A 70,722-nucleotide genomic window follows, 5' to 3' on the forward strand; every position below is an offset into this window, starting at 1 on the left:
TATCCCCCTGGTACCTCTCTGGCCTTGTTTACTCCTTCCTGCCCACCTACTGACATGGTCAGCTCTCATCCACAAAATAACCAACTTTTTCTGTGTCTTACCCTCTCTCAAACTTAGGCAGTCTCTCCCCTATCTCTTCACCAATGAGCGATGCCCCTGAAAGTATGGACTCTGTCGTCTCTGCTCCCTCACCTCTTATTCAGGAAGGACATACCTTGAATGCCAAGTTGTGAGGCCCCTAAGTCAGCATCATTCATCACTATAGCTCCTCTAACATGCTGAGTCTTTTTTTTTTTCCCACCATACTCTTCTTTATCTCTTTCCATTCCTTAAATATTTTCTTTGAGTTTTAGTTTGCACACATTAAACTATAGAAATAGCAATTTGAGTAGTCAGGAGTAGGGGTTAGGAATCTTTGATTCACTATTGGTTGTTTGGTTCCATTTTATTTTGCTTTTTTTTTTTTTTTTTTTTTTTTTTTTTTTTTGCTTTTTGGGTCACACCTGGCGATGCACAAGGGTCACTCCTGGCTCTGCACTCAGGAATTACCCCTGGCGGTGCTCAGGGGACCATATGGGATGCTGGGAATCGAACCCGGGTCGGCCGCGTGCAAGGCAAACGCCCTACCCGCTGTGCTATCACTCCAGCCCCTTATTTTGCTTTTTGAGGGGGGTTATTTTGTTTTGGGGCCGCATTCAGCTGTGCTCAGGGCTTACTCCTTGCTCTGTGCTCAGAGATCACTCATGGTACCTGGCAAGGCTTGGGGGGCATCTGTGGTGCTGGGAATCAAACTCCAGGTCAGCTTCATGCAAGGCAAGCACCTTACCTGCTGTATTATCTCTCTGGTCCAGGCCAGGATTTTTTTTTTCCTATTGTTTTTTTGCTTGGCGGGGGGTGGGGGGGTGGGAGGGAGGTGACACCCAGTGGTGGTCTGAGCTTTCTCCTTGCTCTGACCAAGAGGCACTCCTGACAGTGTTCAAGAAACTGTATGAGGATCTCGGAAGAGAGCAGTATACTGCAGAGCTGTCTCTCCACCCTGCACCATCAGGCACCTGGGAGGGGGTGCAGGTGTGTCCCTCCACTTGCCCTAAAAGAACCCTGCCAGCCACAAACCTCCAGAACCTAGTAGCCACCACATGGCCAACCTTCACTGGCTCACCCCAGGCACCCCAGGTTTCTGGAGTTGCACATGGGCCCTCCACCTATCTCCCTGAGCTTCCTTTTTCCTGGCAGTCATGCCCATAAACTGCCTCTAGGCGCCATTTAAGCTCATTAACGGCCATGATCTAGACTCACAAATGAATCTTGAAAGAGAGCAGCATGCTGCAGAGATTCCTCCGGATCCCAAAATCACCATCCAGTTAAAAGAAATTTTTTAAATTCCTGTTCTAGCACCTTATGAAAAAAAACTATAGAATTCCAGGAGTGCGTGGCTGCAAAAGCGGCCGCACAAAATTTCATACAACTATGCCACTGATATACTAAGAGTAGTACACCACATTTAATAGGGATGTAAAGTAGAAGACAGCCAATCTTGATTAAAAATATATATACATACACACACACCGCCCCTCTCGGAGAGCCCAGCAAGCTACCGAGAGTATCGAGCCCATGTGGCAGAGCCTGGCAAGCTACCCATGTGTATTGGATATGCCAAAAGCAGTAACAATAAGTCTCTCAATGAGAGACGTTACTGGTGCCCGCTCGAACAAATCGATGAGCAACGGGGTGACAGTGACACACACACACACACACACACACACACACACACATATATATTAGCACACAAAACTCAAACTCTCACAACATGTTACTGATCACGACTTTAGGGGCTTAATGGCTTCTAGATGAGATACAAAAATTTTCACACATTTTCCTCTAAGGAAACCTTTTGGATAATTTTTAGTCAATTATTCATAACAATACAAAATAAATTATTTGGCATCTGCCTTTGGGGCAGGATTGGGTGGTGGTGGGAAAACTCGAAGTAAAGGTGGTGGGAAGGTGTAATGGTGGTAGGATTGGTGTTGAAATATTGAATAATCAATTACTGTGAACAACTCTTTGAAAATAAATTTCGGTTTTAAAAAGAGAAACTGTGTGTTGGGTATCTAACTGAGGTTGGTGATGTGAAGGGTAAGCACTTTAGCCCTGTATTATCTTTCTGGCCCTATTTTTTGCATTGTTTTTTATTGCAATAAAATATATGTAACCTATTTTACTTATTCCTTGCAGGGGCTGACCCAGGTCCAATCTCTAGCACTGCACCTCCCTGAGCACTTCTGGGAGCTCCCCTCCCCCAGCACAAAACAAGGAGTCACTCCATGTGGCCCCCCCAATCCTGTGTATGTATGTATGTGGGTGTAACATAAATTTATCACTTTAAGTGTATAATTCCATAGCATTAAATACAGTCACAGTGACAGATCTGTTCTTAGCAAGCACCTTGAGATTAATTCCAAAACAAAATAGGCCACACTTAGCTTTGGATTCCTCATGTCTAATCTTGTCCTTTTTTTTTGCTTTTTGGGTCACACCCGGTGATGCACAGGGGGTCACTCCTGGCTCATGCACTCAGGAATCACCCCTGGCGGTGCTCAGGGGACCATATGGGATGCTGGGATTCGAACCCGGGTCAGCCGTGTGCAAGGCAAACGCCCTATCCACTGTGCTATCGCTCCAGCCCCTAATCTTGTCCTTTTCTATGAATTTTTTCCTCAGGTGAATCTGTCTACTCCTATTCCTTTAACAACTGCCTCTATGCTAATAATCCCAAATATAATTGGTGGTCTGTAACTCACAGTTCTAGATTAATATTTTCCTGTGTTACAGTCATATCTCTCTAGGTATTTTTTAGGTACCATAAATTTAACATGTCTCTAAAAGCAAACCCATTCTTATTCCAAACCTAATCCTTTCTTGTTAGGATTCAGAATTGTTCAAGATAGAAACCTACCCATATTCATAAGTGTAATATATTGTATCAGTAACATGTCATCCTGTTTATGCCATCCATGTAGCTGGCTCCATGTTATACCATCTACCTCCAGTCCATTCTCTATACTTGAAAGTATCTGGCTATGCTAATATTGTGCTTAGAAACCTTCAATAGGTCCTTAGCATCTAGAGTACAGGTTCTTATTCAGTGCCTAAACAAATGTTCAAAATGATAAAGACTCGCTATTTAAGTATAATGAAATAAAATTTAAAGTTTAGCTCCTCAAACTAGCCACATTTCAGGTGCCCAATAGCCACATGTGACTGGTTGCTACCTAATTAATAGAAAACATTCCCAACACTGCAGAAAGTTTTTACCTTCATACCTTTCATCCACACACCAGCTATACTGAACTCTCGGACTTGATGTGTCCTTTACTAATTTTTAAACCACACAAACTCTTCTGCTTCCCATCATTCTCCTCTAACTCTTGTTTAAATTATTTGTTATAAAAGAGGCTCAGCTGTTAATTTTCTCAGTTTCTCCCCAACTCCTGTAGCAGTTTGCATTTATTACATTTTAGTGGGAAGTCTGCTAGAAGCCTCTATTAGAGTATTTACCTCATAGAAATTCTTTATATGCCTCTTTCCCTCCTCAGGACTAATCTCTTTCAAGCCCAACTTGCCTACCCAGGCCCTCAACAATGTCTGACACGGGGCTGGAGTGATAGCACAGCAGGTAGGGTGTTTGCCTTGCATGTGGCCAACTCGGGTTCAATTCCCAGCATCCCATATGGTCCCCTGAGCACCACCAGGAGTAATTCCTGAATGCAGAGCCGGGAGTAACCCCTCTGCATTGCTGGGTGTGACCCAAAAAGCAAAAAAAAAAAAAAAAAAATGAAAGAAAGAAACAATGTCTGACACATGGCTGGTAGCTTAGAATTACTAGTTGAATGAGTGAACAGAAAGAATTACATCTGAATTCTAGTACTGAGAAGTAATGGATGGGTGAAAGATTGCCTAGGGAACTGAAATGGGTAAGTTGAGAGGAGGATAAGCTTTGCCTTTGGCATGGAAATTTGAAGTGTTTTCCAAACATTTTGAGGTAAATGTTCACTAAAATCTAGAAGTCATTCATATGTAATTAGAATAATTGAGGTTTTATTAGTAAATTAAAAAAAATAGATATTACAGGAAGGGTCCAGACCCTGGGTCTGAGGGCTGCTAATAGTTACTGAGAATCAAAAGATTCTTGTTTGTTGTTGAAAACAAACAAAAGTTAATGTAGCACCATGTGCCAGATAACATAACTTTTTGGTGCCGCCATCAGGTCAACCTGTACCTGTGGGGCGAGTGCATCAGCAGCCTGATGGTACCTTCGGGCTTCCTGATACCCCAAAATTGCCTGCTGTGCCTTTGGCCGGACCCCAACAACTTGGGACCAAGTTTACCAAGAAATTAAACAGCCAAAAGTTAGGTATGTGGGAGACACACCCACAAACTACCTCCGACTCAGCTATATAAGCTCAACACAGTCAGGGGAAAGGTTGGAATGGGGTGGGGGGGCGGCAATACTGGGGATTTTGGTGGTGGAAAATGTGCACTGGTGAAGGGATGGGTGTTTGATGATTGTATGACTGAAGCTTAAACATTAAAGCTTTGTAACTACCTCACAATGAATCAAAAAAAGGGGAAAAATAATAACAAAATAATAAAATAAAATTAACATTCAGAATAGAATTTTAAAAATGTAATGTAGAGATCAGCCACCGTTCAGATCACAAGACTGTTTCTCCTGGAAGGGAGCCTAACATGACGCCCCCATAACCATGCCACTGGACTCCATGCCAGGCCATTTCACACAGGGCACCCCAGAGGGGGATAGGTAAAAGCCCTCCCCACCCCAAGTGACCTAGCTCCAGCAGTCAAAAACCTCTACAACTCAACTGCTACCACGCTCAAGGCCACTCTCCATGCGCTCAGGCCGAGCTTCAGGCATGAATGAAGTCCTACGGAACCCAGGTAATGCGGAACTTTGTGACCTTGGACTCTGGGCTCAACAGGACCAGAAGCGGAAATCCCCTGCCCGCTTTCCCCAGACTCTGGTGACCCAGGGGTCACGCCCATAAGCCACCTCCTGCTGGCACCAGATAATATCATAGGCCACCGTCCAGATCATATGGCTGCTTCTCCCGAAAGGGAGCATAACATAAGGCCCCCATAACCATGCCACTGGACCCTGCGCCAGGTTGTTTCACATGGGGCACCCCAGAGGGGGGCGGTTGAGAGCCCTCCCCACCCCAAGGGACCCAGCCCTGGCAGCCAAAAAATCCCCACAACCCAACCACCCCCACGCTCCAGGCCTCTCTCCATGCACTCGCGCTGAGCCTTACACGAGTAAACATTTTCCTAGATAACATGGCTGCTTTTTCAGACACACAACACATCATAAAACACTCTCTACCCATTCTCCATAATTATCACACCACATTTGATGGGGTTCAGATGGTAGGCAACAAATCATAGAGGGAAATATATATATATGCATATATACATATTTTCAGATATATATATATATATACACCAAAGTTCACATCAACTGAACTTTAACACCATGTTAGTGATATCCTATAGGATGTCTTATCGGCTCCTGCCAAAATAGAACAATCTTCACACTGTTTCCTATATGAACACTTTTTTGTAAGCATGTTTAGCAGTTCTTCATAACAGACAATGCAAAATATACTACTTCAGTTGTGTTTTGGGGAGGGATTTGGGCTTGAGATGGAAACATCCTGAATTTGGTGGTGGGAAGGTGTAATGGTGGTGGGATTGGTGTTTGAATATTGAATGTAATCAAACATTGTGACCTAACTTATAAAATTAAAAAAAATTTTAAAAAGTAATGTGGAGTTCATGCCCAATTCAAACAACTTAATCAATAGCTGAATAAATAGCAATGCTCCTACATAAAAAAAAAACAACACTCTAACCCATAGATAACAATGGAGATACAGATACCTCAATTTTTCTTATTGGCGAATTGAAGCAGATAAAATGACTCCCGAGGTCATATACCTCAGAAATGACAGGGTTGGACTTAGAATTTAAGCAGGGTAACTGCAGAGTCTGGTTGGCTGCCATACCTTTCAAATTACTGAAATAACAATTGGGAAGACACGTGGTGGAGCAATAGTACAGCAAGTAGGGCTGTTGCCTGTACTTGGCTGACCCTGATTTGAACCTCAGTACCCCTTATGGTCCCCTGAGCACTGCCAGGACTGATTCCTGAGCACAGAGCCAGAGTAGTAAGTCTGATCACTGCCAGGTGTCGCCCCCCCCAAGGGGGCGGAGAAAGATGGGAAGACACTTCAGGGAGCACAGGCTTAAGCGTTCCTTTGCTTCCTCAGTTGGGCTGGAGTGATAGCACAGCAGTAGGGCATTTGCCTTGCACTCGGACGACCTGGTTCGATTCCTCTGCCCCTCTCAGAGAGCCTGGCAAGCTACCGAGAGTATCTCACCCACACGGCAGAGCCTGGCAAGCTACCCATGGCGTATTCAATAAGCCAAAAACAGTAACAAGTCTCACAATGGAGACGTTACTGGTGCCCGATCGAGCAAATTGATGAGCAACAGGATGAAAGTGACAGTGACAGTGCTTCCTCAGTTTATGCATTGTGACCCAGTCATGCCACTCTTAATAATCCCATATGGTCTTAGAATTCTCTTTGTAGAATTCTCAGATGAGTACCCAAGTACTCTTGCTGCTATCTACCAAGCAGGCCCTCATGCCATTTTGGAAAGGTGGTTGGCAGCCACATACAGCAGATACATTTTTAAGTATCTCTTACAACTAGCCTCTCACAGTACCCTTGATTTACCAGTAATCCTAACTTTCCTCTAACTCCTGAAATTTCCTGTCTCCCCTAGCTTTGTGTGTGTGTGGTGGGTGGCAATCCCACCAGTGCTTGCGGGATTATGAGATGCCAGGGCTCAGGCATATAAAGCCTGTGCTCCAACCAGCCCTTGTGCCATCACTATGGCCCTTGCCCCCAGCATTGACCCCTGGGTAAGACCTGAAAGTGGGTTTCAATCTTTTTCATGCTCAAGAAGCAGTGTTTCCCAAGATCAACTCAAGCAGATGTTAGAAACCCAAGATCAACTGGGTTCTTCGAGCCCCTGGGTGTGAGACTGACCTGTTCACAGAGGATAGAAAGAGTATTATTAGGTTTGGTGTGAAGGTCTGCCAATAACATACTGTGATCACCAAGTCAGGTCATTTACCCTCTCTGAGCCTCATCTTACTCATCTGTACAATTGAAAATACCAAGATCATCTTTTTCCTGTGCCTAAATATATTAAAGGATGTGAAGGTAATTGGTAAAAGTGTTAAACAAAAACAAGGCGCTAATTTACTTTGTAAGTGTATCAGACTACTGCTATGCTTGTTAGATCAAAGCCTTATGAGAAACTCTCCTGTAGAAAAATGTGCATCTTACCAATATGCTCATGAGTTTAGCTTTAGCGATACAGAGCATTTGGGAGGTAAGATGGGTTTGGATCGGACTCAGCAGTGCTCGGGCTTACTCCTGGCTCTGTACACAGGGATCACTCCTAGAGGGGTTCATGAGATGATATCTGATGCTGGGGATAGAATTTAGGTCAACTGTGTGCAAGGCAAATACCCAAGGATTACTCCTAGCAGGGTTCAGGAGATAATATCTGACACCAGGGACAGAACCGAGGTCAGCTGTGTGCAAGGCAGATGCTCACCCCGCTGTACTATCTCCTCGGCCCTACAGGGCATGTTGAAGAAAGCAATTGAGAGGGAGTGATCACTTCTAATAGAAACAAGACAGTTCATGATGGTTTCAAAGTGATCACTGTGTTTGCAAATAAGAATTCTCCTACTTATCATCTTCATAATCATCATCATCATCATCATCATCCTGTTGATCATCAAATTGCTCGAGCAGTCTCAGTAACATTTCCATTCGTCCTAGCCCTGAGATTTTATTATTATTATTATTATTTTTGCTTTTTGGGTCACACCTGGCGATGCTCAGGGGTTACTCCTGGCTTTGCACTCAAGAATTACTCCTGGCGGTGCTCGGGGGACCATATGGGATGCCGGGGATTGAACCCGGGTCGGCCGCGTGCAAGGCAAACGCCCTACCCGCTGTGCTATCGCTCCGGCCCCAACCCTGAGATTTTAAAAGCCTCTCCTTACTCATCCTTTTCAAGGATGCCACATTGGAGGCTCTTTCAGGGTTTGGGGAATGAGACCTAGCATTGTTACTGGTTTTGGCATATGAATACACCATGGGGAGTTAGCGAGCCTCTCCCATGTGGCAGGAAACTCTCAGTAGCTTGCCAGGTTCTCCCAGAGGGAGAAGTAGGCTATAAGATGTCATGCGGCCGCTTTGCGGTTCCGGGAGCTTGTCTTTAAGTCTCTGGATGTTGGCTATTGGTGGGATTACACGGTTCCGGGGGCAGTCCCTGGGTGTGACCACCTAGCTACTGGAAAATGGGAAATCTGGGCGGAAGAAGCCCAGTCCTGATCTGGGCAGGCTTGGAGGTCTCAACCCTGGGTCCCACACATCTGGGTTCCACTGCCGGTTCCTTCATGTGTGAGGCTCGTCTGAATGTGTGGAGAGGGGCCTTGAGCATGGCTGTGGCTAAGGCTCCGGAGGTCTTCGGCCATGGGAGCTCTGCTCGGGGCGGGGAGGGAAGCTGGAGCTCACTCCCTCCGAGGGGCCCCAGGGAAGACAGCCAGACACGTGGGCCAGAGACTCTCTGCCTCCTACTTCTCAGTAGATATTAATTCCAGAACACTTTGAAATCTTTGTGACCTTGTTGATGCTCTTTCCCTTCACTAAGGCAGTACAAGAAATAGTCTGCAAGGAACCAAAGCGATAGCACAGCAGATAGGGCACTTGCCTTGCATGTAGCCAACCCAGGTTTGAGTGCCAGCATCCCATAAGGCCCTGTGAGCACCACTGGGAATAATTTCATAGTGTATAGCCAGGAGTAACCCCTGAATATCACTGGGTGTAACCCAAAAGAAAAAAAAAGAACATTATGAAAGATATCCAGATGTTAATCCCTGGAGCCAGTGAATGCTATTGTAGCAAGAGAGGTTTTGCAGAGGTGTAGAAATATAAAGACTCTTGATTAAGGATTTTGAGATCAGCATATCAATCTGGATTTCAGGATGTGCCCTACATATCAAGTCTCATTTTAGAGAGAGGCAAAGGAATGTTTGACCAGTGGAGATAGATGGAGTGACAGGAGCAAAAGGTTGGAGTGATATAAGGGCTGCAAACTAAGAAATACAGTTAGAAAGAACAAAAAATAGATTGTCTCTTGAAGTCTCCAGAAGAAATGCAGTACTGCCAGCACCTTAATTTTAGATGTCCAACATCCAGAACCATAAAAAAAATACATCTGTTTGTTTTAAACCAGCAAGTCTGATGGTTTATCATATCATGAATAGGAAACTAATGCAGAGGCTTGAACTACCATGATAGTAGAGCTATGGGCCAAATGGTACCTGTCCCAAATAACTTTTTTTATTTTTTGGCTTTTGGGGTCACACTCAGCTGTGCGCAGGGGTTACTCCTGACTCTGCACTCAGGAATTACTCCTGGCGGTGCTAGGGGACCATATGGGATGCTGGGAATCGAATCCAGGTCGGCCGAGTGCAAGGCAAACACCCTACCCACTGTGCTATTGCTCCAGCCCCCCAAATAACTTCTTGATGGCAGAAAACTGCCCCAGTGATTGCTGGGATAATCAGGGGCACAATCTAATAGTTACTTGAGGACTCTCCAATCTTTAAAAGCAACAACTAACTAAACCTTACCTGTTCCCTAACATTTCTATTGGCTGACTTGTTGGGAGGAACCATTGTATTTCAAGTCTGTAGCAAATTCAAAGAAAATATGTAAATAGTGTTCATCAGTATGAGGCCCAGTGAGAAAGTTAAAGTTAACATAATAGCCTGTGAGAGCCCTTGAAGATAACGTCTTCGTTCTAAGAAGAAATTATTTTTTTCTCAAACTAGCTTACTCAAGAATTCAACACAATCATGTTGATTTCCTGGGGGACAAGGATAGAGAGGCGTGTCTATATGTACTTTAAAACTAGAGATAGTAGAGCGGCTTAAGGCACTTGTCTTACATGTGGCCAACCCAGGTTTGATCCCCAGAATAATATATGGTCTCCTGAGCACTGCCCAGAGTGATCCTTGAATGCAGAAAACGGGAGTGAGCCTGGATACAGCCAGCTATGGCTCCCAAACCAAAGAAGTGTGTGTATGTGAATATGAGAGAGAGAGAGAGAGAAAGAGAGAGAGAGAGAGATGAGAGGCAAGGGGGGGGGGATGTGGCAGTACATATGAGGTCACTGTGCAGTCTCCAGACACCACAATTACAAAGTGGAGAGGAAAAGGAAAATAAATTTAAAATAAATAAAGTTGGTAGTAATGGGACTGGAGAGATGGTACAACAGGTAGGGTATTTGGTTTTTACACATCCAACCTGCTGGGTATGACCCAAAAACAAAACAAAACAAAACAAAACAACAAGTAAAAAGCATCTAGGTGTTCTGTTTGCTTCCAAAAGTTTAGTTTCTTGGAAATATTCAACAGTAGACATGCCTTTTGAGCCACATATGTGGTGCCCAAGGATTACTTACTCCTGGCTCTGTGCTCAGAGATCACTCCTGGCAGTGCTAAGGGAGCCATATATGGTACCCAGGGATTGAAATCAAGTTAGCTGTGGGCAAGGAAAATGCCCTACCCTCTATATTATCTCTCTGACTCTTGCTGGACTTTTAAGCCATTAGAGGAAAGGATCAGGTTTAATTTTTGTGGTAAACTAGACCTGCCCCACTGGTTCAGTAAGTGTTGGATGACTGAATAAGAATACATATTCTATGGGGCTGGAGCCATAGCACAGTGGGTAGGGCGTTTGCCTTGCATGCAGCTGACCTGGGTTCGATTCCCAGCATCCCCTATAGTCCCCTGAGCACCGCCAGGAGTAATTCCTGAGTGCAGAGCCAGGAGTAACCCCTGTGCATCACCAGGTGTGACCCAAAAAGCAAAAAAATTAAAAAAAAAACCTATGCACTATTGGGTGTATCCCCCCCCCTCCCATAAAGCGATTCAGGGGCTGGAGAGATAGTACAGTGGGTACAAGGGTGCTGCCTTGGATGTGGCTACCTTGGGTTTGGTCCCGGTACCCTATATGATCCCCTAAGCTCCTCCTGATGTGATCCATGAGCACAGAGCCAGGAATCAGTGAAGAATAAGTACTGAGCACAGCCAGCTGTGGCCCAAAACCCACCTCCCCTGAAAAAAAAAAATGCAATGTTGGAATATAGCTGTAAACATTTTATTTATTCTTTATATTTTTATTTTTTTAAATTTTTTTTGTTGTTTTTTGCTTTTTGGGTCACACCTGGCAATGCACAGGGGTTACTCCTGGCTCTGCACTCAGGAATCACCCCTGGCGGTGCTCAGAGGACCATATGGGATGCTGGGAATCGAACCCGGGTTGGCCGCGTGCAAGGCAAACGCCCTACCCGCTGTGCTATCACTCCAGCCCCCTATTTTTATTTTTTATTTATTGAATCACAGTGAGAAGTTACAAAGCTTTCAAGTTTAAGTCTCGGTTATACAGTGATTAAACACCTATCCCTTCACCAGTGCATATTTTCCACCACCAAGAACCCCAGTGTACCCCCATCCCACACCTTCCCCTGCCTGTGTGGCAGATGATCTCCACATTACTCTCTCTCCACTTTGATCACATTCAATATTTTGACGAGACCCATCATTATTATTTGGAATTTCCCCCAACAATCAGACCTGCTGAAAAGGCATCATTAGATAATTTGTCTTCTATTGCTGATTATGAAGAGCATATGGGCCATGAAATTTTGGATTTCTGATATTTTATTAATAAGTCTGGGTTCCACCCCCCATCCTGTGAGGCCCCTCGAGTCTTGTCACTGCAATCTCGGACCTTGCTGTCCAATGGGTTCTGAAAGATGGCAGCAACCATGCCGAGGGGGGAGGAGGGAGGAAGGCGTAAGGGACAAACACCTTTCTCCCCCACACCCCTACCCCGGGATAGCACCGTGCCATAGTTTAATGCACAGTGCAGATGCATTTCTGCCAAAAGCCGCTGGGTTCCGAGATTGGTTTGTGTGCCTCTTGGATCATAGTCGTTCAAGAGCTGGAGGAGCCATTTATGGGCAGCAACTTGGGGCCTCCACTGTAAACATTTTAGACTTAACATTGGTTTGTCCTATCTCCCTTGCCACAGGGAGTTTAGGTTTATTGGGTTACACCCTTCACAGTGCTCCCGAGTCACTCCCATTCCTTTGTTTATCTGTAACTTCTTTCTTTGTGCTCTGCTTCCCAACCAGTCTATCACCTTTTCCCCCTAATCAGACTCTGTTAACTTGTAAGGTCAGATCCTTCAAAGGACTTGTATTCATAAGTGAAAGATCACTTCTCTCCTTTTATGTTCTCTTGCACAGTTTACTTTAAAGAAATGTTGTTTTTGTATAGACACAGGAAGACAGTTAACGCTATACTTTTGTAACTGGGAGTTAATTGACTCCGAATAATACTCACACCTGGGCATCTGCTTTCTTGACTTAAGCCTCAGCTGCCCTTACTTCCTAACATCCCAAGGATGGACTGGATGGACCCAGGGCAAGCTGTGAGCTGCACTGGCATAGAAATAGGCCAGGCCAAAGTGCCACAATACTTAACTATAAGTTAAGAGCATGGTCATGGACAAATTCTGTCATGACCCAAAAAGTAACAACTGAATTAGGACCCTACTAGGGTTAGGAAAAACTAATCTGGCCTGAGCACTATACTCTGAGATCTACAGCGAGATGTCCCCAGGAGAGCCATCCCATAAGCTCTTACTGTGTCCATACAAAATAACTAATATTATTAAGGAGTAGAATTAAGATAAATATTTATATGTTTGTTGGACTAAGGAAAGAAGAAACACACCCACAGATGGAATTTTGCTCTTGGGTTGGTTATCTTACTGAATGAGAATTTGTCCTAGAAGAAGCTTCCCCTATAGAAAGGATTTTACCTCTGCTGATTGTATGACCACACCTCTGTGTAACCCCCAACTCCTCATGCTTTGGGATTTAACTAAGGCTGTAATAGTGGGCTAGTGGATCCAGAAGGAGGATGAAGTAGAATGTAGAGGAGAATCAGGGAGAATCAAGGGAAACCGGGGAGGATCCAGGAGAACCCAGGAGAAGTATGAAGGTACAGGGTCCAAGAGGAGGATGAAGGGAATCGGGGAAGAGGAGGAGGAAGAGAACAGAGACGAGATTGGAATAAACTGCAATTGATACCAGCCAGCCTGGTCCTCATTTCCTCCTTTGTCAGCCCATCCCCATTGGCTGCCCTGGGGTGGGGGAAGCAGCCCAAGACCACTGAAAGAAGGCAGTGAGAGAGTCACTGTGGCTTTCATATTTATTTTTGAATACACAGGTAGATCAAGTACCTGCCTGAGGTCATGCGTTTGATACGCAGTACCACCCCACTTGCTTAGTGCCTTCCCTGAAGCATTGCCATTTGGATTCCCAGAGGCAGAATCTGGAAACGACTTGAGTGCCTAAAAACAGACAACTGGAACAGGAACTATGGTAGTTCTGCATAATGGAATATTACGCACCCACCAGGAAAAATAGTCATGAAATTTGCTTATAAATGGATGGATGTGAAGACATGGAGAGTATCAAGCTAAGTGAAATGAGTCAGAAGGAGGACAAACAGAAGGATTGCACTGATTTGTGGAATATAAAAAACATAGTATGAAACTAATACCCAAGGACAGTAGAAATAAGAGTCAGGAGGACTGGCCTATGATTGGAAGCTTGCCACAAGCTGGGTGAGAGGAGAGGGCAGTTAGGATAGAGAAGAAACCACTGTGAACAATGACAGTTGGAAATGATCACTCAACAAGAATTGGGTGCTGGAGCTGGAGTGATAGCACAGCGGATAGGGCATGTGCCTTGCACACAACCAACCCGGGTTCGATTCTCAGCATCCCATATGGTCCCCCAAGCACCACCAGGAGTGATTCCTGAGTGCATGAGCCAGGGTAACCCCTGTGCATCATCGAGTGCAACCCAAAAAGGAAAAAAAAAAAGAATTAAGTACTGAGAGTAGGTAAAGGGATACAGGATAACCTTTCAGTACTGTATTGCAAACCATAATGCCCAAAAGAAAAGAGAGAAAGAAAGAGAAGAAAAGTGCCTGCCATAGAAGCAGACTCGGGGAGGGAGAGGCAGAAGGAAGGATGTTGGTGGTATGAAAGGACAGGCGTTGGAACACTGGATATTGAAACCCAATCATGAACACCTTTGTAACTGTGTATCTTATAGTGATTTAATTTAGAAAGATCCATTAGCTGGGGGGATGGATAAACAAATTAATATATTCATTTGATGGGACATTACTTAACAATAAGATTAGATAACACATGGTTGAATCTCAAAAACAATACTAAGAATGTGATGCAAAAAGAATATATGACTCCACTTATGTGAAATCCAAGAATAGTCAAATTCAGAAAATTGTAGAAATGGAGTATGTTGAACATACAAGTAATCAACTATATAAGGGCATAAAGGAATCTGGGGCAAGTAATGGTTCAGAATCTCGTTCAAGGTGTATACAGGTATATATTATAGGTGTATATTGCTGGTAAAATTCACAAAATGGAAGCATGTATTTCATTTATAAGAATAAATAATTTGGAGGGCAGGAGAGATAGTGTATCAGGCAGGGAACTTGCCTTGCACACAATGGACCCAGGTTCGATCCCCAGCACCCCTTCTAGTACCCCGAGCAGTGCCAGGGCTGATCCCTGAGCACTGAACCAGGAGTCAGCAAAAAGGAGAAGAGAAAAAAAGTTTTAATATAAAGCAAAAGTTAAACAACAAATTAGGGTAACCATCATCCATCACAGCATCTGTTATATTCCAATAACTGCTCTCCAGCGTGTTTTTTAAATCCGGCTTGTCTCAAGAACCCAAAATGATTTAGCACCTTTTGGGTCAAATTGATATCCTCATTCTGATCTCTGTACAAAACCTCCTACTTTGATTTCTCCCACATCCACTCACAGTCCCATGCGGACAATGTGGTCTTTCCTACCCAAGTCTCTTGTTCTCAACTTCTGTTGATCCTATTCAAGTTCTCTCTGACCTCCAAACCCCATTTTATTTATTTTTATTTGGTGGTGGTGGTGGTGGTGGTGGTGGTGGTGTGGACACTCGGGTGGTACTCCTCAGGAAACCATAAATGGTGCCAAGGGTTTAAATCTAGGTTGGTTTCACGCAAGGTAAGCGCTTTAACTCCCTACTGTATCTTTCTTTGGCCCACAAACCACCCCGGTTTTGGTTTTTTTTTGCATTTTTGGGTCACACCCGGCGATGCACAGTGTCACTCCTGGCTCTGCACTCAGGATTTACCCCTGGCGGTGCTGGAGGAACCATATGGGATGCTGGGAATCGAACCCGTTTGCAAGGCAAACGCCCTACCCGCTGTGCTTTCACTCCAGCCCCCAAAACCACCCCGTTTTAAGAAGCCACCTTCAGTGAAGAATTCAATCTCAACCAATTTGGGTACCCTACATTCCCTCAACTTTTATGTTCCTTTATGTGATGTGTTACTACATCTCGTGAAAGGAGCTCTGAGGCTTTTCATGGACCTAGGTAGGACATTTGCTTTTCTTCTTTTGTTGGTTTTCTTTTTTAGTAATGAAGGAACTCATCTCCACCGAAACAGGTAGTATCCTTTCTTTCTGTTCAGTCTCAGCGATGTGAGTAGAGCATATTTCCAAGGATTCCTTCCTTCCTTCCTTCCTTCCTTCCTTCCTTCCTTCCTTCCTTCCTTCCTCCCTCCCTCCCTCCCTCCCTCCCTTCCTTCCTTCCTTCCTTCCTTCCTTCCCTCCTTCCCTCCCTCCCTTCCTCCCTCCCTCCAGGCACTGGGAGAATCCCAGAGGAAGAACATCCCACACGTAAGCAGGAAGGCGCATCACGAACCCCCAGGCTCACCACACACGTGCACGCCCAGCCACACCGAAGCAGACGCGCATGCTCGTGGCTACGCGCTCACCTACTCGCCTTCTCAGCCTTACTAGCGCCCTACTCCCCGCTCTCCGGCACACGGGCCTCTCCAGCCCGTGCCAGAGAGGTTTGCCCAGAGCGCCTCGGTGGCGCCTGGGGACAGTGTCCCTCCGCAGGGAGAGGGGAGGCCCTTCCCTTCGGGGCGGAAGCGGCGCGCGCCGGCGGGGCAGACTTCGCTCGCGTCCTGGGAACATCTGGAGGAGGCTGGGAGGGGCGCGCATACAGAGTGCACGCCTATTGGCTGTACTGACGGAGGGAGGCGGGGTCTGGCTGGGGGGCGGGGCCTACGGGCCCCTTTAAAGCCTTGACATCAAGAGGCGGCCCCAGCGCCCCCCCTTCTCTGCCCCCCGCCCCTGATCTCCGGCCATGGACCCCGCAGATCCAGCCTGCCCTGGCCCAGCTGCATGCCTGATTTCGGTGAGTTCCGGGCCTACTTGGGGGTTAAAATGCGGCGAATGGGGGGTGTCTGTAAGCCCGGGACTGGGGGCAGGGGGGTGGGGGCCCTCGTGTCAGCCTCAGGTCGGAAGGGGCGTCGCGGCTTCCTGCCTGGACCTCGCTGACTGCCTCTCGGTCGCGCTGCGCTCCTCCCTGGGGGTGGGGGGGTCTGGCTGAGCCTCTGTCTGCCCCCACTGCCCCTCCAGCGCCCCCCCCCCCGCCATCCTCGCGCACACTCCGTGGCCCCGGAAGGGAAACTTTCGGGAGAGGGGGATGTTCCGGGGGCGGGTCTCTCTCCCTCTTTGAAACCACTGACCTTGCCCCAGCGGCGCACCCACCCGGGCCGCGTCCCACGGTCCCACGGTCCGGTGCCGCTTAGCGGTGCGGGTTGTTGAGGTGGGGGAGGTTGGCCCAAAAGCGCAGGCGCGGGCTCCTCTGTGCACCACTTGCACCCGGTGGCCTGGCGGGGTAGGGCGTAGGGGAGATGGAGAGGAGAGATCAGGGACTGTGGGAAGGGCCCCGTCATTGGCTTTGAGGGGTTGGGATAAGATGAGGGGAAACCCCGCGGTCTGAACACTAAGGAAAACTGAGGGAAGAAGGGCCAGGCAGCGAGTGGGGCCAGGGCAGCGCATGCAGAAAAGGCCCTGTGGGTCCCCGCTGCGGTGCCAGAAGAATGCGGAGAATTTTTCTGTGCCCGACACTCCCCTGGCATAGCCCAGCTAGGAAAGCGGCTGTCTGAGCCCCAGAGCCCTCATCTTATTCTGAACCCAGAGTCCAGCAGTATCTTCTAAGCTGGCATTGCCCCAAGGGCACAGAGGCCCCCACCCTCTCAGGCCTGCTTGAGGTGCCTCAGCGCCATCCACCCGGCCAGTCCCTCCTCTGCTTCTTGAATCCTGGTTCTCCTGAGGCGCCTAGAGCCTTAGTCAGACTGAGAAGTAAAAGCCGTCCCTCTAGCACCCCCTGTGCTGCTCTCCCTTCCCCCTGGGTCCTTCATCTAAGCACAATTGTCTGCCTGAGGCAACATTTGGAATCAGAACCCTGGGGTGGAGTGGTCCTTGGGGACAGTTAAGAGGAGTCAGTGTCCACCCATTCTCTAATTCGTAGTTTTGGAGAAACAACCTAGCCCAGTTGCTGTTTTGCAGAACCTGCAGCAGCTCATTCCTGGACCCCTGGTCTGATAAGATGCGCACAAAATTCATTTCTCTTATTGCTGCCTTGTAGATTGCTAAGAACATCCTGAGGTTAATGGGCTTCCTACCTCAGAGAAACCTGTGTATTCATATGTGGATCACATAGTACAGTTTTGTTTGCAAAGTCTGTGGCCTTGCATGAGGTGACTGAGGCCCTGAGACATCTTTCTTAAGTTCAGGCCATTAGAGCGTGAGGACCCGGAGAGGCATTTGGCCTGGCTGCAGGGAAGACATCTCTTCCACAGTGTGCAGGCAAAACCGAGACACTTGCTCACACAGCTGCCATCACTGTGCACCCAGAGCCAGAGCTCTGGCCCCTGCTCTTCCACACTTGCTGTGTGACCTTGGTCAAGACAGTTGTGTCTTGGTGCTCTTTTCCTCTTCTGTAAAAACCAGCAGTGGACTGTCTCTACCACTCTCTTACAGTTTTTTGATGTTGGGTGGCTCCACTGACAAGTGAAACTGGAGGCAGGAACAGGCGTCTGGCAGGATGGCTCCATTTGGGATAGTGATAGTGGGTGCTGTGACACCCTCGGATTAGAATCTTGGGCCTAGGGTCTGTTTCTCCTGCCTGAGAATGGCCATTGTTCTGCTCATGACTGGTCCCTGGGGGTGTGGATGCTGGTTGGGGTTGGCTCCCCATCCAGGCTGTGATGAGCACCCTGGGATTGAGATGGGAGGGATTAAGAAAGGAGGCAGCTAAAGGCCAGCAGGGTGAGGAGATTCCCTGGAGACAGTTTTGAGCCTCAGCTGTTGGGACTTGTTTTAGGATCTGGGCCAGGGAGTACACTCACCCGCCCTCACTAGGAAGAGGACAGGGAGAGCCCCATTGCCTCCGCTCACCCTGCCCCTGGCCCTGCTCGCCTTGTATCTGCGCTCACACCTTCTGTTTCTGAGCCAGGAGCTTAAGGACTTCTCCCTGCCGCCCTGCCTGGTCACGCAGGCCCTGCCATGCCAGAGGCAGCAGCATGTAGCGGATCCCCCAGCCCCACTTGCCAGCCTCCTTTGCTCCTGTGGGTCGGGCTTTCTGGGGAGCCGGGCTCTCCAGGTTGGGACTTGCTCTCTAACCCGAGTGCCAAAGGCCTTCACATTCTTGTTTGTTTTCATCCTTTGGTCTCCTAGGTGCTGAGAGGTATATCAAAGGAGAAGTGATGGTTAGAGTGGGGGGGGTGAGTCGGACACAGGGCTCATTGTCCTGCTCTGCTTCTGCCTCCGCTAGCTCCCCCGAGCCAGGACCTCTTCCCTGGGTTCTGCTGCTGATAGGAGTGAAGTTGCAGCAAAAGGTGTTTCAGTTAGAACCCAAGAAAAGCTTCTGCACCGCTCGGAGCCTCTGGAATGGAGAATGGCAGCTCCCGGGGAAGCCAGTTTCCAGAAGGGGGTTAATGGTGGAGCCTCTGGCAGTGAAGGATGCGGCTGTTGCTAGGCAGAGCTGCTGTTTCTTCTGGGGTGTGGCTCTGAGGCTGGCCAGCAGAGGCTCTCTGAGGAGCAGGAAGAAGGACCCCTGCTTGCCAGCTGCAAAGGGATCTCTGGCCCTCAGCCCCAGATACTGGGATGAGGTCCCTCGCCGTGAATGCCCCTTCGTGCCCCTGCTGCCCCTGCTCCTCCCCCAGGTCACCAGCACCTCCTCCGCTGCTCCATCTCTCCTCACCCAGACCTGGCAGACTTCTCCTGCCCCAGCCTGTCTGCGCTGATGGGCTGATTGGATTTTCTATACTTGGGGTTCGGGATTTCTGGCTGAACATGCAAATTTATGTAAATCAATGTGGGATCTGAACTATATCAAAACAGCACAGAATCATAGGCTGGAAGGAATTCGAGAGACAGTCTCGTCCAACGCCCTCGTGTTAAAAATGGGGAAACTGAAGTCCAGAGGGGGAAGTGATTCATGCGTTGATGAGTGTGCGAGGCAGTCTCCTGCCTCTGTGTAGTGTTTGACATGGTGCTGCGCCGCCTTCTCTTCTCTGGCAGGAGAGGGACCGGCCCAGCTTGAAGCAGATGGCACACTGGCCTGGGAGATGCTCAAGCGCTGGAGTGTAAGCCTGGCAGGCGAGAAGCCCCGAGTTTGAGTCCCAGCTCTGCTTGCCACTCCTCCCCTCCCCCACCCCCAGCCCAGCACTGCCAAGTGTGGCTCTGGTGGCTTCCGCTTCACCAGGTCTGAGCACCAACCATCAGTTCCACACTGTCAAATAGGATGTCCCCAAGAGTGGCCCCAGGACCCGAAGCTCCACGGAGGAGACCCCGCCGCCCCACCCCCACAACCAGATTATACAGCAGAAAGAACAGCTCCTGAACCTAAAATTTCTGAGGTTTCTGGAAGGACCAGAGTCCACAGAGCCCCTTAGATTGAAGAAAAGCATCTTCGGATTCTTAGAGCAGCACCTTAATCTTTTCTACTAGGCCCTGCCACGGAGGGTTGGCAGACAGGGCTGGTGGTTGCTACTGCTGGTGGCCCTCCAGCTGGATGGTGTCTTGTCAGGCCTGTGGCTGGGGCTGCACATTCATCGGCTCCATCTGCACCCCTCCATCTGCATTTCAGTCTCAGTCGCCACTTCCATCCTGGAAAGAGACCCGAGTCTTCTGTGCCTTTGCCCCTCCTCCCGTGCCCTCCTGGAGGGCACCGGCCAGCTGGGCCTCTGCAGGCTTCTGCCGTGACAGCCTGGCAGGCCTCGCTGCAGGGAGGGGCTCATGCATTTAGATCAGTGCCAGGCATGGAAGGGGGCTGAGAAGGTGGGCTCGGATCCCCGAGGCGCAGTCTTTTCCACTTCTTGACATGTTTTAGGGTTGATCCGCCCACCCAGCTGCGGGGTGCCTTCCTCCCCCTTCCCCTCCTCAACATGCAGGCGTGTGGCCGCAGCTGTTCAGGGGCCCGAGCCTTCACTTACCCTGCAGGTTCTGTGGGGCTGGCAGGGCTGCAGCGGCTGGCAGCCTGCTCCGCAGTACTCTGGGAGAAAATGTGTGGGCTCCAGATCACAGGCCCTGGCTCGGTTTAGGGAGGGTGCTGAGGCAGATATCTGGGTGCTTCCTTCTTCACCCCTTCTCCCCACAAATCCAGGCCTGCGTGACTCAGAGAGGTGCACGGCTCCCTGGCTGCAGTGTTTGAAAAGGATGCTGAGGACTAGTTCTCTCAGACTGAGGGGAAACCCTTCTCCCTGGACCTCAGTTTCCCATCCCGTGCTGACGGATTAGCAACACATCATCTTTGGGGTGTGGCATCTGCTTGCTAATTACCGTTTTCCCAGCTCTGGGAGTTATGCACATGAAAGAGCCTGATGAGGCCAGGCTGTTATTAAGGTGAATTATCATTGCTGTTATTACTGATTTCTAAAAATCCAGCAGCCACTGAGAAGGGCTCAGTCAGGCCTTGCTCGCCAGGCTTGAGCTAGCGCTGAGCTCTGAGGCTGTCCCTTGCCCACTATGCCTTTGAGATACCGATTTGTATTTGTTTGCTTTTTCGTTCTGGAGCACCCGGGTGGTGCTTAGGGTGCCTGGACAAAGGTGAGGGCACCCTGCTCTGCTCTTGCAAGGTTTGAGTGGTGGCCTTGCTGAAGGGTTGGTCTAGAGTTCTCACTCTCCTGCCCCTCCCTGCAAAGACCTGAATCGAATGGTGAGATTTTTCCTAGACAGGCAATGAGGGGCCCCTGATTCCTTGGGGTGTGGCCCTGGACTTCTCCGCAACTGTAGTTCCCAGGGGCTGATTCACTTCACCCTCAGCTGGCTTGGTGTGGGGGCTGTAATTGGCTCTTTTGTGTGGGGATCTGTTGAGACACCCCCAGAACCTGCCCACAGCAGCTCCAGGCACTTTCAAGAGTTTGCCCCACTGCACCCCACCTGCCACATGTTCTCCCCTTGCCCAACCTTCCTGCCCTGCCTCTGCCCTTGACCAGCTCTTATCCTTTCCCAGGGATCTAGGATGAACCCAGCTATTGGCCAGTGGAGTGACCCTGACTGGCTGTGGGATGGTTTGGTACTTTGCCCCCACCCTCGCTCCAGCCTGGGTGTTGGGCCTCAGGGAGAAGGGAGAGAGTCTCTTGGCCAGACTCCAGACTTATCTGGCCAGATGATCTCACCGTCATTTGTCGAGGGCCTAGGCCCTATACCCTAACAATAGAGAGTAGTCCTTTAGAAAGAGCCTGGTTGAGTGGGCATTCTGCTAATACATTGCATTATATATAAAAAATATATATAATGTTTTTATATTGTTATTTTTTGCTGTTTCTTCTTTGGGGCCACACCTGGCAGTGATGGGCAGAGGAGCTGCCCATGACTTGGAGCTCTGGGGGCATCCTCAGCAGTGCTCAGAGACCATGTAGTGCCAGGGATGGGATCCGGGACTCTCACTTGCAAAACTTGTGCCCCAGCCCTTTGAGCTATCTCCTTGGCTTCAATTTTTTTTTTTTTAATTTTAAAACAAAGTTTTATTTTGCAGTCTAAAATTTAAAATGATACCAAAAGCCATACATTAAGAAATGTTGCTCCCACTCCACACTATTAAATCACTTTGTTCCATATCCCTCAAGTTTTACACAAAACAAGCAAAAATGTATATTCACCCCCCCCCAAAAAAAAGTATGTGGCACAAACTCTCTTGTCTGTCATCTGTTGGCAGTATCTGTTGGCAGTATCTGGGTGTGTGTAGGTTTCTCCTTCTCCCTCCCTCCTGCCTACAGTTTCCAGCTATCACCCAGAGCCCCCGCGTTGTCACAGGCCATGAGTGGAGTATCTTCATGTACTGAACTTCAATCACATGTCAGGTGTTAGGCCAGAGATTTCACACTTAATGCTTGGTGTCCCCATTTCATGGGGGAAAAAAAAAAGAATTGCTCAACAGACCTCTGGAAATCCGCCTTCTTTAAGGGAATACTCCAAAGGCACCCCATGGTTGTATTCCAGCACCCAGGGTAGGGGCCAGCCCCAAAACACTGTCAGAACAAAGCCAGCCCCTGGGAAGTTCTCCTGTCACAGCTGGCCATAGCCAGCACTCACTTTGTGCTTAGGGATGTGTTCGATTTGGGGGGTACAGCGGTGATCCTGAAAATCCAATTTAACTAAAGACTAAGTTACAGGACCACAGCTGTGATGAAGGCAGCAAAGAAAGTCTTGTCCAGTGAGCGTGAGCAAAGGGCCCTCCCTCCCCGAAGGTGAAGGCAGTACTCAGGCTGAAGCGGGCCAGAGGCGGGGCCAGAACAGCAGCTAGGGTGCCAGTGACCTGGAAAGCAGTTTCTCAACTCCACCCTGGTGGCGGTCTGCTCCCCTCCCCCAGTCTGTGGACTTTGAGGGGCCCTTTGAGTTGCATTGTGTGAGACAAGAGAGCCCCTTTCTCCTCCAGATGGTGCTGGTACTGCCTCCTCCCCTCCCCCACCCCCTTCAGCTTCTGTTTGGCCGGCAACAGCCTGCAGGCTCCTGAGGCTGGAACCTTCCTCTCTACTGTAGGCTAAAGGGAAGTGGGGGGTGTTTGCTTCTCACTTCCGGTGTAGACAGCACCTCAATTCCTGTCCCAGGGACTAGAAAGCAAAAGCTCTTGGCTTTGCGGTTCCTTCCTCCCTGCCTGCTTTCCTGGGGAGCCTCTGGGCCCTGTAGGAGGAAGGTAGCATCAAGGCCAGCTTTTCCCTCCAGCCCTTGCCCGTGTCCTTGCCCAGAGACTATCCCTGCTCCACTCAGTCCCTTCCTAAACATGTTTCTCTTCTGTGACCTGTAGGGGTAGAGAACTCCGAAGTATGTCCCATTTTATAGGCAGGAAAATCGAGTCCCAGAGAGGCTCGAAGCTTCACCTGGCCCAGTTCAGATTCCCATTTATGGGCAGCAACAAGAACAGAGCCCAGTGGGAGCTGATGAAGTGAGCGGAGCTCCTCTTCAGTGCAGAGTTGTCCATTTCAGTGGTGCCCTCTTGGCTCTGGCACCCGCACCCCCTCACTCAGCACCAAAGCTCCCTCGCCCGGCTGGAGCTGTTTGTTTTGTTTTGTTTTTCATGTTTGAGTCACATATGACTGTGTACAGGGCTTATTCCTGGCTCCATTATCAGAGATCGATCATTCCTGGTGAGGACCAAGTGGGGTGCCAGCGATAGAACCCTGGTCAGCTGTATGCAAGGCTATGTGCTGTGTTATCTCTCTGCCCCCCAAAGCTGTTCCCTTTGAAGGAAGATACTGAGATCTCGGGATCTGGGGAGAGCACACTGGTGGCAGGTGGCCCACATGCATATCTGTGTCGCCTGGGCTGTGCAGCCTCGAGGCCTGAGACCTTTCTCACAGACCTGAGAGCAGGCAACTGCCTGTCTCCTGCTCCCTGGTAGCTTCTCTGCCTGGTGATTTGTGTGGGACCCAGCAGATGTCTCTGGTTACACGCTGACTCTCCTGATAAATAGGAGACGGGAGCCAAGCCTTTGCCCAGGAACCAGGCGCTTACTAGGGTGGCACCGTAGGTTGCTGCGCTCACACACTTCTGCTGTGATGCACAGGGAACTGTGCGTATTTTGTGATGGGACCAGGGTAGTGCTTGGCATGTTGATGCTGGGGATCAGCTTCAGTCTCTCGCCGCAGGTCAGGCACTCTGCTACTGAGTCGGCTCTCCAGGGCCCAGCAGGCAACCTTGTGGCAGACAGACAGCAGCATGGGCGGCTCCGTGCAGAGCTCTGAGCCAGATCACACAGGGCTGCCCACGTCAGGTCGGAGGCTCTGGGCTGTCCCCAGAGCTGCAGGAGGTTATGGGAGAGTTGAAGCAGAAGCAGCACAATCTGATTAACAGTTGAAGAAGAATGATGACTCCTTGGAAAAAAGATGGTTGTGGGGAAAATACAAGATAAGGCCAGAACATTTTAGGGTGCCAGAAAGTTAAGCAAATGTTAAAAAAGAAACAAACCTTTTTATGTGGAGGTCTGTGGAAAGGATGCAACAGCCAATGTGAAAAAATTTTCAGTGACCAAAGCTAGTTACAAAATGAGCAGCAGGGAGGCTGCAGAGATAATACAGAGGGCGGGATGCTTCCTTGCATGTTCCCAACTCAGATTCTATCCCAGGCATCCCATGTGACCCCCAGAGCACCATCAGGAGTGATCCCTGTGTGCAGAGCCAAGAGTAACCCTAAGCACTGCTGGGGTTGGCCCTAAAACAAAAAATGAGGGGAGCAGGAGAGATGGTATGGTAGGCAGGCACTTACCTGCCTTGCACATGGTTTGATCTCCAGCATCCCTTATGGTCCCCTGAGTCCTGCCAGCAGTGATTCCTGAATGCAGAGCTAGGAGTGACTCCTGAGCATTGCAGGGCATGGCCCTCAAAACAAAAAACAAACAGAAAGAAAGAGAGGGAGAGAGAGCGAGCGCCAGAGAGCCAGAAGTAAACCCAGTTTACTACCTGGTATGCCCCCCCCCAAAAAAAAAGAGATGTACAAACTGCAAGTGTCCTTAAAAAAAAAAGCAACAAAATAAGCAATAAAGATAATGGGCTATAGGGGGCTGGAGTGATAGCACGGTGGGTAGGGCGTTTGCCTTGCATGCGGCCGACCCAGGTTCGATTCCCAGCATACTATATGGTCCCCTAAGCACCGCCAGGGGTAATTCCTGAGTGCAGAGCCAGGAGTAACCCCTGTGCATCGCTGGGTGTGACCCAAAAAGCAAAAAATAAATAAATAAAAGATAATGGGCCATAAGCCAAAGAATAAAATAAATATCCAAACCTTTATTAATATAAATAAGTAATGAGGTAAATGGGAAGAAAGGGACAGTTGTTCCTTACAGAAAACCTTGACTTACAAATAAATGCAGAGAAATATAAAGAGAAATCAAAAGTAAGTATTGGAACATCACAGTGAGTGCTTCCAGCATGACCCCTTGGTGGGCCAGGGCCAGGAAGAGAACTCACAGGACAGGGCTCGTGCTTGGTATGCAGGAGGCACACGTTCTATTCCCATCATTGCATGGTTCCCCCAAGTAGTCCCTGAGCACTGCCAGGTGTCACCCAAAAAAAAGTTAGTGGCTGAAAGTTTAAGCAGAAACCGGGTATTTGCATGCCCACAAATTATTGCTCTATCCCTGTTTATTAATTAAAAAAGAAAAATGATAAGTTTGCAGCCAAGGAGCCCACTAGTTAACACTACCTACCTAACCAAGCCATCACTAACCTACCTAATCTACCTATTGGCAGGTTGAACACTGCCAGTAACAAGACATAGCAGTATCGCCCAGGTTCAAACCCCAGCATCCCGTATGGTCCCTGACAACTGCCTGGAGTTCCTGAGTGCAGAGCCAGAAGTCACCCCTGAGCATCACCGAGTGTGACATATTAAAGACAGCGACATCATGAGTACCCCTAGATATAATGTACTCAGAGCATACCATCTTGAGTATCCTTTCAACAATCCCTAAGTTTGAGGCTCGGAGGTAGAGTGCATGCCTTGTATGTGTGAGGCTCTGGGTTCCATCCCTTATATCACACCATGTTGCCGAGTGCAATCCCTAATACTGCAGCTTTAACAAATTCACCAGTTTAGTGTAATTGGAGAAAACATCAGCTGAATTCCAAGTAGAGAACATTCTCTAAAGACTGACTAGTTCCCTTCCAGAGTGTCAGGAAGCTGAAAGAAAAAGCCTCTCCGAGTAGTCCTGAGTTGAGGAAGTGAAGGAGACGTGGTAATTTAGTGCATTGTGGGACCCTGGGTTGGATCTTGGAATAGAATATCAGTGGAAAGACTTAAGATTCAAGTAAAGTCTGTGGTTTGGTTGTTTAAAAATGTCCTGCTAAAGAAAGATCTAGAACAGAGACATGCATGCTGCCATGTCTGCTTTTTTGGTTTGTTTGTTTGTTTGTTTGTTTCAGCCTATGCACACACCACCCACAGGTGTGGAGAGGAACAATGACTTAGGAGGTGTACAGTAGACAGGAGGACATCTAGCATGCAGTGATCACCCGCAGGAAAGTGAAAAAACAATCTGTAGAATGGAGAAAATATTGGCGAGCCATGTCAGATACATGACATATTTAGAGCATCAACTTGATAATTAAAAGACACATAGGGGAGTGTCTTTTAATTGTGCAGGAGTAAGAGCACAGCGGGTAGGGCGTTTGCCTTGCACACGGCCAACCTGGGTTCGATTCCCAGCATCCCATATGGTCCCCTGAGCACCATGAGCCAGGAGTAACCCCTGGGCATTGCCAGGTGTGACCCAAAAAGCAAAAAAACGAAAAACATAATCCAATTGAAAAATGGACAAAGGATATGAATAGATATTTCTCCAAATATCATGGAGGTGGGGAGATGGGCAGGAGGGAAACTGGGGCATTGGTGGAGGGAAGCGACACTAGTGAAAGGATTGGTGTTGGAACATTGTAGCCTGAAACTCACTTATGTGTAACTTTGTAACTCTGTAATTCCTGGTTATTAGATTAAAAAAATTGTTCAGCTGGGGCGAGAGAGATAGTAAGTACAGTGGGTAGGGTGCGTGCCTTGCAAGCAGCCAATGTAGGTTCAATCCCTCGCACCCCATATCATTTGTTGAGTCATGCCAGGAGTGATCCCTGAGTACAGAGTCAGGAGTAAGACCTGAGCACAGTCAGGTATGGCCCAAAAACTGGAAAGAAAGTTAAACATTGTTAATTAGGGAAATACTAGGGCCAGAGCCATAGCACAGCGGGTAGGGAGTTTGCCTTGCACGTGGCTGACCCGGGTTTGAGTTCTCCGTCCCTCTCGGGGAGCCCGGCAAACTACCTAGAGTATCCCGCCCACCCGGCAGAGCCTGGCAAGCTACCCGTGGCGTATTCGATATGCCAAAAACAGTAACAAGTCTCACAATGGAGACGTTACTGACACCCACTCGAGCAAATCAGTGAACCACGGGACGATAGTGCTGCAGTTACCTAATCAGGGAAATATAAATCACAACCATAATGGGATGCCACTTTACACTTGACAGGATGGTTAGAATCAGAAAATCAGACGTGGGCAGGGATGTAGCTCTGTGGTAGAGCACCTCCCTTGCATATATGAGGCTTTGGGTTTGATTCTGGCACTGAGGAAGGAAGGGAGGGAAGGAAAGAAGGAGGAAATAACAAGTGGTGAGGATGTGGCTGGGACCTTCAAATGTGGTCAGAGTGTGAAATGGTCCATCTACATGGAACACAGTTCAGCGATTCTTCAGAAAGTGAAAGCCAAAGTTCCCATATGATGTGGCACTTCCAGTCCTAGGAAATAAACTCAGGAGAAAGAAAACATATTTCACACAAAAACTTTGTACACAGCAGCATTATTCCTAGTAACCCAAAAGTAGAACCCCCTGCCACTAAGTGTCTTATCAAAAGATGAGCGAATAAACAAATTTTGGCCTATCCATACAATATTACTCAACCATGAAAAAAAAGCAACACAAATCATGCTTCAACGTGGAAGAGCCTTGAAAATACGAACAAAATGGCAATATGAACAAAGCCAGTCTGAGGCCCACCTGCACATGCCCCACGCTGTGGAAACTCATGTTTCCGCCTGGCATTGTGGTGGTTGCTGTTCACGCTGGATCAGGTTGAGGAGAGGATGGCTTTTTTTTTTTTTTCCCCGACAAACTGCACTGTGAAAGGCAGAAGGGGACAGCATATGGGAAAATCTCGGAAAGTTAGTTTTTAGGGCCAAAGAGTCCCAAAGCTTTTCCCCTTTCTCTCCTCTCCAATGACAGACATTGCTATGATGACTTGGGGCGGGGGGCAGTCACCTGCTTTGGCCCTGGTGCTTGGGGTGCTCGTGCACAAGCTCCCTGAGGGCGCACTCCTGCCCATGATTGTTTGTCCGGACCCAACAGTTAGGTTGCCAGGATCATGCTTGGCACACATAGGATTGAGCTCTTGACCTCGACACTTGCAGGGCAGGCACTTGACACCGAGCCGTTTGTGTCCCACCTGAGAAGGTCATTTCTGTTGCTTGGTGGGTTTGGTTTGTTCTTTTCCCCTCCCTGCGGTTCTGAGAGCCATGAACTGTGGGGGGCCTCCCCTGTCCAGCCTGCACTCCACAGAAGAGCTGTCTTCTCTGCCCCCATCCGAGACGTTTCAAAGGCCGTGGGAAAGGTCCTTTCACAGTGGAGGGGTCCGGGGTGGGGGTGGCTTAAGGCAGTCTCCACCCAGAAGAGGTGAGAGCAGTTCCAGGAAGCCTGGGGTGACTTTCCCTTGCCGAGGAGTGACAGGTCCTGTTCTTTCTGCCTCAGGCCACTACAAACGAAACATTGACATTGAATGTTAACTAAAGGAATCCTAGGAATCTTCTGGATCTGCTATCCTTGGATATTCAAAGATAAAATTTGGTTGCTCAGTCACATTGGTTACTTTTCATGTGCTCAGCGGCCACATATTGCTAGTGGTTACCATTTTGGACAACATGAAAACAAACATTTCATCATCCCAGAAAATCCTACTGGGCAACAAGATTCAGGAAAAGTGATTCTCCAACTGGCCTAAAAACCAGCCCTTTTGCACTCTTAAAAATTAGGGGCCTGAGGGGCCCAGAGAAAGTATGAACGGTTAGGGCATTTACCCAAAACTCCCAGCCCAGCTCAGGCCTGGCCGCACATGGCCTCCCAGGCATCTCCCTGGCGACCCCAGCACACTCCCACACCACAGGACCCTAGCAGCTGTCATCGGCCTGACCATCACTGGGAAGTGGCCCCCAGACTCCCTGAGCACTGCCTGGGGACCCCTTAAATCCCCAAAACAGAAGGACCTGGGCTTTGGTTTACAGAATGACCTATTGTCATTTTATCATACATCAAACAAGAAAACCTCTCTGGGCCAGAGAGGTGATTCAGAGGGCTGGGTGCATACTCCCAACAAGACCAAACATTTAAATACTTTTTAAAATTAATAGTAAGGAGGTCGGAGACAGGTAAGGCGTGTGCCTTGTGTTCAGCATACCTGGGTTCCATCTTTCGCACCATGTGGTCCCCAAGCACAGTACCAGGAATGGAATAGCCCCTGAGCACTGCTGGTTTTTGGCCAAACATACACAGAATACAATACACGAGAGAGAGAGAGAGAGAGAGAGAGAGAGAGAGAGAGAGAGAGAGAGAGAGAGAGAGAGAGAGAGAGAGAGAGAGAGAGAGAGAGAGAGAGAGAGAGAGAGAGAGAGAGAGAGAGGAGAGAGAGAGAGAGAGAGAGAGAGAGAGAGAGAGAGAGAGAGAGAGAGGAGAGAGAGAGAGAGAGAGAGAGAGAGAGAGACAGACACCAGACTTAGAGAACCACCTTGTGGAAAGGAACTTGTCCCTGATTGGATGGGCCCAAAGTCCCTGGCAGATGGGTCCGTCAAATAAACCCATCTTTTCTGTTACAGCTCCACGGCTTACAACACAAGCCCTGTCCTCCTATCTGCCCTGCCTGGAACTGTAGCCTGAGGCTTCCCTTCCTCTGCCTCCAGTCTCAAGTACCAGGGGACAAAAGCCTGCGCTGCTAGAGCAGAAGCCGCGTTGATACCAAGGGATAACCCCATGACGGGGAGGTTCTTGGAGGTTCTGTGAAGAGGAAGTTGCAGGGGCTGTACTGGGCCCCTTCCACGTGGATGTCAGGCATCAGAGGAGCTATTGTGTCTTAGGACCAGTTGTCAGGGAGGGAAGGAAACGTGTCTGCCCCCCTTCCCTGCGGGGGAGGGGGCAGGGAGGAGAGCCTTGGTGAGGGGATGCTGTGGTTCAGGGGGGTGGTTGCTGGAGGGGGGAGGGTCTCTGTCCTTAGACCTGTCCCCATCACAGCCAGGCTGATCTAGCTGCTAAGGAGTGTTTGTTTGGGGGTGCAGAAGTTGCTGTTTAGAAGTAGCTTTGGTGTAACGGGGATTCCAGAAAGCAGCTGGGTTGGGGGGGGATAGAAGATTCTGTTTTCCCTGTCTGCCTTCACACAGCTGCCCACCCCTCCCCCGCGGCCCGGCTGCTCTCCCTAGAGGACTCTGGGGGGAACAGCTGGTGAGTGAGTGAGGGGCTCCTCAGGCCTCAAGCCTTGGCCCAGAGCCCAGTGAAGTTTCTGCCCCTTCAGCCCTTCCTCAAGCCTGCACTCTGCGTGGGTCTTGCTGGTGCCCTGATGGGGGCGGGGGGTTTGCTGGGGGTCCAGTTCTCTGGGGCTTACCCAGCTGACCTGGCCGGAGAGACAGGCAGTGGTCACGAAGATTGACTCAGTGCTGGGCTGAGTCCCCGGCTCACCCAGAGACCATCCCCCCTGCCCGGCTGCCAGGAGACCGCCCCCACTCTGCTCAGGAGCCCTGGGGCCCCCTCTTCCTCCCTCCTCTCCCTCCCCCTCCCGCCACTGAGGTCACCTCCCTCTGAATCAGGCCTTTGTGGGGGGCGGGGCTGCCTGCGGGCAGTTCTGGCGGGAGACTCCTCCCGTTCAAGTTAGCGCTCCCTCCTGCACCCCCCCACCAGCCTGGCTGGCATCTGTGTTCCAGACTCCACAGCCGCCCTCCATGAGGTGTTTGGGGCCCAACACCAGGGCCACCCCGAAAACCACTGGGTCAGGCTGAGCACCAAAACTGTGAGTAAGAATGCTGGGGGGGGCACCCTGAGGAGAGGGGCCCCCACACCCCGTGGAGACAGCCACCGGGGAGCTAATCTGGCTTGTATTTTCTCACAGATCTAGGCCCAAACCCCAGACTTAGAGGAACTAAATTCTTTTTATTTTTCCAACTTTATTTTTTTTTCCCTCCACTTATTTTTTGGAGGTGCCGGAGTTGACCACACTGCAGTAGAGCTGCTGCACCACCCCCTCCACCAGGGTTTCCAGATTCTTCCAGGGTTGCCTCCCCAAATTTCTAATCAAGCTCAGGCTGGGGACTGGAGGCAGCAGTATCCCACCCACTGTTGATTTCACCAGGAGGACAGGGTCAAGGTGATGTGGGAGGGGCTGGGGGTAGTTTTCACCCCAGAAACCTTGAACTCAGCCTCTATCCTGCTAAGAGACTGCTCTGCCCTCAGCCAGGTGCAAGTGCAGCCTCTTCCCCTGAGGGTGACACTGTGGAGACACTTTCTGCCTGCCCCCCATGGGGCCTGGCTGGACCGCCACCTGGGCTGTAGCAAAAACTTCTCTCCAAGAGGGGCTGAGTCACAGCCTGCCTTGGGCCTACACTTCCGAGCCTCTTCAGAGCCCAGCTGGAGACTTCAAGATCAGGTCACAGCACAGAGCCTCGGCCTTGATTTCCCCCAGGTCACAGGGGACTCGGCCTTCCTGCCTTTCTTGGAGCCCACATTGGGAGGGGGACTTTGGTTGGGGTTTGGGAGCCAGTGAGGTCCCCAGCCTCCCCCGCACATAGTCCCCTTACTTTCTTCACAGGCTAGAGCGTCATTCCTAACCTGGATGCTTGTTAAATTTCCTTTCTTACTTTCTTTCTTTCTTACTTTCTTTCTTTCTTTCTTTCTTTCTTTCTTTCTTTCTTTCTTTCTTTCTTTCTTTCTTTCTTTCTTTCTTTCTTCCTTCCTTCCTTCCTTCCTTTCTTTCTTTCTTTCTTTCTTTCTTTCTTTTGGAAAAGAGATTTTCCTAGGCCACCTTTCCCTCAGTTTGACTTCTATTACTGTGTGTTTTTTTTTTGTGTGTTTTTTTTTTTTAAAAAAAAAAAACACACACTTAAGCCAATTCCAGCTTCGTCTCTTTCCTTTCCCTCCCGCCCTCCAGCTTTCTCAGCCCCCCCCACCCCTCTTGCCACAGCCCCTCTGCCCCTTGAAGTGACCTTTGGCGAGTTGAGTAGTGAGGGGATTAGGAAAAGCCGGGTGTCCGTGTAGGTCAGCCCTCCTGGGTCAGTGGGGCCGTGACTGGCTGTGGGAAGGTTACCCTGAGTGTTCTGGGGTGGGTGCAACCTGTGGGTGGTGGCGGCCATCCAGGGCCTTCTCCGCTTTTAACCTGTGTTTGTGTATGTGGGAAGGAGAATTTTTTCTGCATTTCAAATCTATTTCTAAATATATCAAACATGATAATGTTCTGAGCAAAGGAAGTTATACTTGATACACTTTTTATGGTGCTAAGATGAGAAAGGGCTGTAACACAAAGTTTTAAAATAAGTATTACACAGTTTTTCCTTTTCCTCTTGTTCTCAGGCCCCTCCCCTGTCACCGTGCGCATTACTAAGGAAGAAATAGTGCTCTCCGCCTTTGATGTTCTCTCTGCCCCTCTGGGCTCTCAGGCTGGGCTACCTGGGGCGGAGTACTAGCCTGGAGGGCAGGGGAGCAGGAGCACCTGGGGCTGGGTCTACTGCGTGCTCAGAAGTGGCCACACCTGGGTCCCTGCAGATCTTCCAGCCGAGCCCCCATCAGTCGGGAGCATGTGGGAAGCCTCCCTCGATGGGGTCTTCTTTGCCCTTCCCCTCTGTTGTTGCCTGGGTGTTGCATGCTCGGTGGGGAACCACCTGCCTGTATGGGTGATGCCAGGGATGTCAGAAGTACAGCGCCGCTGGGGATCACTGGGCAGGGGCAGGATCTGGATTGAGCCCTGAAGAGTGACCTGACCCAAGAGGGCAGTGCTCTCCGCTAAGCGCAGTCCCCAGATCCAAAAAGCCTTGTTGTCCAGAGTTTCATACATGGCACTCTCTGTCATCGCATGCCACCCTCTAGGTGAAGCGTTCTTGTCCCCATTTTATAGGGGGGACAGTTTGTAGTCAGGGTTCTCCCAAAGTCTGTCCATCCACAGAGCTCCAGAAGCCCTGGGCTGTGAAGGGTGTTGGGAATGCTGGCGAGGGGCGTGTAGAGGGGTGCAGAGTCGGGAGATCGGGGCTGTCCCCTTGTGCTCTGGATATCAGCGTCCTTGGCTTGTCGAGTCTGCCTCCTCCCCGAGACGTGCCCCCAGCAAAGCAGAGTCAGATGTGAGCTTGCGTGAGAAAGTGCCAGCACGTGTCCAGCCCCTAGGGAAGGGGTTGGGGCTGCTCTCTGGGGTGGGGCTTGAGACTGGCACTCAGTTCCCTTGTGCTGAGGAGGGCTCAAAAGCCAGAGAGAGGGTCCAGAGTGATAGTACAGTGTAGAGCACAGTGTCACCTGGGTTCGCTCCCAAGCATCCCAGATGGTCCCCCAAGCACTGCCAGGAGTCATTGCTGAGTGCAGAGTCAGGAATAACCCTTGAGCACTGGGTGAGACCCAAAAAGCCAAAAAATAAAAATAAAAAGCCAGAGAGAGCCCCTTGGGCTGACCTCAGGCTTTACTTGCAGAAGGCCCAGGTTCTGGCCCCTGAGCACACAGACAGCATCGGAAGTATCCCGGTACCATCAGGTCTTTCCTTCCAAAAAATAAATAAAATGGCCCTTTTTTGTGTTGTGTATTTTATTATTTTGTTTGAAGTATTGTAACTTACAATACTGTTCATGATAGGGCTTCATGCATACAGCATTCCAGCCCCGCCCCCCCCACCAGCCCATCCACCTCCACCATTGTCTCAGGTCCCCTCCCCACCCCCACCACCCATCCACCCTTGGTCCTTGGTAGCCCCTGAGCATTGCAGGCGTGGCTCAAAAACGAAAAGAAATTAAATTTTTTTTGTTTGCCTTTTTTGGTCACACCCGTTGATGCTCAGGGGTTACTCCTGGCTCTGCACTCAGGAATTACCCCTGGCGGTCCTCAGGGGATCATGTGGGATGCTGGGAATCGAACCTGGGTCGGCCGCACACAAGAGAAATGCCCTACCTGCTGTGCTATCGCTCCAGCCCCCAAAATTAAAATTATTTTAAAATAAAGATGATGTGAAGGTGCAGAAAAGCATATGTTCCTCTGTCTGTCTCTTTCCCAAGTGGTTCAAACTAAGAACTAAGGCTTAAAAATAAGCAAAAGAGGGGCCGGAGCGATAGCACAGCAGGTAGGGCGTTTGCCTTGCACGCGGCCAACCTGGGTTCGATCCCCGGCATCCCATATGGTCCCCAAGCACCGCCAGGAATAATTCCTGAGTGCAAAGCCAGGAGTAACCCCTGAGCATCGCTGGGTGTGACCCAAAAAGCAAAAAAAATAATAATAATAAAATAAGCAAAAGAGACTGGAATCAGTAGAGAGTGAGTAGAGTGTTTGCCTTGCACTCAACCAACCCTGGGTTCGATCCGCAGCACCCTCTACAGACCCCCAAACCCGCCATGTGTCAGCCCTGAGCACAAAGGCAGGAAGAAACCCTGAGTACATTCAAGTGTGGCCCAACAACAACAGATAGTACTGGCCCCCACACTGGCGCTGTCATTTGCACTCTCCACTTGGGATTTCATTCCCTTTTCTTCTCTTTGCTCATTCCATTAGCACTTATCCTTTCCCAGATCTGAAAAAATGTGTTTCCTGGTTTATTGTGAATCACTTGCCTCTCCCTGAAGTGGAACCCTCCCGCGGGCCGGGCTTTCTCAGCTTGTTCATCACGACTGCCAGGCCCACGGCAGGGCCCCTGGCGGTGCTTGTAGAACACCATCTCACTGCTTCTCTTTGGCTTTTCCACAGACAAGGTGACTGGCCTGGCTGTTAGAGTGAGCGTGCCAGCCTGGGTGAGGGACAAAGACAGGTGAGGGGCTTTGGGGTCTGGGGGGCGGGCGAGGAAGGCCACTGGGGAGGATGGTGGCTACAACAGTCCAGTGCCTGCTATGTGAGCTAATGAGGTCCCCGCTCTTCTTGGTTCCCGAACACTGAGCCCATTTTGTGTGGGTTTTAGAGGGTCAGAAACAGAGGTAGTAGGTGATGGAGGTGGAACACGCTTTTTCATGGGAAATGACTTTCAAGCTACAGAAAAGTTCTACAGTATTGTGCAGAAGAAGGAAATGAGTTCTTTAGCAGAGAAATTGAAACTCTAACGGGAGATGAAGACAGGTCAGATACAGGTCAGGTACAGCCAGTGACTGTGGCAGTACTGTGTGTGTGTGTGTGTGTGTGTGTGTGTGTGTGTGTGTGTGTGTGTGTGTGTGTGTGTGTGGCTTGGTTGCTTGCTTTGTATCTCTCACATTCTGGGAGAACACAGTAGAATAAAGTGAAATGAATGTGGCATCCTTAGCCAGTCTGGGGGGGGCAGGGGCCAGGGGAGTGGGCTGTTCTTAAGAGTGCCTAGGATGGAGCTGACCAAGTGCAGGGGAGAGTGCAGAGAGCCCAGGGAGAGGCTGGAATGTGGGCCTCACTGGAATCTTGCAGGACGTCTTTCCTGGCACCTGTGTACCAGCCTGCGGCCAGTCACCGAACTTGGGAGTACTGAGTTCAGGTCTTATGTGACCTCTGAAAAGGGGGATGCAGAAGTTGATGAAACAATGCTCTGTTGTTGAGAGAGACAGGGTATCTGTGCGGAGACACAGGGGCCTGTCCCTGAGTGGCTACATTGTCACAGGGCAGCAGATACTGACCCAAACTCCAGCATTACTGACCTGTGACGTTTCCTTCTGCTGCTTCCTCGCCCCGGCCCAGCCTGCTGGGGCTTCTCTCACGTGCAGACTGATGTCGTCGGACACCATGGAGCAGCCGGCCGGGAGCCCCGGGAAGCTGAGGCCAGGAGAGGGCGGTGCCAGCGGCACGGAGCCGGGCACGTGCCAGGAGCTCCTGCACCGGCTGCGGGAGCTGGAGGTGGGCATAGACCACCCCTTCCTCTGTGGCCTTTGCCAGGCTGGAGCATTGTGGACAGAAGTTCTCAGTCTCCAGCCGGGGGTCCTGCTCCAGGTTGAGGGGGAACGTGACAGTGGCAGAGTTGTCCCCAGAGGTCTCTACTTTATCCCCTCACCCTTCACCCCGCTTTCATCTCCCCGATGACTGGAGGAAACGGTGATGGACCAGGGGAAGGTTTGCATGACGTGGGGTCCCAAGATGAGGGTCAAGTGCCCTGCCCGTTGATCTACTCTGCCCGTTCCCACCGGTCCTTCCCAGCCATCTCAGCTTTGCCTGTGGCTACCCTGACCCTTCCAGAGCTGAGCCCACGGCGGAATCCCACCAGAGCTCCGAGCTGGAGCAGGGCGGGGTTAGCAAGCATTGTGTCTCCCTCCCTCCTACAGGCGGAGAACATGGCTCTTGCCCAGGCCAATGAAAACCAGCGGGAAACCTATGAGCGCTGTCTGGATGAGGTCTGTGGGGTCTGACGGGGTCTGCTGGGGGGCGGTGGGGTGGAGGGACTTGTCTGCGCCAGGCTGAGACCCAGTGCTGACAGCTCTGTCCTGGACTTTCTGTCCCCAGGTCGCCAACCATGTGGTGCAAGCGCTGCTGAACCAAAAGGTGAGCCACCGCCTGGAGGCATTGTCGCCCGCAGGCACTGGGAGAGAGCCAGGCCCTGGCGACATCAGAGGAAGCAGGAGTGCTTCCAGGGCAGCCCTGAGCCTGCTCCACTAGGGGCTAGAGGAGGGGGCTTGTTGGCCCCCCAGCTGGGCCTTGCTTCCCTGTTCTCGTGGAAGGGGGCGGCTAAGCCAAGTCCCTGCATTAGAGTAATTTTGATCTGAACTTGAATCCTTCCCTTATTCTGGCCCCAGCTGTACTCTATGGCCATAGAGTTGCTGTCTAAGCCCTTGCTGCTTCTGTGAAGCCAGTCTGACCCCAGGCCTTTCTCTGCCCTAGATAGACCTTTCTCTGGTGTGCGGTCCTTGGAGGCAGGGAGTTGGCTCCGGGGCTTGGGAAAGGAGCCAGGGGGAGTGGAATAGGCCTCCCACGGGTGGCGGTGGGTGGGGGTATGCCAGACTTTCCCATCGGTTCCCTGAGCTGGGGTAGCCACACACCCGCAGACCAGGGAGGAGCTTGGCCCTGGGACGCAAGCTCAGGGCCCTGCCTGCGCCGTCTCCCTCAGGACCTGCGGGAAGAGTGCATCAAGCTCAAGAAGAGGGTCTTTGACCTGGAGCGGCAGAACCAGCTGCTGAGCGCCCTGTTTCAGCAGAAGCTCCAGCTAACCACAGGCTCCCTCCCTCAGGTGGGCACCCTCCCCACTGTCTGTCCCCTTGCCTGCGTGTCTTGGCTCCCTCCCTCCCCAGCCCCTCCCCGCTGCCCCCTCCCTGCAGGCCTCGACAGTCCTCCAGGGAGGACCTCAGACATGGATGAAGACTACCTGGTGCCCCGCCCGGGCGCTCCCACCCACACGGCTGGTATCCCTTTCCGGCTTCGGAAGCCTGTGCTCGCAGTGTGTGGGGGGCCGGATAGAGGCTGGGAGCGCAGTAACTTCCAGCCCCCCTTTGGCCACTGCGTTGTCTCTTCTTGGCCCGGGGCTGGGGTGGGGCTGCTGTCACTGGGGTCAGAAAGGCACGCTGCTCCCCCACCCTCTCCGCTTGTCCACAGTCATCTGGCTGAACCTGCCTCCCCGGAACAAGCCAGGCTGGGAGCGGATCCTGGCTCAGTTAAGACGTGGCCTGGGGTCATTCTGCCAGGGAGCCCCAAAGGTTGGGGAGACATGGAGTGGAGCAGCTCTGGGGCCCACAGTAAGCGGGGTGTTCTGAGGTCGGCAGGCACATCCCAGCCCCAACTTGGACAGGAGGAAAAGCTCCTAGTTTCTCAGTGTTTGCTTCTCTCCGGCCCCCAGGCCTGGCGCAGGAAGCCTTTCATCGCTCTGGCCCCTCGGGACGGGCGCAGAGCCTGGGAGCCACTGACCGGCCCTCAGCTCCCTCTGCCCTGTTAGTTCCTGCTGCAGGCTCCAGCCTGGAGCCCCACAACTGGCCGAGTTTACCCCATCTTTCCTCCAGGACTGCTGATAGCAGTGAAGATTATCCTTAAATCATTTACTTTTACTTAAATGTATACTGGGACACCCACCCCTGAGATTTAGGCCACTAGATTTATCTTCTCCAGAGATAATGTGACCTAATAGAAAGTTCATGAACGTGGACTTAGATAAACTTGGAATGGATTCCTAAGTGAGCTCATTCTTAGCTGTGTGACCTTGGACAAATGATTTACCCTTGCAAACTGTTGCTTTTCCCTCATAACTGGGATTAAAAATACCTTGTTGTAGGTTATCATGGAGGTTAAATGAAATAATTCCTAGTGCTTGACCCATCATAAATAGTCAATAATCAGTAGCTATTTATCATTTTTTCTTGCAAGTTGTGCTTTGCTGGGATGAAAGCCTCACTGAGTAAGTGCTGGCTACGCTCTTATGAGAGCAGAGCCGTGGCAGCACGCAGGGTGCTTGGATCATGCCGTGCGCATGTCGCAGAGGCCCAGAGCAGAGGGATGTCGCCGTCACAGACTCAGTGGGCGGACAGGCCTGAGAGAGGGGCTAGGGAGGGGTCCCTGAGGAGAGGGCCTGGGCTGGGCGTTGATGAGTAGAAGACTTAGAAAGTGAAGCAGTGGTTCCCAGTGGTGGAAACAGGGCCAGGAAGCTAAGGAGGTCAGCAGGCCGTCGAGCCGGGCTGGAGGGACGAGCAGTGAGTAGGGCAGAGGGAGGATAATGCTGGTGCCCACAGCCAGTAGTGGGGTTCACACCGGTCTCCACAGGCAGTGGAGAACGCTGGAGACTGTGGGCACAGATGTCTTAGGGGGCCAGAGCCATAATACGGTGTGGAGGTAGCTCACCTCGAAGCTGCAGTTTCTTCCACTCCACTCCCAGCTCTACACGCGGAGGGCCAAGTGCGGTCGGCTGAGCCCCAGGCGGGATGACCGGCACGTCGCTAGCTCTGTGGAGGGGTATCTTTACTTAAGTACCACCTGGATGACACCACTGGGGGCCTTAGGAAATCCAAAGTGGCTCCTACTACAATAAGATTGTCTAAAAGAAATGATACATGATTTTTTTTGCGGGGGAGGGATGATCTACCAAGGGGTGTACAGGAGGTCTCCTGAGGGACCCCCTTGGTGGTTTTGCACCAGTGGCGCTGGCAGCTCAATACATCAGCCTGAGAATGTACTACTGCTTGGGCCCTCGGGTGCTGGCAATTACCGGGCCACCCCATCAGAGGTGGGGGTCTCCAGGACTGTACCCAGCGGTGCTCTGGAGACAAGGGGGTGCCGGGAATGGAGCTGGGTCAGAACTGTATCTCCCAGCCCTTACATGTTTCTAAGAGCCCCGTGTCTCAGGATTGAGGCCAGATGCGGTGAGAACCCAGAGCTTCATTAGCAGAACAGATGCTTGCCCGCCTTGCTCTGCCCAGGCCATTCCTTCCGCCCGCTTCCACACTCACTGCTATGGATGCTCGTTTTTAATTTATTTTTTCTGGGGAGCCCTCTCCAGTGGTGCATGGAGATCCAGAGGTAACTCCCAGTAATTTTTTACCTCCTGATGCGGGACTTATGGTTGGTGCTCCCGCCTGGAAGTGGTCGGGCTACTAGGGTGACCTGGCAGTGTCCAAGGGTAGAGCTTATTTTAACCTCTTGTAGGGGGCTGGAAAGATAATTAAGGCATTTGCTTGCATGCAGCCAATCCGGTTTGATTCCCAGCACCACATATGGTCCCCTGAGCACTGCCAGGAGTGACCCCTGAGTACAGAGCCAGAAATAGCCACTGGGTCTTGCCCCAAGATTCCTCAAAAACAGATAAAAGTAAAAGTTTGTGTAGTAGCACATTGCTGGACCAAGTATCACTGGGAGAGTGGCCCAGGAACACTGAGCGCTGCTCAGGGGGCTCCCAAAATAAACCGGGGACTTTGCTCAGAGGCCTCGTGTGCAGGCTTTGTCTGCCAGAGACTCGGTTTCAGCCCTGCCTCCACATGGTTCCCCAGGCACTTCCAGTCGAAAACCCCTAACCAAGCTCCAAGAGTAACCCCTGAGCACCTGCAGGTGTGCCCTGGACCAAAACACAAAACCTTCCGTTAATTAACATTAGGAAGCTAGGAAGCACAGAGAAAATATTGGAGGATGAGAAACAGGGAACAGTTCAGGCTGTGTAGTGCCCAGTCAGACGCTTTGGGGAAGAAGTGCCTGATCAAATAGTACCTTTTATGTCATCCTCAGAGCAGATATTCTACATGAAAATGGGGCAGAAACGAGACCCCTCTTTCCTCGGGCCCAGAACCCAGGGCTTCTCCATTGGTTTTAGTCATCCCCAGGGCCTGGGGGTCCCGGGTGGGGACAGAGGCAGCCCCCACGGATGGGCCTGCAGCTCAGTCTCGCACAGGAAAGTGGGGGCCGGAGAGCAGCCGGGCACCCAGTCTAGGCCCCTCCTGTCTGGGCCTCCCCCTGCTGGGCAGAGGCGGCCTGTGCTGCGGCTCCTGACGCTCCCCTGGCCATGGGAACCAGTGTGAGACCGTGCCTGGGGCCCAGAGATGCCCTGGAGGAGCACTTGGAGGAAGGTCTAGCTTTGTGAGGGAGTCGGACATGCGTGGACACCCCTGTGCTGATGCCGCCTGTGTCCCGCAGATCCCACTGACCCCGCCTCAGCCACCGTCAGAGCCTCCCGCCTCTCCCGCCCTGAGCGCCGAGGGACCAGCCACCCTGCTACCTCTTGGGCGCTGTGCTGGACAGAGAGAGGTAGGAGGGGGACCGTGGGAGCAGCCTTAGAGCTCAAAGCAGGGGGGGGGGCTCTGCTTCCTGGTCTGAAGTGGCGGCTCTCAGCTGTTGGCATGGCACCAGGAAAGGCTGCACCCTGATCCCGGCCAGGCTTGCGGGCCTGCGTGCGCGCGCTGCAGCCTTCCCTGTGCCCCGCCTGGGGCCCGCACCATCTTCACGGCCCTGCAGCCCCTCGGTGACACGGGAGCTCAGTGATTCAGGAACTCACGAAGGTCCCATCCGCTGAGCCCGGGGAGGGGCGGGGCTGGGCACAGGGGAGGGCGAGGGCGCTGGTTGCTCTGCCCTGAGCACGTCGGGCTCAATGCGCAGCTGACCGCAAGAGGTTGACCTCACCCCTCCTCTTCTGTACTTCGCTTCATTTTCTGGGGGAGGGGGCACTGGGGCCACACCCGGTGGTGCTTGAGGGGCTGTACAGCACTGGGGATCAGACCGGGGTCAGCTGCACGTGGAGCAGATGCCTGAACCCCTGTGCTCTGCTCCTGAGAATGTTCTCTGCAGCCTAAGAACCTGATCTCTCTCCCTCCTCAGGGCAAGAGCGGGCTGTCAGCGGGGGGTCAGGCTCTCGGGGGGAGGGTGGCATGCCCACCCAGCCCAGACATACCAGAAGAAAGAGTTGGGGGTTACCCGTCGTTCAGTGGTCCTGGGGGACACGGAGCCTTCCCGTCCTGGGCCGTGCCATTCCCCTCACACCCGGGGTCCCTCGGCTTAGTTCTCCCGCACCTTCTTCCCCGAGGTGTGCTGGGAGCAGCAGCTGCGGGCAGGAGGCCCCGGCCCGCCGCCCGCCCCACCGCCGGCGCTGGACGCCCTCTCCCCGTTCCTGCGGAAGAAGGCGCAGATCTTGGAGGTGCTGCGGGCCCTGGAGGAGACGGACCCGCTGCTTCTGTGCTCGCCCACCCCACCCTGGCGGCCTCCAGGGGAGGCTCCCGGCTCCCCAGAGCCCATCAACGGGGAGCTGTGTGGCCCACCCCAACCGGAGCCGGCCCCCTGGGCCCCCTACCTGCTCCTGGGCGCTGGGGGCCTGGGGGGCCTGCTGCCCTGGGAGCGCCTCCTGGGGGGCGTGGGCGAGGACGAGGGGACTTCGAGGCCCTGGAGCCCTGGCAGGGGCGTCCCGCCGGCCCCGGGTGCTGGCTGTGGGCCCCCCTGTGCCGCGGGCAGCAGCTCCTCCTCTTCTTCTGACGAGGCCGGGGACCCCAACGAGGCCCCTAGCCCCGAAACTCTGCTCGGGGCCCTGGCCCGCAAGCAGCTGAACCTGGGCCAGGTGCTCGAGGACACGGAGTCCTACCTGCAGGCCTTCCTGGCGGGGGCCGCGGGCCCCAGACGGCCATCCTCCCCAGACCAGGGCCCCCACCCTCTGTCCAAGTCCAAAGGCCTCCCCAAGTCACCTTGGGCGGGGGGTGCCGCAGAGGCCCACAGGCCGGGCTTTGGTGCTACCTCAGAGGGCCCGGGGCCCCTCCCCTTCCTCAGCATGTTCATGGGTGCGGGTGACGCCCCCCTCAGCTCGCGGCCCGGCCACCCCCACTCCTCATCTCAGGTGAAAAGCAAGCTCCAAATCGGCCCCCCTTCTCCTGCAGAAGGCCAGGGGCCCCTCCTGCCCTCCCCAGCCAGAGGTCTCAAATTCCTAAAGTTGCCTCCAGCTTCGGAAAAGCTCCCCAGCCCAGGCGGCCCGCAGCTCAGCCCCCAGCTGCCCCGGAATTCCCGAATCCCCTGTCGGAATAGTGGCTCCGACGGCAGCCCCTCCCCTCTGCTGGCACGCAGAGGCCTGGGCGGGGGAGAGCTGTCCCCAGAGGGACCCCAGGGCCTGCCGGGCAGCCCCCCACCCTGTGCCACATCGCCCGAACCCGGCCTGCTCAGACCTCCCCCGCCGGCCTTGTCCACAGCGCTGTCCCCGGGGCCCTCTGGCAGCGTGCCTGCCTGCTATGAGAACATCCTGGACCTTTCCCGGAGCACTTTTAGGGGGCCTTCCCCAGAGCCGCCTCCATCCCCGCTACAGGTGGCCGCCTACCCACCACTCACTCTGGACGTGCCCCAGACTCCTGAGGTCCTCAGAAGCCCTGGGGTCCCCCCTAGCCCTTGCCTCCCAGAATCTTGCCCCTATGGGGGTACCCAGGACAAGAACTTGGACAAGGCAGGCTCGGAGTCACCCCACCCTGGCCGCAGGACCCCGGGCAGCTCCTCCAAGAAGCCCAGCCAGGGGGCGGGGCGGCGGCCCACGAACACTGGCCTCACGCCCCTGCAGGACAGACTGACGGTGCTGGGGAAGCTGAAGACTGGCCCCGAGGGGCCCCAAGGCCCAGAGAAGAATGGGGTACCCGCCAGGCCTGGCTCCGAGAAGGGCCGGGGGCCGGGGAGGTCAGGGGAGAGCGCTGGGGATGCTGTGGCCCCCACCCCCCGCCCCCCCGAGCAGCCAGAAGCCAAGGGGTCGCTGCGGGGGACGGTGGCCTTAGGCACGAACAGCCTGAAGCAGCAGGAACTGGGGCTCCTGGCAGAGGCTGGGGCCCGAGTCTATTCCTCCCACTCCATGGGGGCTCGCGTGGACCTGGAGCCCATCTCCCCAAGGAGCTGCCTCACCAAAGTCGAGCTGGCCAAGAGCCGGCTGGCAGGGGCCCTGTGCCCCCAGGTACCCCGCATCCCTGCCAAAGTGCCAACCTCTGCCCCCAGCACGGGCAAGCCCAGCAAGAGTCCCCACGGCAGCCCCACGAAGCTGCCGTCTAAGTCGCCCACCAAGGTGGCCCCCCGGCCTGTGGCCTCTCCAGCCACCACCAAGGACGCCCCTAGGCCTGACAAGGGCAAGGGGCCACCCTGGGCAGACGGTGGCAGTCCCACGGCCCAGCCCACCTCCCCAGCCCCGGGCCCTGCTGACCCGAGCCAGGGCCCTGAGGGGCGCACCCCCCACTCGGCCATTGAGGAGAAGGTGATGAAGGGCATAGAGGAGAACGTGCTGCGGCTCCAGGGCCAGGACAGGGCGCCGGGTCCCGAGCCCAAGCACCGCAACGCCAGCAGCATCGCCAGCTGGTTTGGCCTGAAGAAGAGCAAACTGCCCGCGCTGAACCGCCGCACCGAGACCACCAAGAGCAAGGAAGGGGCCAGCGGGGGCTCCCCGCTCCGGAAGGAGGGCAAGACGGAAGCCCGGAAGCTGGAGGCCGAAAGCCTCAACATCTCTAAGCTGATGGCGAAGGCGGAAGACCTGCGCCGGGCGCTGGAGGAGGAGAAGGCCTACCTGAGCAGCCGGGCGCGGCCGCGGCCCGGAGCTCCCGGGACCGCGCAGGGCCAGGTGCAGGGCCAGCTGGCCGGCATGTACCAGGGTGCCGACACCTTCATGCAGCAGCTGCTCAACAGGTGAGGGGCACAGACCTCTGGGCACACCTGGAACCGGACCGCCCAGAGTCCAGTCGGTAGCTCCCAGGACCTGTGTGGGCCCCCAGCTCCCCTCGACCCCATCTGATGTCAGATTTGCCATGACCCAGTTTCTGTTGAGAAGTTACTGAGGGCATTTCCCTGGACTGTCCCCGCATCCGCTGGGGCAGCCCCTGTGTCCACACAGTCCGGGTGCTACATTAGGCGAAGCCACCTCTTCCTTCCTGCCCTAGACTCAGTGATGGGCACTATGGCTGGGTCAAGGAGCCGTCCCGTCTCAGGGTTGCTCCATCTGGGCAGCGTGGGGCTGACCGGTCACTTCGGCCCCCGCGGTTCCCCAGGCCCCTGCGGCAGGAGGGCTGGTGGGCAGGCGCCAAGGAGAGGTGTCCCTCCCTAGGCCCAGCACCCTGGGAGGAGGCAGGCCTCCCTCACCCCCGTCTGCACCGCTGCCCCCTAGGGTGGATGGCAAGGAGCTGCCACCCAAGAGCTGGCGAGAGCCCAAGGCTGACTATGGAGATTTCCAGCCGGTGTCCTCTGACCCCAAGAGCCCCTGGCCGGCCTGTGGGCCCCGAAATGGCCTGGTGGGCCCGCTTCAGGGCTGTGGGAAACCTCCTGGCAAGGTAGGTGCGGGGTGGGGGCGGTGGCAGGGGCCACGGTGCCCAGGAAGGGACTGAGTCTCCTTTGGCCTCACAGCCAAGCAGCGAGCCGGGCAGGCGGGAGGAGGTGCCCTCAGAGGACAGCCTGGCCGAGCCAGTGCCCACTTCACACTTCACAGGTCAGCAGGTGGGCCCGAGGGCGGGGTGCCCCTTTGTCCCCCAGCATCACCCGGGTGCCTTGTCCTCAGAGCCATCTTGATGCCAAACCCCAGGTGGGCACCAGGATTGCCCGGGAATAGCACCCCTGGCCTGGCAGCAGCACTTGCTCTGCCTCCCCCTCCCCAGGCCTGGGAGGGCACGGGGTGGGGGTGGAGCCTGCCTGCAGCTCCCTGCATCCCTGCCCTCCCAGCCTGTGGATCCCTGACTCGAACCCTGGACAGTGGCATCGGGACCTTCCCGCCCCCAGACCATGGAGGCGGCGGGACGCCCAGCAAGAATCTCCCCAAGTCCAAACCACCACGTCTGGATCCCCCGCCTGGGGTGCCCCCCTCCCGGCCCCCACCCCTCACCAAAGTCCCCCGCCGCGCGCACACACTGGAACGCGAGGTGCCGGGCCTCGAGGAGCTGCTGGTGAGCGGGCGGCACCCCAGCGTGCCCGCCTTCCCCGTGCTGCTCGCCGGCGCCCCGGGCCACCACGGACACCAGGCCTGCCCTCACGGTGAGTGCCACCGCAAGCGGGGGTCGTCCCCGGCGGCACCCGCGCCCCGCCCTCTGCCCACCTTCCGCCTCTCCCCGGACAGATCCCTGTGAAGAGCCGGGCCCGCCGCCACCTGTGCAGCTGGCCAAGAACTGGACCTTCCCCAATGCAAGGGCAGCGGGGGGGTCCTCCGACCCTTTCCTTTGCCCACCCCGACAACTGGAGGGACTGCCCAGGACCCCCATGGTGAGCATAGCCACAGGGAATGGAAGAAGGACTGGGAGGGTAGGTATAGTCGTGTAGCCCTGCCCGGGGGCAGTGGGGGGACAGCCCGCCGCTTCCCAGAGCCATGGGAGACCACCCTGCCCACCTCATCCTCCGCGGCCCCAGGTGGGGACCGTCCTCCCCAGCATCCCCCCCTTTCGCAGGCCTTGCCCGTGGACCGGAAGCGGAGCATGGAGTCCAGCCGCCCCGCCCCCACGCCTCCGGGCCCGGTGTTTGGGGGCAGCCGCACCCCCAGCACATCTGATGTGGGCGAGGAAGGCAGAGTGGCCAGCGGGGGGCCCCCAGGGCTGGAGACCTCAGAGTCACTCAGTGACTCGCTCTACGACTCGCTCTCGTCCTGTGGGAGTCAGGGCTAGAGGCTGTGCCCCGCCACCACCCTCTCGCGTGGGGCACCGCAGGCTGGAGCAGCTCTCGGGCCCCAACTGAAGGGACCACGAAGGCAGGTGGATGTGAGGGCGAGGGGGTCCCGCCCCTGCTCGGGGCGGCTGCTGTGGAGGTCACAGGTCTCAGCTCAGGGACGGGCCCACCCTCGGCCCCTTCTCCCCAGGGCCAGGCTCTTCCCCGGGGCCCAGCGCCCAGCCTCCTTCAGGCCGAGCCATCTTGAGGTGCTGGGCGTCCTGCGTACAGCCACGCCATCTCTGCGCCCACCTGCTCTCGTCCCCGACCCCGCAGGGCCAGTCCAGAGGCCCCGTGCTGGAGTTTTGGGGAGAGGGGCCAAGTTGCCTTCTCCGTGTGCCCTGGTCCCCCTTCTGTCTGGATGGTGCTGCCCCTCCCACCCCAGGTCTCTGGGGGTTGTTTGTCTGTCCTTTTGATTTTTTATATTAAAGCGCCTGGCCCGATCTCCACCCACCCCAGCCCCGCACTGCGGTTAATTTATCTGTCGTTAAACACGGCTTCTCTGCTTCCTGCCTCTGCTTCTGCTGTATCCCCAATAAAATGTAGAGGCCCGCCCTCGCCTCCCGACTCAGTTTGTTCTGTGTGGTGTGGGGGGGGGCAGGGGGGAGGGCAGAAGCTGCATGAGCATCACATAAGGGACGGAGGCGGTCTACTGCCCCGGTCATCCTCGAAGGTAGAGTCTGAGGACCTCCTCAGGCAGGGCCTCTTCAGTCGGGAACGGTGCCAGGATAGAGCAATTGCCCTGCCCCAGCCCTTGTCACGAGGGTCTGCACCGGCCCCACGTGAGGGGTGGGCTGCAGTGGGGTATGCACGCAGAGCTCCAGCAGCCGCTACAGGCCGACCGCGCATAAAGCACAGTTGGCTCCCCTGTTGCCACTTCTCATCTCTCGTAATTCTTGGGCTTTTTTCTGTTAAGAGTAAACCTTGGCTGGAGAAACAGTATGGCAGGGAGGGTGTTTGGGTTGCATGGGGCCACCTGTTAAGTGCCTGGCACCATAGATGCCTCCTTGAGCCCTCCAGGACTAACTCCTGAGAACAGCCAGGTGTGGCCAAAAAAAAAGAAAAAAGGCAAAACATCTCGAGAACTGAAGGTGACTTTAGTGATTCTTGAAGGGCCTTAGAGATAGCCCAGTGGGCAGAGTGCCAGCCTTGCATGAAGAGGCCAGAGAAATAGTACAGTCTAGTTCCATCTCAGCTCTGCCGGGGTGACTCCTGAGCACAGGGCTGGGAATGGCCCCAGAGCACCTAAGTGTGGCCCAAAATATAAGACTTTAAATGATTTGTGAATCAGGCAGCATCTTGCCCAGGAAGCAGAAAGCTACTCTTAGGAGTTGTACAAAAACAGTAGGGTTTTGTTTGTTTCATAGCACAAAGAGGCTGGGCCCAAGGAGTTGTTAGCAAAAGAAACTGGTAGTTTCTGGCTAAATTACCATCACTTAAGGGAAGGCCAGAGGGCCCAGCCCAGGGCGGAGCAGGAAAACATGCTTATTGGCTTAAGTTATCACTCCTGGGAGGGGTTGGAACTGAGACTTCTTAGAAGTTAAGTTTGGCTCCATGACCTGGGGCCTAGCACAAGTGACTCCATTCTGAGCCTGCTGTCTCCTGTCCCGTTCACTCAGACTCAGCCTGAAGAACTGATTAGAATTTAAGACGTTGGTGCCATTTCCTGTTGGTGCTCTGAAGTTTTCAATTTTGATTGATCTGTCCTCATCGTTTCCCAGGGTGGGCAATGCCATCCCTGGCAGTGCTGGGACAGTGGGAGACATGGGTGGAGAGGGCCTGGCTGCGCCTGGAAGACTCGGCTGGAGAAACAGTACGGCAGGGAGTAGTTTGTGTTGCATGGGGCCACCTGGTTAAGTGCCTGGCCTAAAGAAGGGAGATTTCCGGGGGTTCTTTTCTTCTTTCTGCAAAGCAGACAGTAGGCCAAGTAAATATGAGAGCCTCTGCTTTATGTGGTCTCCGGACTTTTGTTGATTTTCTTATTCTCTGTGACGGTCACAGCCATTGCTTCAGGTTCCCAGCTGTTAAACTCGTCATTCTTGTTCCTCCTCTGACAATCTAGTGTAAACCAGGCAGATTATTGTGAGTGCTGTGAGCAGGACGGTTCCCCAGGCTTTAGGGTACACTTTGCAGCCCCAGTCCCTAAATATCGTGCCTTACGGGCAGGGGTGAGGCCGTGAGCTTGAGCCTTGGTGCCCTCCCGCCCCGCTGTGCCTGCCCACCTTCCATCTGAGCTCAGGCACCTTGAGCCACGTCTGCCCGAGTGCACTGCAGCCTGTTGCTCGCCAACACCACAACTAAAGCTGTGGCCCCCGGCAAGCACCGCAACTAAACAGACAAACGGTGTGCACACACACCAGCAGTCAGCAACCCGCAACAGCGCCATGCCAGGTTGCCCCTCATCACAACATAACGGGGGAGAGGGAAGAAGGGAAAAACAAATCAAACACTCACTTCTTGGCGATGCTCAGAAATCACTCCTGGCAGTGCTCAGGGGACCATCTGGGGCGCCAGGGATTGAACCTGGGCTAGCCATGTGCAAGGCAGATGCCCTCCCTGCTGTACTATCACTCCAGCACCCACCTTTTTTTTTTTTGACCTGGGGTGGGGGGATCAGGTACCAGTGCTTTGAGGCCTGGGGCTACCCCCATCCTTCTTCGGTGGTGGTTGGGGGCCATCTGGGGGGTAGGGAGGAGTATGTGGTGCTGGGATTGAAGAACATACTCAGATCTGGAACATGCTAAGCACATGTTTCGTTTGCCCCTTGAGCCCTGTCCTGGCCCCAGGCAGCACTTTTCAAAATGAAACTGCTGCGCGCATATGCTGCCTGAGCCTATGTGCTGCTTGTGCCCTCGTGGCCGAGCACATGTGGTGCCCGAGCATATGTGTTGCCCGCATCTCCCCCCTTGAGAAGTACTTTCAAGTACTTTCATGCTTTCGTGTCCAGTGCTAGGATGTGTGTAGAACTTCCTCCACCCTTGGAGAAGCCCGCGTTCTCTCTTGAGCGTGTTACTCCTACTGTTTTTTCTTTCCCACTTATCCCTTCCTCCTTCCCTCAGAAACCTTTAAATAAAATCTATTTACTTAAAAAAAAAAAAAGAAAGAAAGAAACTGCTTGCTCAGTGTTATTGTGTAACTGAGTTCCAACCTCCACAGAAGTGTTAGTGCAAGTCTGTAGCACTGTCATCCCATTGTTCATCAGTAACAAGTCTCACAATGGAGATGTTACTGGTGCCCACTCGAGCAAATCGATGAACAATGGGAGTACAAGTCTAACAGATGAAATTATCAAGCATAACTTTGGAGCACCAGACAGATAGAAAAGGGCTTCAGACACTGGCTCGCTTATGGATGATCCCAGTTCCATCCCCAGCACCACATGGTCCCCGAGCACGGCCAGGTGCAGTCCTAGACAGCTACCAAACACTGCTGGGGTGACGCTGGTGGCCCCTGGCACCACAGGATCTGAGCAGCCTCGCATCCTTGCATTAAACTTCTCACCCGGTTGGCCTATAATCACGGGAGGGGTCCCCAGGCCTCTGAACACCACTTGGAGGCACCCCACCCTCAAAGCACAACTTACACAACTTGTGCCTAAGGATCACATTTTGTTCTAGCCCCAGAAGTCGAACTGAGAAGGTAAACTCTCGGCGGGGGAACCTCTGGGGAGTTTGACTAGTTTGCAGTGACATTAAGAATGGGAACGAAATTGCCCTCAGGAAGGATCAGGGGATGTCCCAGCTTTCGAGGTCAGAGGTCAACTCTCCGAGCATCAGCCCCAGAGCTTCAGGTATCGAGTCCTCCTCCTGGGCCTGTGCTGGGGCAAAGGGAAGAGGAGAATTCCTGTTCCAGTCAAGAGGAAGAAGTTCATCTTGCTGCTGGCCGCCTCGCCCAGTCAGTGTGACAGAGCGCGGCCTCAGCATTTGTTTGGACACAGACGCCAGGGGGCGCCTTCTCTGACTGGGAGTGTGGGAGTGGATAAGTGAGGCTTCCTAACTCAGGGAGTCCCTTGCACTGGGTCTCAGGTGCTGTCTGCCTCTTGATGGTGCTTTCAGAATTCGCAGTCCCCTACCTGCCAACAGTACCTCACAGAATCCTTTCACTGCATATGGCTTTCTTGAGTCTACGACTTTCAAAGACTAACAGTAGCTGCTCATTCTGAAGCAGAGGCCCTCAGGTCTGCCTGTGGCCATCCTGTGCGGAGTGAAGGCATGACTTCCAAAGACGGTGCTTTTAGCAAGACCGAAAGCAATACCTCAGCTCGGGATTGGACAGTTTAGAATTCTTAGGTTTGAAGATCCCACTGGCTCCTTCAAGTCCGCCTATAAATGAGAGCAGTGAGTGACTGCGAGGCCAGCGTCTCGGAGCTTGCCGTCAGCAGCGTGGGGGAGGCGTGGCAGGATGCTGCACCCCGTGAGATGTAGCTGAAGTGTTCAAGCAGAAGACTTCCTAGGAAGTTAGACTACTTGCAGAGTCCCTGCAAGTTTGGCACAGCATGTAGCTTTTGTAGACAAATACCATCTCCCAGGGCTAACCCCTCCTGAATTCAGAGGCGTCACTGACCCTTCCAGCTGCCGCTAGAGCCTGGGACAGGCAGGAGCAGCTGACTCAAGCTGCGGACTCTCAGAGGCCTGGTTTACGTGCATGTTCCAGCGAGGGTGCAGGGTTCTTCACAAAAAAGTGAAAGGTTTGAGCAGCTGGTAAGCCTTAAGACCGGCTGTTCTGGTGGAGTGTTATTAGTCTCAGACGTCAGCTTTTTTTTTTTTAATTTTTAAATTTTATTTTCATAGTTGTTCACAGTAATTGTTTACGTTCAAAATTTCGACACCAATCCCACCACCGTTACACCGTCATTATTTCAAATTTTTCCACCACCAACCAGGGAGGTCTGCCCCATAGGCAGATGCTAAATAATTTATTTTGTATTGATTGTCATGAATAGTATGAGATGTTATGCTGTCATGAAAGCAGCCAAGCACTCCTGGAATCCTAAAATTTTTTTAATAAGTGGGGTCTGAAGGCATCTCTGCGGTGTGCTGCTCTCTTCCAAGATTCATTTGCGAGTCTCCGGATCATGGCCGTTAATGTGCTTAAATGGCGCCCAGAGGAAATTGTCTGCCACAGAGGCAGCGGGAGGGTTGGGATGGGGGTGCAGATACTGGGGACATTGGTGGTGGAAAATGTGCACTGGTGGAGGGATGGCTGTTCAATCATTGTATGTATGAAACTCAAACATGAAAACTTTGTATCTCACAGTGATTCAATTACAAAAAAAAAAAATGGTTCGGTTCTTGGGCATGACTGCCAGGGAACCGGGAGGAGAGATGAGGGGAAGTTGCCCATCTCTGACTCTGTGAAGCTGGAGTTTTCAGTCACTGGTCCCGCATACCTGCTTTTCTTAGCACGTTCATCCACACGTGTGGGGGCTCAGGACAAGCCTGTGACGGTCGGCCATTAGCGTGGCGGCAATTGGGTTCTGGAGGTTTGCGGATGCTGGGGTTCATTTGGGGCAGGTGGGTCCCTCCTGCTTCCCTCTGAGGTGCCCCGGTGAAATCCGCCCTGGAGCAGAGTGGGGAAATATCTCTGCGGCATGCTACTCTCTTCAGAGATTCATTTGTGCGTATCTGAATCACAGCCGTTAATGCACTTAAATGGCCTGCTTTTGATCTCTTTTGAGATTTATTTATGGGTCTCTGAAGCAAGACCAATAAATGAGTTTGTATAGCTAGGCTGGAGATGGTTTGTGGACATAACTCCCACATACCTAACTTTTGGCCTTTTAATTTATCAGGAAACTTGGTCCCAAGGTATTGGGGTCTGACCAGTTTTGGGATCAGCACCATCAGGCTGTGATGCACTCACCTCGAAGGTACAAAAGTCGGCTTTTTATCTCTTCCCAAAGAAAGTGCTCAAGGATTGGGATTTTTTTTTTATTTGAATCACCTTGAGATAACAGTTACAAAGCTTTCATGTTGAGTTTCAATTGTACATTTCTTTAACCAGTCATCTGTTCTCAGGCACACGAGTTATTTTCAGATTCTGGCTATTGTGTACAGTGCTGTAATGAACATACAGGTGCAGATGTCATTTCTACTGTGCTTTTTCGCACCCTTGGGGTATATTCCCAGAAGTGGTATTGTGGGGTCATATGGAAGCCCAATTTCTAGTTTTTGAAGAAATGCCCATATTGTTTTCCAAGAAGACTGGACCAGTCAACATTCCCACCAACAGTGACAGAGTGTCCCTTTTTCCCCCACATCCACGCCAACACTGGTTGCTTTTGCTTTTTGAATGTGTGCCAGTCTCTGTGATATGAGATGATATCTCATTGTTGTTTTGACTTGCATCTTCCTGATGTTGGTGATATGGAGCATTTTATCATGTGTCTTTTGGCCATTTGTATTTCTTTTTTGAAGAAGCTTCTGTTCATGTGGGGTCCCATCCTGTCCCGCAGGGAGGACCCCTCGTGGGGCTAAGGAGGGGACGTAACCGAATGAACAGACGCAGAGCCAGAAGGAGGAGGAGAGAGAGAGAGAGTTTATTCACAGCAGTTACAATACTTATACCTCTTGGTGGGAGGGGGCGGTATGCATGCTTGGACCCCCATAGGAACAATAGTAAAATGCAGATCAGGCATGGGCGTTGGGCAGATCAGGCATGGGCGTTGGTTAGTGAGAGGAATGGCCAACTGATAAGATCACTAAGGTCAGCAGTGGTGACCTTGTTACAGAAATCCCAAGTAAGCCTCCACTTGACTAGAGGATAAGAACCGGGCTTGTAAAATGGCTCCCTACATGTTCATTTCCTTTTTTTTTTTTTTTTTTTTTTTGCTTTTTGGGTCACACTCAGCAATGCACCGAGGTCACTCCTGGCTCATGCACTCAGGAATCAGCCCTGGCAGTGCTCAGGGGACCATATGGAATGTTGGGATTTGAACCCGGGTGGGCCGCGTGCAAGGCAAATGCCCTACCTGCTGTGCTATCACTCCAGCCCCCTTCTGTTCATTTCTTCTCCCCATTTTTTGATGAGATTGGAGATTTTTCTCCTGTACAAAAAAAAAAAAAACACTCCTGAAATTCATATGGAACAATAAACCCCCACAAATAGCTAAAGCAATCCTTGGGAAAAAGAAGATGGATGGCATCACCTTTCCCAACTTCAAACTGTCCTACAAAGTAGTAGTAATTAAAACAGCATGGTGGGGGCCGGAGCGATAGCACAGCGGGTAGGGTGTTTGCCTTGCACATGGCCGACCTGGGTTCGATCCCCGGCATCCCATATGGTCCCCCAAGCACTGCCAGGAGCAATTCCTGAGTGCAAAGCCAGGAGTAACCCCTGAGCATCGCTGGGTGTGACCCAAAAAGCCAAAAAAAAAAAAAAACCCAGCATGGTATTGGGTTAGAAACAGACCCACAGACTAATGGAGCAGAGTTAAATATTCTGTCACAGACTCTCAAATATATGATCACTTAATCTTTGACAAAGGAGCAAGAAATGTGAAGTGGAACAAGGAAAGCTTGACTTCAACAAGTGGTGCTGGGAAAACTGAACAGCTACCTGCAAAAAAAAAAAAAAAAAATTAACTCTGACCTCTGTCTAACACCAGGCACAAAAGTCAGATCAAAGTGGACTAAGACCTTAATATCAGACCTGAATCCATAAGGTACATGGAGGAAAATGTAGGCAGAGCCCTCCATGACATTGAAGCTAAAGGCATCTTTAAGTATGAAATGCCACTGACCAAGCAAGTGGAAACAAACATAAACAAATGGGACTATATTAAACTAAGAAGCTTCTGCACCTCAAAAGAAACAGTGACCAAAATACAGAGAGAGCCCATGGAATGTGAAAGAATACTTACTCAATACACATTTGATAATGGATCAATATCCAAGATATACAAGAGACTAGTAGAATTGTACAAGGGACTGGGATCTTAATAAGTGCACAGAGTAGGAAAGCTCATAGGGAGAAATTAGGAATATAGTCTTCAATAATTAGTCCAGCCTAGAAATGTACAAAGCAGTTACTCAGTTGTGGGTCTAGGAAATTCCTGGATTAGTTTAATTCTTTTTGGAGACTGTATTCCTACAGCGCTTAGCTCATGACCTAGGTAATGAACGGTGTCTAGAGATAATTATAATTTTTCCTTAGAGACTTAGGGTTTCTTTCCAGCTAACTGTTTCTGGAGATAAATGGAAGCCTTTGTAGATCTCTCTGGTAACTAAGCACAGTAGGTAACTAATCTACATTCTGTAGAAAGGATCCCTTCCAGGGAACTGGCACATACTTAAGTCTGAGTGACGTGCTTGAGAGAAATAAGATAGGCCTCCTCAGAACCCTTGGGGCGTGACTGTACAGATATAATGCCAACTGTTCATAGTGAAGGTAAATAGATATCAACTGTTGGTGTCTACAGGGATGCTCAGAGAGGTGGAACGAAGATCTCTAATAGCCACTTTGAATGTGATGGTACTTGTGACAGAGGGGTTTTAAAGTGGGAGCAAGTAGGAAGCAGTGAACAACTCTCCAGTCCAGGACAAGCCCTACTCTCTCAACTGGGTTTCCAGCTGGTAAGATCAGAGCATTCAGGTCTCAGAGAATGAGGAGCCCCGGGGTGCTATGGGAGGAGGCCTCCCTTGTATGTCCTTCATGGATAGTAAGGTCCTCCAGGAGAGCTTTGGTTGTATCTACCTGAATCTTTATGCTTTGCACCTTCTGTTCTTCCAGTTTTAGAAGGAGCCCACAGATTTTCAGTTAAATTAGGGGACTTTTGTTGGAGTCCTTCGTCAAGGATCGGTTGTAGGGAACACAGAAGATCAGGATTGGGGTGGTCAGGAAACTCAAAGGTGAGTTCTCTTTTAGGGAAAAAACATATTGGCTCTTTTCTTCTGGAAAGGAGATTTCTACCTAATAGATTGATTGGGGCTGTATCACATAGCAAAAGAATGTTTTTCAGGGTTAGAAAGATAGTTCAGTAGCTGGAGCAATAGTATAGCTGGAAGGGCACTTGCTTTGCCCACAGCTGACTTTGGTTTGAGCCCCAGCATCCCATATGGCCCTAAACACCACCAGGAGTGATCCCTGAGCATGGCTGGATGTGGCCCCAAAACAAAAATAAACAAGGGGCCAGAGCAATAGTACAGAGGCTAAGGTGATTGATGGCCTTGCACACAGCCAACCCAGCTTCAATCCCCTGCATCACATATGGTCCCCCGAGCACCACCAGGAGTGACTCCTGAACCAGGAGTAACCCCTGAACATCACCAGTTGTGACCCACCCCCCCAAAGTTAAGTTCAAATTAATAAATAATTTTAAACTATACATAACAGAAAATGACTTATCTGTCTAGATGAAAGTCCCCTGATTTAGGGCCTCTCTGAGCCTCTGCCTTGAAAACATGTTTAAAGGTTCAAATGCCTGGTTAATCCAGGCATGATCCTGAAATCTGCCAGGTTCAATCCCTGGCATCCCATATGATCACCCAAGACTACCAGAAACACTTGAGCACTGCCAGTTGTGGCCCAAGAACTAAAAGAAAAAATGGCAAAGGAAGGCTAGACTGATAACTCAATAGGCTGATATTCCGCATTTAGGAGTCCTGGTTTTGATACCTGGTACCTTATACAGTTCTCTGAGCACTGCCAGGTGTAGTCCAAAACCCAAAAAATAATAACAAATGGAAAATAAATAGACACTTAAGATGCAAAAGAAAAAAAAAGAGCAGAATAGAATCACATTCAGCAGTGAAATTTTAAAAGTTTTCCCTCTGAGATCAGGCACTAGGAAGAATGTCCATTTTTTCCAGACCATATCAATAGGCAAAAAATCAAAGACATCTAAATTGGAAAAGTTAAACCATCACTGTTTGTAGATGATGTAAGAGTATACATAAAAGATTCCAAAGATCCCACTAAAAAACTCCTAGAAACAATCAGCCAGGGGTTGAGAGATAATACAGTAGGTGATACATTTGCCTTGTATGTATGTGGTTGAACTGGGTTCAGTTCCCTGCACCACATATGGCCCCCTGAGCCCTACGAGAAGTTATTTCTAAGCAAAGAGCCAGGAGAAAGCCCAGAGCATGAATGGGTGTGGCTCCAAAACAAACAAACAAACAAACAAACTAGGAAAAAAGAATACACCAGTTCAGCAAAGTAGTAGGCTATGAAATCAATGCACATGCATTTTTACATACAAATAATAAAACTAGAAGAGAAAGAAAGAAATGAAGAGGCTATTGCATTTAAGATAGTGCCCCCAAACTCACATACCTAGGAATCAACTTAACGAACGATGTGGAAATTTTATATATTGAAAACTCCAAGTCACTACTGAAAGAAGTAGAGTAGGGTTCCAAGAAATAGAAAAATATTCCATGTTCACAGATTGGAAAAATTAACGTTGTCAGAATTATCATCCTACTCAAAGTTACATTCAATGCAATTCCCAGCAAAATTCCAGCAACATTCTGTAAAGGACTTAAAATGAACTCTACTAAAATTTGTAGGATGAGGGGGGATGGATAGATAGTACAGGGTTAAGGTTCTATCCTTCATTATTGTTATTATTATTATTATTATTATTATTTGCTTTTGGGGTCACACCTGGCAATACACAGGGATTACTCCTGGCTCTGCACTCAGGAATTACTCCTGGTGGTGGTCAGGGGACCATATGGGATGCTGGGAATCGAACCCTGGTCGGTCACAAAGCAAATGCCCTTCCCTCTGTACTATCACTCCAGCCCCTCTATCCTTGCATTATTGCCAACCCTGGTTCAATCCCTGGCACTGCATATTTAATAGTGTATATTATTAAATATTAAGGGGCCAGAGTGATAATAAAATGAATAAGGCATCTGTCTTGCCATTGGTGAACCCAGTTCAATCCCCAGTATCATCAGCATGGGTGTGGTCCGGAAACACAAAAGCGCAATCCAGAAACAAAGACTTAAGTCAGAATGCTCAAGTTACAAGCAACAGAATGCCAGTGGCACAGGCTTTACGCTGAGACACAAGGGGTGAGCTGGAGAGGAACAGTGGAGAATATAATAAATAATGTGTATTATATAATATAATAGTATTATAATAAAACAATTCTATAATTTATACAAATAACTGCACTGTAGCACTGTCATCCCGTTGCTCGAGCGGGCACCAGTAATGTCTCCATTGTGAGACTTGTTACTGTTTTTGGCATATCAAATACACCATGGTGACCATGGGTAGCTTGTCAAGCTCTGCCATGCAGGGGGATACTCTCGGTAGCTTGCCGAGCTCCCGAGAGGGATGGAAGAATCAAACCTGGGTCAGCCGCATGCAAGGCAAACAGCCTACCTGTTGTGCTATCGCTCCAGTCCGTGCGTGCATAACTGTATCACTGTCATCCCGTTGTTCATCGATTTGCTTGAGCAGGTACCAGTAATGTCTCCATTGTGAGACTTGTTGTTACTGTTTTTGGCATATCGCATACACCACGGATAGCTTGCCAGGCTCTGCTTTGTGGGCAATACTCTCAGTAGCTTGCCGGGCTCTCCGAGAGGGGCAAAGGAATCGAACCCAGGTCGGCCACGTGCAAGCCCTACCCTCTGCGCTATCGCAATATCAGAGGTGCAGAGATACTGTAACCAATGTAAGACTGAATACAGCCAAACCTGTTTTGACCCGTGGCACCACATATGTCCTCCGGAGTCAGTCCTGAGCTCAGAGCCATGAAGATGCAGTGAGAATCAGGTTAGTATTTCTGTTTTAGGTATTGTGCTTTTAATTTTTTTATTTCCTCTTATAATGACTTTTAATGATGCTATTTTGGAATTTTGAAGCCTTGTGGAAGCTTCTGGTAGCAATTAAAATAGGCCTCCTATTCTGTTTGTTCAACTTGGGATCTCTTGTTCGCAAGTGTAGGCCTTCCCACACTGCAGCCACCAACACTTCCCATGTAGTACGTGGGGACAGAGCCAAGAGCTCCACGGAACAGGCGTTGAGGATGGGCAGCAAGCAGGTGGGAGACTGCAGCTGCCACCAGAAGTTCCAGCTGGCAACTGGGAATGACTAAAGGCTGTGGTTTCCACTCCAGAAGGGGATTTTTTTTTTTAATTTACTCACCATGAATTACAAAGTCAGTCTTTTTTTTTTTTTTTTTTTTTTTTTTTTTTTTTTTTTTTTGCTTTTTGGGTCACACCTGGCCATGCACAGGGGTTACTCCTGGCTCTGCACTCAGGAATTACCCCTGGCCGTGCTCAGGGGACCATATGGGATGCTGGGATTTGAACCCGGGTCGGCCGCGTGCAAGGCAAACGCCCTACCCGCTGTGCTATCTCTCCAGCCCCCAAAGTCAGTCTTTTTTTAATGTTCTAACACCAATCCCCTGACCAGTGCCCACTTCCCTCCTCCATTGCCCCCGATTCCCTCCCCCCACTCCACCCCAACTCACCTCTGTGGCAGGCACTTTTCCCCTCTATCATTGTCCTCCCTAAGTTATCTCCCACCACACCCACCCCAGTGGCAAACTTTCTCCTGAGGACAGTTCTCCTGCTCTTCGTTTCTATTGCCTTTGTTATTCCCTAAGAAGCTTCTTTATATCCCATGATATAAAAGATCCCATGAAAGATCATGCTGTGTCTGTCCTTCTCCCTCTGACTAACCACTCAACATTACACTTTCCAGCTCCATCCATGCAGCAGCGAATTGCCTCATCTATCTTTCATTACGGTCTAGTAGTTTTTCATTGGTATATGTACCATAGTTTCTTTATCCAGCCCTCTCATGTTTTTCCTTCATGGCCAGTATTTCCTTGCTGAGTTTTTTTGTTTTTGTTTTTGTTTTTGTTTTCTACACTCAGGAATTACCCTGGTGGTGCTCAGGGGCCCACATGGGATGCTGGGAATTGAACCCCGGGTCGGCTGCATGCAAAGCAAACACCCTACCTGCTGTGCTATTGCTCCAGCCCCCTTGCTGAGTTTTATTATTTTGGGGGGAGTGGCCACACCCAGCAGTACTCAGGGCTTACTCCTGGCTCTGTGCTCAGAGATCACTCCTGGTGAGCTCAGGGGACTATATGGGGTGGCCACTTACAAGGCAAGCTTCCTACCCACTGTATCCACTCCACCCGTTCCATCCCCTTCTTGCTGAGTTTTAGTTTAGTTGATCTGTCAAATGGTGATAGAGTGATGATGAGATCTCCAAGTATTGTGTTGCTATCCATATCTTTATTCAAATCTATCAGCAGCTGTTTTAAGTATTCTGCTGTTCCCTCAGTAGGTGCATATATATTCAGGAGGGTGATTTCTTCCTGATGTACATATCCCTTGATCATTGATAAATAACCCTGTCTCATAATTTTTTTTCTTCTGTTTAGGTCGCACCTGGTGATGCACAGGGATTACTCCTGGCTGCGCACTCAGGAACCACCCCTGGCGGTGCTCAGGGGACCATATAGGATGCTGGGATTCAAACCCGGATCGGCCGCGTGCAAGGCAAATGTCTTACCCGCTGTGCTATCACTCCAGCCCCTGTCTCATAACTTTTAATGAGTAGATAAAAAGTGTTATGATTACTTTAAATGCCTATTTTAGGAAAAATCTTAACCAGAAATTAAAATAATACAAAAAATTAAATAATACAATTATTTATTATATTATTATACAGAAATTAAATTTATATAAATCAAATATAATACAAATTAAAATAATACAAAAAAATTAATGTTTCATTTTTTTTAGTATTGACATCATTTTATTTGCTTGGTTTGATTTCTTTTTTTATTTTTTCTTCTCTTTTTTTTTTTATTAAAGTTCTGTTACTTACAAATTTACTCATAGCGGGGGCTGGAGAGATAGCACAGCGGGTAGGGCGTTTGCCTTGCACGCGGCCGACCCGGGTTCGAATCCCAGCATCCCATATGGTCCCCCTGAGCACCGCCAGGGGTAATTCCTGAGTGCATGAGCCAGGAATGACCCCTGTGCATTGCCGGGTGTGACCCAAAAAGCAAAAAAAAAAACAAAAAAAAAACAAATTTACTCATAGCTGAGTTTTAGACATACAATATTGCAGCATCGATCCCACCACCAGAGTCAGTTTCCCTCCACCAATATCCTCAGGTCCCCCCACATAGACCAGCCTGCCCTCTTGACAGACACCTCTCTAAGTTTGGTTGTTAAAGTTTGGGTCTCTCAATTTCAGTGTTGCTGACTTTGTGGTTTGGATATTTGGCTCTGTCATTCCTTAACACCACTTTATACCTGACTCCCTGCCTGGGCCCTGTCATCTGTCTCTTCTCCCCCTCACCTCCTGTCTCATGACATTTTTTTTTCTTTATGGGTTACACCTGGTGATCCTCAGGGGTTACTCCTGGCTCTGTACTCAGGAATTACTCCTGGCAGTGCTCAGGGGACCATATGGGATGCTGGAAATCGAACCCGGGTCGGCCGCATGCAAGGCAAACGTCGTACTGACTGTGCTATCGCTCCAGCCCCTCATAACATTTTTTTCATAACATTTTTAAACCTGGTCTTTGTCATCTGATACAAGTGTGGCCACCCCTGCCTTTATGTGGAAGTTGTTTGCTTGAGATGTTGTCTTCTAACCTTTTGCTTTGAATCTGTCTTTGCCCTTACTGTTCAAATGCCTTCCTTCCTTCCTTTGTTTTTCTTCCTTCCTTCCTTCCTTCCTTCCTTCCTTCCTTCCTTCCTTCCTTCCTTCCTTCCTTCCTTCCTTCCTTCCTTCCTTTCTTCCTTCCTTCCTTCCTGTCCCTCAAATATGGTTGGATTCAAATTTTTTGTTTGTTTTGTTTTGTTTTGGGGCTACACCTGGAGATACTCAGGGATTACTCCTGGCTTTGCTCTTAGGAATTACTCCTGGTGGTGCTCAGGGAGCCATATGGGATGCCTGGGATTGTAGCCAGGTTGGTCATGTGCAAGGCAAACACCCTACCTGCTGCACTATCTCTCTGGATCAGATTCAATTTTCTTAATCCATCCTGCCACTCTGTGTCCCTTAATTGGCGTATTTAGGTCACTGACATTGAGTAAGATTATTATCATGGAGTTTTGTGCCATCTTTCCGTAGAAGTTTGGCATGTTTGTGAGATTTGTCTTGTCTTAAAAGTAGTCCTTTTAATTCTTCTTATAAAAATGGTTTTGACTATATGTTGTTTATCCATGAAGTTCTGTATAGTTTCTTCAAATCTGGCTGGGTAAAGCATGCTTGGTGAGGTCCATTTTATTGATGTTTTCTGTTGTTGTTGTTTTGCTTTATTATTTCCCATCACTGTCTTTGGACCTGCAGGATCTCATTTAATAAATCTGCTATGAATCTAAACGATGCTCCTTTGTATGTAATTATTGTTTTTTTTTTTTTGGTTGGTACCCTTTTAACTGGTACCCTTTGGACTTCTTGAATCTGGGTGCATAAACTCTTCAACTCTAAATTCTTTGACTAATGCTTCTTCATTGAAATTGCTTTCGTGGTTCTCTGGGACTCCAATGATTCTTATGCTGCTCCTCTTGAATTCATCCTAGAGTTTGCTTCTCTACTGTTCATTTATTTTAGATTTTTTTCCATCTTCTTCTGTTTTCTACAACTTATCTCGGAGTTGAACCACTGTTAACTCTGCTGCTGAGGCCTTTCGATGAGTTTTTCATTTCACTTAGTTTTTTATTTGTTTGTTTTTGTTTTTGTTTTTTTTGCTTTTTGGGTCACACCCAGCGATGCACAGGGGTCACTCCTGGCTCTGCACTCAGAAATTACCCCTGGCAGTGCGCAGGGGACCATATGGGATGCTGGGAATCAAACTCGGGTTGGCTGTGTACAAGGCAAACGCCCTACCCGTTATGCTATCACTCCAGCCCCCATTTCACTTAGTTCTTTAGTTCTGTCATTTCTGCTTGTCATTTCTGTTCTCATATCCTCTGGTGTTTTATTGGCTATCTGCTCCGTTGTTTCTTGGAGCTTCTTAAACATCCTCTGAATTTCCTCTTTAAAGTCCTGATCTGAGAGATTATCTATCTGACTGGTGCTGGTGAGTCTTCAGGGCTGCCCTCTGCACTCACTAAGCTTGGGGAGGCTCTGCGCTATTTCCCTATTTTAACAGTTGCAGTCTTGGAGTGAGCTCTTCAGCTCACTGCTTGCAGCCCTCCACCACCAGGGAGCTCCCTGGAAGGACCAGTTGGTTGATGCTTTCTTTGTTCCCTGTCAAAGTTTTCCAACATAATTTGTCATTACTTGTTTTGGATTATTTGAACTGGAGCAATTGCACAGCAGGTAGGGCATTCGCCTTGCATGTGGCCGACCCAGGTTTGATTCCTCCACCCCTCTCTGAGAGCCCAGCAAGCTACCAAGAGTATCCCGCCTGCACAGCAAAGCCTGGCAAGCTACCCGTGGCATATTCAATATGCCAAATAACAGTAACAAGAAGTCTCATGATGGAGACATTTCTGGTGCCCGCTCGAGCAAATCGAGCAACAGGATGATGGTGACAGTGACAGTGTTTTGGGTTTCCTACGCTGATCCCAGGAAATGTGTTCCATACGGGATATGCGCTTAGGGTGTAATTTCACAGCCAGTAACTGGGTCCAGAGAGACCACTTGTGTCCGCAGCTGTGGGTGTGTGGCCCCTGGAGTGCCCAGTCAGCTTTCTGCATCAGTTTGTTAGATGCAGGTGCCAGTTAGTGGGGCCGAGAGATTCCGCCTACCTGGCTCTGTGATGAGGCTGCTGTGTCTCAAAGAGGGAATTTGGAGAACTCCTTAGAAGCTCAGTGCAAAAACAAAATAACAACAACAATAACATCAACAACAGAACAATAGATTTCAACTAATCAACTTAGAAATAGCTGGATATGTCATGCTTGTTTCTCATCTTAGGCCAACTCCAAGGACAAAAATAGAAGGCTCTGACACAGACCAATGGAACAGCGTTGAATATCCTGACACACACCCTCAAATATGTGATCATCTAATCTTTGATAAGGGAGCAAAAAATGTGAATTGGAGCAAGGGAAGCCTCTTCAACAAATGGTACTGGCAAAACTGAACAGCAACATGCAAAATAATGGGCTCAGATCTCTACCTAACACCATGTATAAAAGTCAGGTCAAATTGGATTAAAGATCTCAACATCAGACCAGAATCCATAAGGTACAAGAAAGACAAGGTAGGCAAAACCCTCCACAATATTGAAGCTAAAGGTATTTTCAAAGATGACACACCATTGGCCAAGCAAGTGAAAACAGAAAAACTAATGGGACTACCTTAAACTAAGAAGCTTCTGCACCTCAAAAGAAACAGTGACCAAATACAAAGACAGTCTTCAGAATGGGAAAGGATATTCACCCAATACACATCTGATAAGGGGTTGATATCAAGAATATACAAGGCACTGGCTGAATTCTACAAGAAGAAAACTTCCAACCCCATCAAAAAATGAGGGATGGAAATGAACAGAAATTTTCTCAAAGAAGAAATCCGAATGGCTAAAAGATACATGAGAAAATGCTCTACATCACTAATCATCAGGGAGATGCAGATTAAAACAATGAGATATCATTTCACACCACAGAGACTGGCCCACATCCAAAAGAATAAAAGCAACCTGTGTTGGCATGGATGTGAGAAGAAAGGGACTCTTCTTCACTGCTGGTGGGAATGCCGACTGGTTCAGCCCTTTTGGAAAACAATATGGACAATCCTCAAAAAATTAGAAATTGAGCTCCCATTTGACCCAGCAATACCACTCCTGGGAATATATCCCAGAGAGGCAAAAAGGTATAGTAGAAATAACATCTGCATTTGTATGTTCATTGCAGCACTGTTTACAATAGCCAAAATCTGGAAAAAATCGGAGTGCCCAAAAACAGATGACTGGTTAAAGAAACCTTGGTACATCTACACAAGGAATACTATGCTGCTGTTAGAAAAGATGAAGTCATGAAATTTGCATATAAGTGGATCAACATGGAAAGTATCATGTTAAGTGAAATGAATCAGAAAGAGAGAAATATAAAATAACAGAGTGGGAGACTAACACCCAAGAGTAGTAGAGATAAGGACCAGGAGGTCTGCCCCACAGCTTGGAAACTGGCCTCACATGCTGGGGGAAAAATATTGGGGCCATACCCGGTGGTTCTCAGGGTGCTGTTCAGGACTTACTCCTGGCAGTGCTCAGGGATCAAGCCCAGGTGCACCATGTGCAAGTTCAGTGCCTTCTCCACTGCGCTATCTCTCCAGCACTCCTTTACCAACACCCCAGCACGGGGCTCTGGAAGGGCTGGCCCGGACGGGAAGACTCTGCTGTGCCATCTGGTGTTTAGGGAAAGGTACAGCCCTTGTCCCAGCCAGTCTACCGAGGATTCAGAGGTTGGGCTAGACTGGATTTTTCCTTTTGTCTCTACTGTTTCTACCCTCTCTCCCAAATCCACCTTTCTCCACTTACTTTCCTTTGTGGAGATCATCTCCGAGTATATTTGCCAGACTTAGAGAGTCAAACCAAGCATCTTTGTCTGGTTGGGTCTTTAAGGTCAGAATCCCATCTGTTGCTTCCTGTCCTAGTGTCCCAAATCCACATGCTTCGGCGTGTGGATTTCCAAGCTGCAAACTTTTGCCTGTTGCCAGTGGATGCAGAGAAGTCTATATGCCTCTCCTGACTGTGTTTCTTGGGGTTTTGTTTGTTTGTTTGGTTGGTTTTGAAGCCCCACCTGATGGTTCTCAGGGTTTCCTCCTGGCTCTGTGCTCAGGAATCACTCCTGGTTCTAGGAACCACATGTGGTGATCAGGATCCAACCCGGGTCAGCTGGTGCAAGGCCAGTGCCTTTACCAACTGTACTATCTCTCCAGCTCCTACTTTTTGGTTTTCAAACATTTTTCTCGTTGAGTCTGATGAATTAAATCACTTCCTTTTTAGAACAGAATTCTTTGCCTGCAGAATATTTACACAGTTTCCTTCCCAGGAAGCTATATGGCTTGGTGGGTTTGTCTCTGGATTTCATCTCTTCTAAGATGAGACCAAAGGGTCTGTCTGTGTATCTGTTCCCATGATCAGGCCCGTCTGCTGTGGGACTATTCCACCATGTTTGTGAATACTGGTATCACCTTGTCCCCTGGCCGTGTGTCTTGATGGGAAAATGCTTTAGTATCAATCAGCAGAGCTGAGGAACATTCCCCACACTCGGGGCCTAGAGCCAACTTTTCCTCAGGTCTCATTCCTTAGCCCTCAGCACGCTGCTCACAGGAAGGTGAGCCAACAAGCCCCCTCAACACGTGAATCTGCACACCCCACACCGACGCACATTCCTTCTGTGTTAGCGCTTGCAGGGCACGCTGAGGTGAGCAAGAGGCATCCCGGAAAACCAGTTTCTCCACGCACTGCAGGGAAGTGTTGCAAGTGGGAGAAGTAGCTCCCCAAACTGTCTTCTGGGGGCCTGGGGAAGTGTTGGAGATCAGCTGATGTGGGATGTTGCAAGGAACAACTGGGGAGCGACTGGGGTTGGGGATGGGACCCCCAGGCTTGGCCCTACAGGAATGAGCAACAGGCGGCCCCTCCCCATAGCTTCCGCTTTTGATTTCTCAGCAGTAGACCCTCTCGTCTCCCTTCCCCTCTCCCCTCTGGCAGCCAGCAGAGGCATCCAGTCACAGGGACGATTGGGCAAACAGGACCCCCAATAAAAAGGAGTGACGAACCGCAACATCCTAAAGTCTTTTTGCAAGCGTGTGCTGAATACCACCACAAAAAGTTTGTTCCCTGTTTCTTGAGGTGCATCAACCTGACCCTGCTTGCAATGAATCGAGCCTTCTCCTGGCGGAGACTCCCAGAGCACATGCCCTTCCTGTGGCTCTGCACGCTCACCCTCCCCAGAGAGCTCGCCCCCTCCCACGCTACTGTGCATGAGGGCGAGTGAGGTGGGCTCTCATGGCTCCCTAGCCAGTCCTGTGACCCCAGCGTGTCGTAGCGGCGAGCTGACTCCTGGATGTCCAGCCTAACAGTTAAGGAAGCGGGGATCGAGGGGTAGTGGCAGGGGGTCTGGCTTCCTGTTCAACTCACTTTGGCTATGCCCTGGAGGTAGCGGGTGGCCAGGCCGGTCAAGTCTGTCATGAGCATCTGCTTGGTGGGCACTTGTGTCCCACCAGCCCCACTGGGCAGCCACTGAACTGTTTGTGAGGTCCACTTGGTCTTCACAGCCTGGAGTGTTCCCCATCTCAGGGCTCTGTGGCCAGACTGGAGCCAGGGGCTGCTGTTCGCCAGAAAGGAAAGTCAGGCCTGACTTCTGACCTCTGTCCAGGTTCCCAGGTCCATCGCCAAAGCTCCAGAGACAAATAGTGAAATGACACATCTTTCTCTGGAGACGAGAATGGAGAGAAAGACAAAGAAACATATTCAGAGAGAACACAGGCTTCTCCACCGGGGCGAGAGCAGAGTATACACCCCGAGCTGAGATGCGGAGCCCCAGGACGGGAATGTGTCTTGCTTCTGCCAAATTAGTTGTATGTTTTTTTTTCCCAACCGGACCCTTTGGTGGTCACGAAGGAGAGCAGAGTCTTAGTGGGGTGCTGTATGGAGAGGAGCTGGGGAGCCAGTCTAAAGGGCTAAAGGGCCTCCTCCCCAGCTTTCTTTTCTGTATCTCGTGCTTCTGGGCTGCTTTGGAGGGAGATACAGTTTCTTTAAGCCACATCTTGGTTTCTGTTAGTTCCCAAAACAACACACCGCCAGGGCACCCCAGTCTACCTGCTTATTACAGACGAGTTTAGCTAATAACCACTGGATTCCCACTAGGCAGAACATGCCCTGTCAGATTCCTATCAGCAGCTCCCGGCAGAATGGAGGTGCCAGCACTCCATGGCCATGGTTAAGTGTCCATCTTACACGTCTGTGATGCTTCTGCTGGGCTTCCCAAAGGAAACTGAAAGTGCCAGACACGTCCTGCCAATCCTCCCCCTTGTGGCACCCACAGAGCAGCAGAACTTTGGAAAGTATTTAGGTCCCATGCAGAAGTGGGGGGCAGGGAACTTGGCAGATTGCCATGCCAGTGGATTTTTTTTTTTATTTTGGAAAAGTCTCTGTAATTAATTTTGTTTTTAATAAGAAATTTAAAAAAATAATCATGTTCTGTGTAAAACTCTTTTTCTTTTTTATATGATTTTTGGCTACCCTGGCCATGCTCAGGGCTTACTCTTGCCTCTGCACTTAGGAGTCACTCCTGGCAAGCTCGGAAACCATATGGGGTGCTGGGAATTGAACCCAGGTCAGCTGCATGCAAGGCAAACACCCTCACCACTGTACTATTATTCCAACCCCATCTGCATCAAACTCTTTATACGTGTCCCCTATTCTATATTCCTGTTTGAGTTTATTCGAGTATATCAATAATTTTTAAAGTCACATGAATTTAAAGTAAATATTAATTAGTATTTGATAATCAGAATGAGGGAGAACTTTTAGAAAACTTTTTGGTTTTTTATGTTTGTTTGTTTGTTTATTTGGCCATACCCAGTGATGCTCAAGGGTTAACTCCTGGCTCTTCTCTGAGGAATTACTCCTGGCATTGCTTAGGGGATAGTATGGGATGCCTGGAGGTAGAAGGGAATGGGACTCAGGTTAGTCACATGTAAGACAAGCACCCTACTCTGTACAATCATTCTGGCATCTAGAAAACTTTTTAAGGGATTAGAGCAATAGAATGCCAGCATGGAAGCAGGCAGGTAGGGCGTTTGCCTTGCATGCGGCTAGTGCAGGTTCAATTCCCAGCATCCCTGATGGTCCCCCAAACAATGCCAGGAACGATCTCTGAGTGCAGAACCAGGAGTAACCCCTGCACATCATCAGGTGTGACACACACACACACACACACACATTTGTAATGGACTGGAGAGATAATACAGCAGATAGGGCACTTGTTTCACACACAGTAGACCTGAGTTTGGTCCCCAGCACCACATGGGCTCTCCCAAACACCACCAAAAGTAATCCTTGAGTGTAGAGTCAGGAGAAAACCCTGAGCACTGATGGGTATAAATGCCCCCACTCCAAAAAAAAAACTTTTTAAGAAGTAGTGAAAACAAAATAAGCACATGCCTTGCACATAGGAGGGCCAGGTTTGATCCCAGCACCACATAGCCCAAAAGCACTGCAGGGGTGACCCTTAAGGACAAAGCCAGGAGTACTCACCAACCACCTCTGGCCATGCCTCACCCTGCCTCACAGAAGACCAAAATTACGTAAGTATATGTTCGTGGTTTGAAAAGATCTTGTTGAAATCAAATAGGCTGTTCCACAAAGAAGAGACAGTCTTGGACCTCACTCAGCCTCCTGTCACCCAACAGCATAAGAAATTCTTTCATACTTTTTTTTTTTCTTTTGGGATTGCACCTTGTGATGCACAGGAGTTACTCCTGGCTCTGCACTCAGGAATCACTCCTGGAGGTGCTAGAAGACTATATGGGATGCTCAGAATCGAACCTGGGTTGGCCTCGCGTGTAAGGCAAACACTCTAACCACTGTGCTAACGCTCCAGCCCCATACTTTTGTTTTGAATGTTTATGTTGACCTGTTATTAGACAACAAAATTATTCTTTTGAAAATGTTCTGCTTGCTCTTTTTAGCACTTAGTAATATACCTTGATCTTTTCAAAGCTCATGAACCTCCCATAATCATGCATAATCATGCATTCTCTCACTGTACAAATGTGCCAATTTGTTTTGTCACATCAAATAATGTTAAAATCAACATAGAACATATATTTTGTCACTGGTGTGATTCCATAGGAGAAATAACTCTAAGAGGAATTGCTGAGTCATATTTTTTAAAAGATATTAACCATTGTACTTAAACAATTCATCAATATATGTGAAACTAGCTCCCTGTTTTCTTCATCACTATTATCAAGCTATTCTGGGGGACAGCTTGCCTGGTGATGCTCTGGGGCTACTCCCAGCTCAGTGCTCCTGGTGGTGCTTGGGGAACTGTGCAGTGCTGGAGATCAAACTGAGGCCTCCTGCATGCAAAGCGTGAGCTTGGAGTCTCCCCAGCCCTTAGTCAGTTTGGCTAAGGAAGAAGTGGTCACGGCAGAGCTGCAGGACCCGGCGTAGGGATTTGGGCTTTTGCTGAGTCACTGCAGAGCAATGAGAATGTACTGTAGAGTGCCAGCATGGAAGCAGGCAGTCAGCACGGCATCCTCAGTAACTGCAGTGAGTGGTGGTGGCAGCCTAGCTGGGGGAGGCACTGTATTTATCAATCCGTTACATCTGTGACCAGCGCCTGTCTGCAGACCAGACCATTAATCAGACTTTATAACTAAGGTGGTAGACCAGTGTTCTCAACCTTCCTCTCGCTGCAGACACACATGGAGAGGCGGTGGAAGGACCTCTGCGATGGACAACACAACTTGCTAACGTAACTGATGTGAGGAAAAGCCAGGCATCAGGATGACTCTAAGGTCATTAGAGCAATTGGTGAGCTACAGTGGTGATAGGGGAAGACTGTGGCTAGACCAGATTTGGGAAAGAGAAAACCAGGAGTTAAGTGTTGGGCATGTTCAATTTGAGATGTCTGTTGGACAGCATCCAGTGGAAAATGTGAGGTAAGCAGTTGGTTATAGAAATTCAGGGTTTGGAAAAGAAGCTTGGGCTAGAGATACAAATTAATAAGTCATCAGCATATTGATGCTATTTAAAGCCAGAGGCTTGGATGAGATCACCAAAAGAGAAAGAATAATAAAAGCCCTAAATCCTGGGATAGTCCATGGCTCATAAGGGTCAAATGAGGGAGAAACAGTTCGGGAGATTGCCAAGATTGCCCAGAGAACAGGGGCCCTGGGACATGAGTGAAGATCATTTCAAGAAGAATGATGGGTTTCAAATTTTGTTTTCATGTCAGTCTAGATGAAGATTGTAATTGTCTTGAAAACTAAACAACAAAACAAAGCCATCTTTTGTATTTTGTGACGCTGAGATCCGCAGAAACCTTATAACAGTTTAGAGTGTTTTAATAATGGGAAAAGAAAAGGAAGGTTTGGGGCTGGAGAGATAGCACAGCAGGTAGGGTGTTTGCCTTGCACGCGGCCGACCCGGGTTCAAATCCCAGCATCCCATATGGTCCCCTGAGCACCGCCAGGGGTAATTCCTGAGTACAGAGCCAGGAGTAACCCCTGTGTATCGCCAGGTGTGACCCAAAAAGAAAAAAAAGAAAAGAAAAGGAAGGTTTGGACAATCTAAGGATGCGGGGATAAGAGAATAAGGAGACGATGTGGGATCAAAGAATGGGACCTTTTAGGACTGGAGCAATAGTACAGCGGGTAGGGTGTTTGCCTTGCACGCGGTTGACCCAGGTT

General features: G+C 50.6%; 1 protein-coding gene across 2 annotated transcripts; it reads left to right on the forward strand.

The window, feature by feature from the left end:
* Window positions 1–16,126: 16,126 nt before the first annotated feature.
* On the forward strand, window positions 16,127–46,971 carry NCKAP5L (NCK associated protein 5 like). 2 transcript variants are annotated; one of them, XM_055127401.1, is made up of 13 exons: window positions 16,127–16,536; window positions 35,131–35,191; window positions 36,076–36,231; window positions 36,654–36,722; window positions 36,832–36,870; window positions 37,433–37,552; window positions 40,927–41,037; window positions 41,810–44,412; window positions 44,828–45,050; window positions 45,124–45,205; window positions 45,436–45,744; window positions 45,827–45,969; window positions 46,152–46,971. In XM_055127401.1, exons 3-13 carry the CDS (start codon window positions 36,106–36,108, stop codon window positions 46,362–46,364), a joined length of 4,038 nt encoding a protein of 1,345 aa, XP_054983376.1. In that variant the 5' UTR covers window positions 16,127–16,536; window positions 35,131–35,191; window positions 36,076–36,105; the 3' UTR covers window positions 46,365–46,971. The 2 variants fall into 2 exon arrangements, with proteins under 2 accessions (XP_054983376.1, XP_004601866.1); XM_004601809.2 differs by having other exon boundaries at window positions 16,129–16,536; window positions 44,888–45,050.
* The last annotated feature ends 23,751 nt before the right edge of the window (window positions 46,972–70,722 follow it).

The sequence above is a fragment of the Sorex araneus genome, chromosome 2, assembly GCF_027595985.1.
Source record: "Sorex araneus isolate mSorAra2 chromosome 2, mSorAra2.pri, whole genome shotgun sequence".
NCBI classification, from domain to species: Eukaryota; Metazoa; Chordata; class Mammalia; order Eulipotyphla; family Soricidae; genus Sorex; species Sorex araneus.

Bases quoted from the DNA above. Each gene is read 5' to 3' on its own strand.
- NCKAP5L (XM_055127401.1), top strand. From the start codon at position 36,106: ATGTCGTCGGACACCATGGAGCAGCCGGCCGGGAGCCCCGGGAAGCTG. The intron at 36,871-37,432 runs GTGAGCCACCGC...CGTCTCCCTCAG, and splicing joins AAGCGCTGCTGAACCAAAAG to GACCTGCGGGAAGAGTGCAT. The intron at 45,745-45,826 runs GTGAGTGCCACC...CTCCCCGGACAG, and splicing joins ACACCAGGCCTGCCCTCACG to ATCCCTGTGAAGAGCCGGGC.